This window comes from Leptopilina heterotoma, unplaced genomic scaffold (genome assembly GCF_015476425.1).
Source record: "Leptopilina heterotoma isolate Lh14 unplaced genomic scaffold, ASM1547642v1 Lhet_65, whole genome shotgun sequence".
NCBI lineage: Eukaryota > Metazoa > Arthropoda > Insecta > Hymenoptera > Figitidae > Leptopilina > Leptopilina heterotoma.
In genome coordinates this window covers 30736-102824 of record NW_025111152.1, presented here as the reverse complement: position 1 = coordinate 102824, position 72089 = coordinate 30736, and the positions used below count along the sequence as shown (strand labels likewise).

The window sequence follows — 72089 nt, the reverse complement described above, 5'->3', positions numbered from 1 at the left end:
ACCAGTCTTCTTTTTTGTTCACGGGGTCCGCCAACATTTGGCATTAACCGTGAAAGATTAGCCGCACACTCGATCGCCTTATTCGACGCCGTAGCCATGTGGTGGTGGAAGTTTAACCTTCCATCCAACTCCACACCAAGGTATTTAATTTGTTTACTCCACTTGACCTCGAATCCGTCTATCACGATTCGTGGGAGCTCATAACCACGTCTGTCTGTGACTAGCAGTGCCTCGGTCTTTTCCAGGGCCATTTCAAGACCTCTGGTATCCAGCCAGCTTTTTGCTAGTCGCAGACATTCGTTCACCAATGTCCCAAGAGCCTCCTCACTCTCGGCAGTGCACACGAACAACGCGTCGTCCGCAAAGCCGATGATCATCGCACCTTCGGGCAGATCCATTCGCAGAAAATCATCGTAAGATACATTCCATACAAATGGACCCACCCTCGAGCCTTGAGGAGCCCCACGCTGCATCTCTTCCCTGAGAGTGCAGGTGTCTCCCTCATATATAACCCACCTGTCGCTAAGATAATTATCCATTATCCGCAACAAGTAGGGCGGCATGTTTTTCTTTTCCATCGACTCGATGAGATCTTTCCATCTTGCGGAATTAAACGCGTTGCGTATGTCAATTGCTACCAACGCGCAGAAGCTCTTCTTTTTCCCAGGTCCCAATTTGTTTTTTCCTGCTTTGGCTATGTCCACAACTGCCTGGATGGCATCAACTGTGGACTTGCCTTTACGGAAACCAAATTGGTAATCGGATAGACGATTCTCTTCGGTCAAGTGGCCCTGCATTCTCTGGAGAACCATATCCTCTAGAAGTTTACCCATCGTATCTAGCAGGCATATAGGCCTGTACGATGAAACCTTATCTAGAGGTTTTTCACCTTTCCTTAGGAGGACTAACCTCTGTCGCTTCCAGTCGCGGAAGAACTCTCCTCTCTCAAGGCAAAGATTGAAGCATCGAAGCAGAATCTGGGGTGAAGTGTCGATTACCAACTTTAGGATCTCGTTACTTATCCCATCGATTCCAGGCGCCTTGCCTGTTTTTAATCTTTTGCCTGCTTTTTTCAGTTCACTAAGTGTGAAGAGTTCTTCCTCTTCGACTTTGCAAAAACTCCAGTCCCTTCTAAGGTATGGTTCTGCAGGAGGAAACAAAGAACTTATTATCTTTCTGACCCAATCGGGATTGTCCAGGCCGGGGGTCTTTTGCCTCGTCACTAATTTCTTAGTTACGATTTTAAAAGCCAGACCCCATGGGTCCTTATCGACCTCCTCGATTAGGTCCTTCCAGCTACGGCGTCGCGACTTGCGGATCTCTTTCTTGAGGTCCTTTTTCGCCTCCTTGAAAGCCTCTTTCAGCAAGGGATCTCCCTTAGAACGGGTATATGTCCTTCTTGCTTTGAGGCATTCCTTTCTCAAGGAGGACAGTTTTTCTGACCACCAGTGCAAGGATTTTTTCCTTGGAAAGGCGCCTTTGCGACGTGGCATCGACGCATTGCAAGCGGTGACGATTATATTTCGCACCGCTCGCACCTCTCCATTTAGACTTTTCGGCCTCCTCACCCAACCAGAATCCTCAATTAAGATAGATTCTTTTAGGGACCGGCTGAACTTCTCCTTGTCGAGTTTCTTAATGTTCCACGAGAAGGTTTTGCGACTAGGAGCTTCCTGTCTCTTTCCTCCTCGTGTGTCTCCCATTGAGACTGAGAACTCAATGTACTGGTGGTCACTTGCTGTATATTCCTCAGAGACCCGCCAGTCGCTTATGCGGCTAAATATATTAGACGATGCTATCGTTAGATCTATTATCGATCCGATCGCACCTCGTCTAAACGTCCATGTTTTTCCCCGGTTTACAACTAATAAATCGTTCTTGGAGATCATTTCTCCAATCAGAATTCCTCTCTTGTCGAGCCTCGTCTCACCCCACTCTGGCGACTTTGCATTAAAATCGCCAGTGATGATGACATCCAGCTTGGATTCTATGAGGCTCGATTCTAGGTCTTCTATATTGGCTTCGAAGGTGGTCAGCGGGTCGTTGGGTGAGAAGTAGCAGCTATACATACGTATGTTAGCCACCTCTATCCACACAAACCCGCTGCTTGTCTCCAAGAACTTGTCAACCCGCAATTCTGGGTTGCACAGCTTGATGGCGGCTCTCTTCGCCTTATCCTGATACCAAGGTGCGAGGTCGCTTCCTTGATACTGCTCACTGCAGAACAGGATATCCACCTCATTTTCCCTAGCTGTTTGCATCAGGAGCACCTGTGCATCCTTACTTGTATGCAGGTTGACTTGAAGGAGCTTTAAGGATTTGCCCTTTTAAGTTTCTCCAGTTCCTCCTTGTAAACCGGGCAGGAAATTCTTCCAGGGATATGGTTGACTTCCGTTTTTCCCAAATCTGTACACGTTATGCACTTTGGCTTGTCATTAGTACACTTTTTGGAGAAGTGTCCCGCTTCGCCGCATCTCCGACAGTTTTTTGTTCTGTCGGGGCCCTTGCAAATTCGGGTCACGTGTCCATAGGCTAGGCACTTTTGACATCTTGTCACTTCTAAGTGCGTTCGGATGGATGCATTTATCCAGCCAATACGCACTTTGCCCAGCTTAAGCAGACTCTCGCTGTCCGTTTCATTCAAGCGTACTAGTGCCACTTTCGTACCACCAAAACGTGTCAGAAGTCGGCAAGTCACCTCTAATTCGGGCTTTTGCAACTTCTGCTTTAAGACGGTTAAAACGTCCTCCTCTAAAGTTGTTTCGACAAGATCCCGAATTTCGAGGGTCTTTTTACTGACAAGAGCCGTAACCTCGGCCTTGTCCAGAAGAACGGAGGTAAGATTCTGAGCGAACTTTGAAGTTTCACCCCCCTTTTTCACAACAACAAGAACCTCTTTTTTAAGAGTTCTCCTAATTTTCACAATCTCTGTTCCAGTTTCCTCTGGCTTTACCGAAGTTGTTGCCAGTTTTATGAGATCATGGTAGGTCTCTGGATTCCGGGCCACAATTTTTATTGCCTCCGTTGTTCTAATTTTGGGGGGGCGCTTCTGAAGTCGCTCCCTCTCCTCCGCTTTCTTCAAGGCCTTTTTCTTACGGGCCTCCCGTTTCCTATTGGAGACAGTTTCAAAGTCTTTTTCGTTTTCAGGCTTATTTGCCACAGTTGCCTCCGAATAAGAAGCAACCCTGGCCGAAGCAGCCTTACTCACCTCCGTCTCCATAACAGTAGGGTTTGCCTTGGTCTCCTTGCTCTTAACCCTCTTACCCTTGGGAGTGGTCACAGAAGAATCAGTCTCCGGACCTTCAAACTCTCTAGGGCGCTTCCTTGGGTCGATGGACTTGCTCTCGCTGGATGTGGCGTGCGACATCGATCTAGGAGTTTCAGGATTCGACCTTGGTTTGCTTGGGCTAATGAAGGGCTTAGGTATAAATCGCAGGTTTCTGCAAAGCACCTCGTGCACCTTCTCCATTGCCACCATTCCATCCTTAACATCCTTGCTAATGTTTTTTTGCTTTTTGCAAGCACGCCACATACTATCCAGTATTATTGGGATCAGATCGACCTGTTCTAAAACATTTTCTTCGAATCTGCTAAGTCCCACATCCTCAGAATTTTTTATTTGGCTCCCTCCAAAATCCTTGGAGCCGTCTGCACCGACTACCGGGGCTTGAACCCGATCAGAATCGGTGACGGGATTACCCTCATTTGAGGTACCCGCTTGGAGTAATTTATTTGAATCTTTATCCATTTCATTCATTTTTTTTTGGTTTTAGAATCAGGGAACCACCCTGTTGGTTGCCCTTTAGTGAAAAGCCCCGCCACCACGGCAAGGTCTACCGAACATATCCATGATGTCAATCATGTCTGGCAGTGGATAAGCATCCACTTCTCCCAGCACATCAAAGACATCGATGATGTTCGGTAGTGGACAACCATCGGCGGGGATTATTATTATTATATTATTATTATTATTATTATTATTATTATTATTATTATTATTATTATTATATTATTATTATTATTATTATATTATTATTATTATTATTATTATTATATTATTATTATTATTATTATTATTATTATTATTATATTATTATTATTATTATTATTATTATTATTATTATTATTATTATTATTATTATTATTATTATTATTATTATTATTATTATTATTATTATTATTATTATTATTATTATTATTATTATTATTATTATTATTATTATTATTATTATTATTATTATTATTATTATTATTATATTATTATTATTATTATTATTATTATTATTATTATTATTATTATTATATTATTATTATTATTATTATTATTATTATTATTATATTATTATTTTTTTTTTTTTTTTTTTGCTTAGGGACTTTTGGGAAATCTGCCTACAGATACCTTGGATTCCGCACTCCAAGGTTATGTGGGGTTGGTATGATAAAACAAAAGGAAATATAAAAAAAAGAAAAATAAATCCATAAAAAATTAAATTTAATACACTGGCGACCTACTACCGGCCCGACCCACTAAAACCCGTAACCCTTCTTCTGGAGCCCTTTACCCTCCCTCGGAACTGTCGTAAGACTTTAGCCTTCGAGGGTGGCGCTCCAACTCTGTCGCTAATGCGACTTTCTGCTTTTCTCTGCGGTTATCCTGCGTTAATAGTTAAAAATTTAATACTATTTCACTATAAAGCGGAACTAACAGCACAACAATATTTAAAAATAACAAATGTGTAATTAAGTGTAAAAAGTCAGAAGATAAAATTATAAACGGATATATAAAAAAAGAAAAAATAAACGCGTATAAAAAATTCAAAAAACATAAAACTGTACAAAGATGAATAAAAAACACAAACAATTAAAAAATGTATAAGGACAAATAAATCACAAAATAAATTAATAAAAAACAAACGAACAAAATTAAAAGCTGTTTAAATTACGCTTTTTGGCGGCCGTCGAGATCCTTCCTCGACATAACCGAGATTATGAAGTTCTCGACTTGCCGCCAATTCTCTTCCGACTGGGTCATCAGCGATACCATGTTCTCCGGTGTAACTTGACTGTTTACACCTTCGAACATGGCCCGCCTCTCCAAGTCCCAATTCTTGCATGAGAAGAGGGTGTGCTCCGCGTTGTCCTCAGGGAACTGGCAATATGCACACACCTTGTCCTCGCGTAATTTAAAGCGACACAGGTACGAGTTAAAACACCCGTGACCTGTGAGCGCCTGAGTCATATAATAGGAAACCTGACCGTGTTTCCTATTTATCCAGGTGGCGAGTGCCGGGATAAGGCGATAAGTCCATCGACCTTTTTCCTCACCATCCCATCTTTCTTGCCATCTTTCTATGAGCCTGTGCCTCGCTTCTTTGCGGATCAGGCCCTTGCTTGGTCTTAATTCCTCATTCAAGGAACTGCTTTCTTTAGAAAAGAGAAACATTTCTTCCCTTTCCCTCGCCAAAAGATCTGCTGGCGGGACACTTGCAAGGACCTGCACAGCACTCGTAGATACCGTCTTATATGCAGAGATGATACGCGTTGTTATCGATCTCTGCGCAGACAGTATCTTTTCACAGATGGTCACACATCTTTTACTCCTCAGGGATGGGGCCCACGCTGGTGCTGCATAGAGCATTTTAGCGTGGGCGACACTCGCCACCAGTCTTCTTTTTTGTTCACGGGGTCCGCCAACATTTGGCATTAGCCGTGAAAGATTAGCCGCACACTCGATCGCCTTATTTGACGCCGTAGCCATGTGGTGGTGGAAGTGTAACCTTCCATCTAACTCCACACCAAGATATTTAATTTGCTTACTCCACTTGACCTCGAATCCGTCTATCACGATTCGTGGGAGCTCATAACCACGTCTGTCTGTGACCAGCAGTGCCTCGGTCTTTTCCAGGGCCATTTCAAGACCTCTGGTATCCAGCCAGCTTTTAGCTAGTCGCAGACATTCGTTCACCAATGTCCCAAGAGCCTCCTCACTTTCGGCAGTGCACACGAATAACGCGTCGTCCGCAAAGCCGATGATCACCGCACCTTCGGGCAGATCCATTCGCAGAAAATCATCGTAAGATACATTCCATACAAATGGACCCACCCTCGAGCCTTGAGGAGCTCCACGCTGCATCTCTTCCTTGAGAGTGCAGGTGTCTCCCTCATATATAACCCACCTGTCGCTAAGATAATTATCCATTATCCGCAACAAGTAGGGCGGCATGTTTTTCTTTTCCATCGACTCGATGAGATCTTTCCATCTTGCGGAATTAAACGCGTTGCGTATGTTAATTGCTACCAACGCGCAGAAGCTCTTCTTTTTCCCAGGTCCCAATTTGTTTTTTCCTGCTTTGGCTATGTCCACAACTGCCTGGATGGCATCAACCGTGGACTTGCCTTTACGGAAACCAAATTGGTGATCGGATAGACGATTCTCTTCGGTCAAGTGGCTTTGCATTCTCTGCAGAACCATATCCTCTAGAAGTTTACCCATCGTATCTAGCAGGCATATAGGCCTGTACGATGAAACCTTATCTAGAGGTTTTTCACCTTTCCTTAGGAGGACTAACCTCTGTCGCTTCCAGTCGCGGAAGAACTCTCCTCTCTCAAGGCAAAGATTGAAGCATCGAAGCAGAATCTGGGGTGAAGTGTCGATTACCAACTTTAGGATCTCGTTACTTATCCCATCGATTCCAGGCGCCTTGCCTGTTTTCAATCTTTTGCCTGCTTTTTGCAGTTCACTAAGTGTGAAGAGTTCCTCCTCTTCGACTTTGCAAAAACTCCAGTCCCTTCTAAGGTATGGTTCCGCAGGAGGAAACAAAGAATTTATTATCTTTCTGACCCAATCGGGATTGTCCAGGCCGGGGGTCTTTTGCCTCGTCGCTAATTTCTTAGTAACGATTTTAAAAGCCAGACCCCATGGGTCCTTATCGACTTCCTCGATTAGGTCCTTCCAGCTACGGCGTCGCGACTTGCGGATCTCTTTCTTGAGGTTCTTTTTTGCCTCCTTGAAAGCCTCTTTTAGCAAGGGATCTCCCTTAGATCGGGTATATGTCCTTCTTGCTTTGAGGCATTCCTTCCTCAAGGAGGCTAGCTCCTCTGACCACCAGTGCAAGGATTTTCTTACGGGAATGGCGCCTTTGCGTGGTATTGATGCATTGCAAGCGGTGACTATCATGTTTCTCACCGCTCGCACCTTCCCATCCAGACTGCTCGGCCTTTTCACCCAGCCCAAGTCCTCAATCAAAAGGGATTCTCTTAGGGACCGGCCGAACTTTTCCTTGTCGAGTCTCTTCATATTCCACGAGGAGGTTTTGCGACTAGGAACATCCTGTCTTTTTTCTCCTCGTGTGCCTCCCATCGAGACTGAGAACTCAATGTACTGGTGGTCACTTGCGGTATATTCCTCTGAGACCAGCCAGTCGCTTATGCGGCTAAATAGTTTAGACGATGCGATCGTTAGATCTATAATTGATCCGATCGAACCTCGTCTAAAAGTCCATGTATTGCCTCGGTTCACAGCTAATAAGTCGTTTCTGGAGATCATTTCTCCAATACGAATTCCTCTCTTGTCGAGTCTCGTCTCACCCCACTCTGGCGACTTTGCGTTAAAATCGCCAGTGATGATGACATCCAGCCTGGATTCTGTGAGGCTCGCTTCTAGGTCTTCGATATTGGCTTCGAAGTTTGTCAGTGGGTCGTTGGGTGAGAAGTAGCAGCTATACATACGTATATTAGCTACCTCTATCCACACGAACCCACTGCTCGTCTCCAGAAACTTGTCAACCCGCAATTCTGGGTTGCACAGCTTTATGGCGGCTCTCTTCGCCTTATCCTGATACCAAGGGGCGAGGTCGCTTCCTTGATACTGCTCACTGCAGAACAGGACATCGACCTTATTTTCCCTTGCCGTTTGCATTAGGAGCAACTGTGCATCCTTACTTGTATGCAGGTTAACCTGCAAAAATTTTAAGGATTTGCCTTTTTAATCTTTTGCAGTTCTTCCCAGTAAACCGGGCAGGCTCTCTTTCCGGACTCATGATTTGTTTCTGGCTTTCCCAGGTCCAAGCATGTAAGGCACTTCGGCTTAACGTTACAGCTCTTCGCGAGGTGTCCCTCTCCGCCGCATCTCCGACAGTTTTTACTTCTGTCGGGGCCTTTGCAGAATAGGGTTCTGTGTCCGTAACCTAGGCACTTTTGGCACCTAATTACTTCAACATGCTCACGAATTAGAGCGTTTATCCAGCCGATTTTGATTCGGCCAAGTTTAAGCAGAATGTCACTTTCTGCTTCTGCTAAGCGGATTAGAGCCACCTTAGTACTTCTAAAGCGCGTCAAAAGGTGGCACTCTATCTTCAGATCAGGTTTGCCCAGCTTATCTCTCAGAACTGAAATCACCTCATCCTCCGTCGTGGTTTCATCCAGCTCCTTGATCTCAAGAGACCTTTTATTTACGAGAGCAGTGACGTCGCATGGCAAGGCGCCATGCAGAGCCGAGGACAGTGCTTCCGCAAACTTCAAGGTATCTCCACCCTTTTCACTATCACAAGAACCTCCTGTTTAAAGGTTCTCCTGATTTTATGAATTACGGTACCAGTGTCTTCTGGTTTAATCTTTGCTTTTATCAGCGGCAAGATACCCTCATAAGATTTTGGGTCTCTTGCCGTAATCTTTACCGCTTCCGTGGTTCTAAGCTTCAAAGGGTGTTTTGGGAGCTCTTTTTTCTCGCCTGGGGGCTTTTTTCTTGGAGCCCGTTCCCTTCTCTTTCCAATAACCTTAAAGCCGTCCTCATTGTCCACTCCGTCTTTTAATACGGTCTCAGCATACGTCTTGCTGGGACTACTTGAGGGCGCCTCTTTTGCTCCAACTAGCGACTCAGAATTAAGCTGTGGAGCATCCTTTCGCTTAATCCTCTTTCCGCTCCGAGTTACTTGTTGAGGACTCTTATCCGGGCTTACACCTTCTCTGGGGCGCTTACTCACCTTCTTTTCCTTATTAGAATCTGTAGCTGCTGCACTATCAAGAGTTGCAGCAGCACTCCTCTTTTGCCTTGGAGTTCCCACAGTTGAAATCCGTGGCTCCTGATCTCTGAACGGTTCAGGGATAAAACGCAGATTCCTACAAATTGTTAAGAACGCACTCTCCAAAACCGCCACGCCATCCTGGATGTCGCGACTGACGTTCTTTTGGCGCTTGAATGCCTGGTGCACGCTCTTAAAAATCCCGGGAATAGCCAGGAACTGATTTGCGACATTTGATTCGTAGCATGTCAGCTGGCTATCTATTTGGCTCCCTCCAAAATCCTTGGAGCCATCTGCACCGACTATCGGGGCTTGCACCCGATCAGAATCGGTGGTGGGATTACCCTCTTTCGAGGTACCCACTTGGAGTATTTCATTAAAAATTTTGTCCATTTCATTCATTTTTTTATTTCTTTGTCCCGTGTCGTATTATTATTATTATTATTATTATTATTATTATTATTATTATTATTATTATTATTATTATTATTATTATTATTATTATTATTATTATTATTATATTATTATTATTATTATTATTATTATATTATTATTATTATTATTATTATTATTATTATTATTATTATTATTATTATTATTATTATTATTATTATTATTATTATTATTATTATTATTATTATTATTATTATTATTATTATTATTATTATTATTATTATTATTATTATTATTATTATTATTATTATTATTATTATTATTATTATTATTATATTATTATTATTATTATTATTATTATTATTATTATTATTATTATTATTATTATTATTTATTGTTTCTTGAAACATTAATTTTGTTGTTGTTATTATTATGATTGTTTATAACAAATTGTAATAATAAATTGTTTATAAGTTTTATAAATATTATTAATTGTTGGAAAAACTCATTACAAATTATGGCGCGCAACGTGGGGCAGCCAAAGCAAGAAATTATACTCAAAGCAAAAATATTTTTTTTTGGTAATAAAAATTAAATTGTAAAATAATTAAATTATTTGCCCAATTTGTTAAAATTAATATTGATGAAAAATTTATTATTAAATTTTGTTTGAAAAATTATTTTTTTTAAAAGATAATTTTTGTTGTTGTCAGAAATTTGCTGATAAAAATTATTTTTTTTGTTAAAATTTTTGTTTTGCAATTTGTTGGAATTTATATAAAAATTATTTTTTTTATTAAAATTTTTATTTTGCAATTTGTTAGAATTTTATATTGATGGAAAATTTTTATTGTTGGTTTGATTTTTTTTATTATTTTTTTTTAAAGTAAATTTTTTTTGTCGTTAAAAATTGATCAATGATTTTTTTTGTTTGTTAAAAATTTTTAGTTTTGCAATTTGTTAAAAATTTATGAGTGAAAATTTTATTGAAGATTTAAAAAAAAAAAATTACTTTGTGGAAAATTAATTTTTATTGTCAAGAATTTATTGATAAAAATTATTTTTTTTTGTGTAATAATTAAAATTTGTATTAATTAAAAATTTATTATTTAAAATTTTTTTTTGTGAAAAGTGGTTCTTTTTTTTGAAAATTAATTTTTCTTTTGATGGTCAAAAATTGTATTAACTAAGAATTTATCTATTAAAATTTTTTTGTTGTTAAAAATTTTAATTTGGTAATTTGCTGAAAATTTGTTAATGGAAAATTTTGTGGTTAAAATTTTTTTGTGGAAAGTAGTAATAGAAGAAGACTAATTTTTTTTTGTATTTTGTTTGCTTGAGCACTTAACAATTTTTTTTTTATTAACCATATTTCTTTTAATCGTTTATTTTTTTTGTGATTGCTTTATTCATTAATTTTTTTTGAGTAATTGAATTAATTAATTAATTTGTGAATTTTTTTTATTAAATTTTTTTTACATTGTTATTGTTGCAGTCAAAAATTATATGGACTTTGTCCATGTATCACCCCTGTCACCCACACACCCAACAAGAACGGAAGAAACCGAAGCAGAATTTATTATTTTTTTTGTTAAATAATATTGTACTTTATTTAAATTTTTTTTATTATTATTGTACTGCAAATAAATTAATTTTTTTTATCTTGGGTCACAACATTTCAAGATTTTAAAAGGATATTTTTTTTGTGCCTTTTGTATTCCCTTACTACTTTTATTTATTTTTTTTTTACTAATATGAAATTAAAATTTTACTTTAATTTTTAAATCAATTTTTTTGTACCTGTCCCCGTACAGCTGTTGAATCAACAATGGCAACTAGTGTAAACCCATTTTTTTTGTTGTGTTACCCTACCCGAGAAAATTTACAACTTCTGCAAATAAATTTACAATATATCCTTGTATAATATGATTGTGTCTTTTTATGTATAATATATAATTTTTTTTGTGTCACTAACTTAATATCACCTAGTCACCTTTCAGGTTAAACATTAAAATTTTTTGTTTACCTCCTACGAAACCTTTTTTTTTGAAATTCATAGAATAATTGGAAATTTGGTATTATATCGACACCCCGTTACCTTGTTACCCCTTTTAAAATTTATATTTCATAATACAAAACAAAAGAAAAATCCCTTATAGGAAGTATAAAATTTCTAACAACTTCTTGGAAGAAGTCACAGAATGCCACCATCTTGTACGCTTAGTTCTCATCTCACTCAACTTAAGTTTTCACAACTTGTTTATTGTCATGCAACAATATAAAATTGTTATCCCGCTATCTTTCAAAATTAATGAAATTTTACAACTTCAATAGTCTTCATTTATTGAGTTTAACCCCTTTATTTATATTTATTTTTTTAGAAGTACAAGACACTATGTCTAGTCGCGAGAGATTTAGGATAGATAGTCTCAGTCCAAGAGAGTTAGAAGTTGAGTTAGCCAATAGAGGTCTACCAGTCCAAGGATCGGTTGACGAATGGCGTAGACGCTTACGCCATTACGAACGTACCAACAGAAATTCGGATGAAAATATTCCCGGTAGATTACCTCCTAATGAAACCACTTCGTTACCTCAAAACCCCAATGGTTCCCACGACTATAATTCTGTTACCAACCTCAATTTGTCACACGACCCTAACATTAGCGTATCTACAGCATCAGCTTTTAGTCCCCCAACGCAAAAACATCTCCTTAATCACAATAACCAAGCTGATGGTGCAGCTTCCGTGAGTACTGGTGAAAACCAAATCCTAATAGTAGGCACTAACACTACTAACGACACTAATCGAGTCGCTAATACTAGAGAAATACCACAAGTTCCACAGAATAGCATGGTCCATAGTACCCAACACGATACGCGAACTTCTTACGACACTTCTACGAGATCCCGAGCTGAGTCCACGACTCAAAATGGAGCGGTATCCAGGAATAGATCTTATCAAGATGAATGGGAATCATCCCCTCTACATTACAATACTCTAGGCTCCTCTCAGCGTGTTGTAGATCAAAGTCACCGTAATTTACACAGACCGGCTAATGCTCGAGAAACCCCCTATTCTCAACATAATAGAAGTTACCAAGCTTACGACCCAATCTATGATTATCCAAATTATCGTCCTTCGGTTCCTAATTATGACTTCGCTTACGACCCTGTTTTAGATAGAGCAACTCGACTTACTGATGATTTTGAAAGAGATTTCAGTCGAATGTCAATTCGAAATAATCGGAATCAAACATCCATTCCCTATTATGATGATGTTCGAGATGTAAACCAGCAATTCGATCTACCACCTGTTCGAGATAATAGAAATCGTAGACCAGCACATCACCCCGCTAATCAAAATCCAATTCGTTCTCAAAATTACGATCATATCGTAGATAGACCATCACTACGAGAAAACATCGAAAATAGAGATCCAATCATGCCCATGGATCAAGATCGTCCTCGAGTTCACTTTAATCCAAATAACTTAACCACTCAAGAAAGACCCTTGAATAGAAATTATGAACCGTATTCCCAGTTACCACCAAACCCCAACCAGTATAATCGTAGAAATAATTCAAACGGAGCAGCTCAAGCATATCATATTATGCGAAAATGGGACCTTAAGTTTTCAGGTCAACGTCAAGATGACCCAGATGTATTTCTGCGTAGAATTTCAGCAGGTAGATCCATGATTTATTTGAGAGATGAAGATCTTTTAAATCTTCTACCCTTCTTCCTGTCTGGTATATCTGCCAGATGGTATGAAGTAAAACGTTACCGTTGGTTCAGTTTCGATGAATTCGCTAGAGATTTCAGAAGTCGCTTTAGTGATCCTGAATTTCAATTTGAGTTGATGCAAGATATCCATAGCAGAACTCAAGGAGAACAAGAGTCAGTAGCTGACTACTTAACCTGCATGCTCTCAATGTTTGATAGATTGTCCCCTCGACTCACTGAATATGAGGAAATAAATTTTGCTCATCGAAATCTGTTACCCCGATTGCATCTTACTCTTCCCCGATCTATTATTAGAAACTTTGCCCATTTTGAACAATTAGCTGTTGCCGCAGAGAAATCCTTCAGGGTTGCCAGATCATATCAACCCCCTCCAAGACCTGAAAGTTCCCTACTTCCCGATTTAGCTTACAGGGGTTCAGCTAGACCATCTCCCAGAAAAAGAGAACAATTTCATTTAATCGAAGAAGATTATATCTCCGAAGGAGAATGCGATGAGTTTGAAATTGAGGGTTTGCTAATGTTAAATCAAACCCCTAACAAAAACCCAGTCTTCCTCAATTTCTCCTAAAAACAATTCGCAAATACAAGACCCCTCTTCATCTGCTAAAAGCCGTGATAGATCAAAATTTAAATCCCCTATATCTACAGAATCTTCTACAAAATCTAATCCTGGCAAGTCCGCTAAACCCACTTGTTGGATTTGTAAAAAAGAAGGTTATTTACGTAATGAGTGCAAAGAGCCTATAAAGATTCACTGCTATAGCTGTGGTAAGGAAGACGTTACTAAGCTTAAGTGCCCTAAATGTTCATTAAGAAGTACACCATTAAGACCTTAAGAATTCCACCCCTTATTCCTTAGTTACCTGAAAATAAAAACCTACCTGATGAATGTTCATTATAGTTACCTGGAAAGGAAAAATTTACCTACTATACCCTGATCATGATTGACTGAAATTAAATAATGTTCTGTCACTGTAAACTGTGAAGTTACGTAGCTTGTCTTGTATTGAATGTCGAATAGTCAATTCACTACCAAAAAAAAAAAAAATTGATTTCTTTTATTGCTTAAGTTACCGTATCTCCAAAAATGGAAGAAGTGTCCAGTGAACGTATTAACGACTTGGAATTCGTTAACAAGAAGAAGACTCGGAATCATATTGTGGATCAACAAAACATTCGAAGCCAAAGTATTATGGACCCCGAGATTTCAAACAGCACATACATCGAAATACAGAATGAAGATACTGATATTGATATAATAGAGGAAGTTCCTCCAGTCAACTCTACACAGGTATCGCACAACGAGTCATCTCACTTAACTAACATTATAAAAGCCCAAAATAAAGTGTTGTCCAAAAGGTTTGAAAAATTCCGTCAAGCATGTACCCTTGTTTCTAATCTAAATAGTCAGCTGAAACAAGCCCGACAAGATCTACGAAAGCAACAGGAAGAAAACCAAGAAATAAGGATCCATACCTATGAATTAAAACGAGAATTGGAGTTGTATAAAGAAGCTATTCCAGCGGATAGTAATTGGACTCCCGAAGATGAGTTGAAAAGTGCCGAAACGCCTAGTTGGAAATTTATTAAACCATACCGTAACGCCTTTGTCCATTTTGAGAAACTCTCTCCTGGCATAAGCTTTGCTGTGTCAGAAGCTCTAAAGGCAGAAAGGAAATATTCTTTAGGATGTGAGAGGATAAACATCCTGAGTAAAGATGACTCTGACAATCAAACAGACTCATATCCGCACGCAAGTACCACTTCAAAACTATCTGCACTACGAGATAAACACCCAATTTTGAAAGATAACTTTTTCCGATCTCGTTCTTCTGATACCGTATCTTCACACCTGCAAAGTTCAACCATTAAATTTTCCAAACACCATTCATTATCTCGATCTCCGGTAAACTTAAAATTTCGTCCACACAAAATTCCTTACCCCAAAAACTCGAAACTGTATTCTAAATCTAACCAATACAATATTCCTAATTGCACCAGTAGTCAGAATTACGTTAACGTACCCAAACCCTGGTCACCTACACCTTGCTTACCCATAAACGCACTCGACAACAACCCGTTTTTCTTCTCATCCAATCGAATTGAAACCGAACAACCCTCTGCGGATACTCTACCGACAAAAATTCCCTCTCTCCTAGACATCAAAATCCCAAAACCTCGTGACGTACCCGAAGAAGTATTAAAGTGGTTACGTCGAAACCCGTCGCATCAGTTGTTGGAATTGTAATAATGATAATCACCGTCATAAAGATTGACCAGAAACAAAAAGAAACCACTTTTGCAAATATTATGACGAGATACATCAAAATTCCGAATTCTAAAAAAAAAAAAAATTGTTATCGTAGTTATATTCGGAATCAAAAATAAAATCTTTTAATATAAATGAAGTATGTTTTCCCTTAAAATTTTTTTTGTTGCCATCTAACTTTTCAGCGCCCTCTTGGCTTCATCTAAGGATGGGGGTGTTGTGACGTTGCAAATTTTTCATAAAAATATTAACAAAGTTTCATAATAAGTTTGCATAAAATTTAATTGTAAACAATCATTTTTTTTAAACAACAATATTAACTAAAACAAAGCTTAAAATTAAGACTAGTTTGTTATATAAACATTAATTTAATAATATAAATATTATCTATCGTTTCGCTTTTGCAATTTTTTGTTTTTCGTATTCTCTGAATATTTCTAGTATTTGAAATCATCGAAAACGACGTTCATCGGTCAACCTGCAAGCAGAGTTCCCCTCTCGTCGTTGACAATTTCCCCCTTTCTTCGTACGAATCAAGGAGAATTTCCCCTTTCTCGTAAGAAATGATTCCTCGAGAGTTGCCGCTTTCGCTATGTTTCCCCCGTTTTCGCTTTCCTCTACCTACCGGAAACTACTATGTCACCCAACTTAGCTTGAAATAATTTTGAAATTGTTACCTTTTTCTTGTACCTAACCCGAGAATTGTTATAAATAATAATAATACCCTGAAATTTATTAACTTTAATATTATTCCGGAATTTTTATTTTTATTCAGGAGTATTATTTGTGAAACAAATAAGGGAGAATTTTCTCGTCAAATTTTCTCGTAGTGAAAACCTCTTGTCAATCAGGCCCGAATTAATCGTTGCTAAAGGCCCACTCTGATTTTCGTATTCTTGGATATTTTATTGGATTATTGGTTGTTTATTTGGTTTGTAATCAGAGTAGCTACAAATTAGGAACTAATTCCCTGAAACAAGTTGATGGCGAGAAAGACACGGGTCAAGATACCGAAATTTGGATGCCGACAGCTGTTCTTAAAGTTGAAATTGGCCTATGGCTTTTCCAGTGGTTACGCTCCTTTTTCCGGCGTAAGAATACAAGATTGACCAAGGGCTACCGGTGGGGAAAAGCGAAGAAGGACCAGCAGGGTACGAGCCGGCAATCATCGTTATCATCGTTCTCTTTTCGATCCTGCCTTCGCTCTCAACGGACGCATCTTTCGGAGTTTTGGTTATTCATTTTAATTTGAAAATTTCTTTATTTATGCCTTCTTTTTTTTGTGCTTTTGCGGCCGCCGATAATTGATCTGTTGGATCATTCTACGTGCTTGTAAGCTTGTAAGTTACTTTTTTTTATTATGAAAAACTTTGATAATTAAAAGATTCGTTAGAATCATGTGATACTTATATTTTTTTGGTTCAGCCGGCCTCATGGCTGAACGAGAGACCTTTCTTTTTTTTTGGTGGTTTAAGTTTATTAGTTTCAAGTATATTAAAAATTAATTTATTGGAAAATCGAATGGTATTAATTAAATATTTAATTTTATTAAATAGCAAATTTTACATGATGTCTCTTGTTCAGCTACGTGTTGCCTTTTGCCACCCTTCTTCCCTATATTTTCTAAATTTATACTAAATTCTTCCCTGTTACCCAAGTTACCAACCCTACAATAATTTATTGTTATTAAATTTTTGAAATTACCCATTAGCTTTCCCCAGTTACCAAATTCGTTACCTCTTTTAGGTACCTTTTTTTTATTTATGGCTGAACATTTTATTTAATTTATAATTTTGTTGTGAAAATCTGTGTATAATTTTGTAATTTTTGTGTACCCTTTATGTAAATATTTGTAATATTTTATGTTTCTAAAATTGAAATTTTGTATGAAATAGTGATTTGTGCTATATCTTATTAATTTGAATTGTTACCCTCGTTTGTACAATTTTAACGTTTTATTTAAAATATATTTCATAATTTTATTTTAAATTGCTGAGTATAATTTCTTCGAACCACGACGCTTCCCTTGACCTTTTTGGTCCTAGCTAACCGGCAAAATCCTTAATATTTTATTCGTTTCTCAACTCAAACCCCCTTTTGCTCTTGTTTTGGAATTTTGTAAATTCAATTTTGGTATTCGAAATTGGAATTTGGTCAATTTTATTTTTTTTTTTTTAAGAGACGATTAGTAGAGAATAATGGTCTTATTTCTCTCTAATCTAGGTACTTGTTTTTGGTTTGTGATTTGACTAAAGTTCATTTTAAATTTTGTTCGTTTTAAGAGACGATTACTAGAGAATCAATGGTCTTGTTTCTCTGTAATCTAGGTACTTGTTTTGTTAATAATTTTAGTATTATCAATTTTGAGGAATCAATGGTCTTGTTTCCTTAAAATCTTATTCGTTTTGTTAATTTTCTAATTTTCTTTTTATAAGAAAATGTCCCTAGAAAGGACTGGCGCTCAACAAATTAGTTGAGTTGAGAAATTTATAAAGTATTCCCCTCTCTCTCCTTCCTTCTAATTGTATTGGGTATAAAGACTTTGGCTAAGTTTTAATATTTATTTTTGTTATTGTTAATAATTTATTTTATTTATAAATTGGATTTTATTTACTGTTTGCTCTCTTGTTTCTTGAAAACATTAATTTTGTTGTTGTTATTATTATGATTGTTTATAACAAATTGTAATAATAAATTGTTTATAAGTTTTATAAATATTATTAATTGTTGGAAAAACCCATTACAGTGCATAGTTTTTTCCAAAAACTGAGCAGAAAGTGTGTTTTAGAGGTTAAGTGAGAGGGGGGAGACATTTTGTCACATACGATTCAAACCGTTATACATGCAAACGTACGCCCCTGTTTTGTCGCGTGGGGGGTTCGGGGGGTCTCCCTTCTGCGGGGTCCAGGGGCAGCGCCCCGGTCGGGGGGTTCGGGGGACGAAGCCCTCTGACTACAAAAAACCAAACTCAAAATATTAATTAAATTAACTAAGATTTTCAAGAAAGACAAGATATGAAGCCCCCCGCAACAAAATCGCGTATATATAGATTCCTCTCGGCAGATCGCGCGTCGGAAGCAATGTGTAAAATACATGAGTCAAATAGTGTAGTATAACGTCACTACACACCTGTCTTGAAGGAAAAAAAAGTTCGTCCCCGATGACTAAAAATAATAGTGGTATATTATGAATCTTTGGACCTTAAATAAACAGAATTTGTTTGATAGAAAATCGTATCTGATCCTCCTGCACTATTTTTTATGGGTTGAATGTTCATTTAATTCATTATAAAAAACGCTTTATTATGATATGAAATTTAATTCAACATTAATGTTTTCAATATTTTTATTAGTAACTCATAATTGTTTGCTTAAATATTTAAGAGATTTTACCCTTAAAGTACAGACTTCAAAAACTTATGTTCTATACATATATACATGTTCGATTTGTACCCTGCATTACTTTGATACTTTCTATCTTTGTCTCAAATTGATGAAATTTCGTCAATTTTTTAATCTATAGGAAATGACATAGACATGTTATAAGAATAAAACGCATTTGAACAAAATATCGGGGCGATCTGTACTCAGTGTGTACTTTAAGGGTTAATTATTATTAAAAAAGAAAGTATTATTTAATGTGGGTTAGAAAAAATCGGCAACGTCAAGCCAAAGTTTTCATTTAATTTTTCATTTGTTTTGACGTTTAAGAAAGGTTAATTATGAGCCTAGTTAGCCTTCAACCAGAAATCAAATTCTGCTAGGGCAAAGTCGGAAAATTTCTACACGGGTTTAAAAATGTCTAATTATCACAAGTTAAATCACGCGTGTAGTCATGATGAAAATAGAAAGAAAGTTTGTGCTTTATGCGGTAGAAAAATTGTGTATAAGGACGGTAATTTAAAGAGTTTTTTTATCACAGAAAATCAAGAGAATCTGATTAAATGTTTTGTAAACAAAAGTTTTTCTTTAAACAATTTAAAATTTCCATCGAGTATGTGCGTCAATTGTCGAAGAATATTATATGAACATAATAATGGTAACTCGAAGCGACCGTTTAAAAATATGCCGAATTTTGAGGAAAATGTTCGATTAGAAAAAGATCTTAGAAGCGCAATACGAAATACAATTGGCGATCTTCTATGTGATTGTATCATTTGTAAAACTGCGAAGTCGAAAAATCATTCTTCCATGAATACCAAGAAATCTTTAAAAGTAGGTGAAACTCTTAATTTATCTAACATTCCCAACAATCATCAGGATCTTCATGCACTAAAGTCATGTCAATCAACCGAAAAAAAATCAACTCTAATGGTCGTAGAAAAAGTTTGTTCTAAATGCGAGTCGAAAATAGGTAAAGGAATACGGCATTCTTGTAGCTCACGCACTGCTCGGCTAGAGGTATTAAAACGCAAGAATCTGGAAGAAAAGATACAATTGCTTCCAAAAAACCAAAAACAACAGGTTGCATCGTCAATACTGAAAGAAGATTTTGAAGCCGCATCTACTTCATCAAAAAGTTTCGAGGTTTGCACCGCTGGACGTAAGAGAAAATTGTTTGTGAAGAATAAAGAAAATTCAGTATTTTTTGATGAACAGTGTTTGGATAATTTTCAAAATCAGACAGGTATTTCTAATAAAGCAATGAAAAATTTTGGAAACTTTATACGGACAAAAGCTGGTCGAAAATCCTTGCCTAAAGGTTTTTCCAATCATCTGGTAAAAAGGACTTCATCCTTGAGCGATTACTATCAAACCGAAGAGCTGTTGTTTGACGTTGGAGAGGCACATGAAAAAACAAAGGAAAAGGATATAAGACCAGTTGTTTATGCTGATGCGGAGACATTAGTTGCAAAAATTATAGAAGATAGAGGTTTAATTGGTAATAATCACGTTATCAAAATTATGGCTGATGGTGGTCAAAACTTTCTAAAAATTTCTATGTCAATTTTTGAGACCTGTTCGATGGATTATAATGCTGAAAACGAAAACGAAAATTCAAATTCAACCAAGAAACGGAAGACTTATGCTGAAGGAGGTTCTCTTGGCGGTGAAATTAAAACGACAAGCGTCCGTAAGTTGATATTATTATGTATTGTTCCAGACGTGAAAGAAACATACGAAAATTTCGAAATTCTATTTAATTTAACTAAGATCAATAATATTTCATTCAAATTCGTTGCTGATTTCAAAGTTTTATTGATTGTGAACGGACAGCAAACAGCTACCGCAACTTACCCGTGTCCTTATTGTTTCATAACCTTGAAGAATCTGAAAGATAAGGAAGATTTGATCAATACCGAACAAAATTTTGCGCTAAAAACTTATGGGGATTTAAAAAAAGACTTTTTGAAATTCAAATCATTAGGTTCCGACAAAAAAAAGGCAAAATTATGTAACAGCACAGTCAATAAACCCCTTTTTGAAGAAAGTGACGATGTTTATGTGGTAGAGAAATGTGTTGTACCGGAATTGCACATATTGCAAGGTTTGGTGAACCATCTATTTTGGGATGGTTTGGTGCCAATTTTGGGTGAGGAAAAAGCTTTGTTGTGGCCCATGTCGATTAACTGTGTAGCAAAAAATTACCATGGTAAGATATTTGAAGGAAATGCTTGCAGAAATCTCCTGAAACATGCTGATTTATTGGAAAATCAAGAAATTTGCAAGCATGTTGGAGGTCCAATAGTTGTTGCCCCTTTCATATCAGCGTTCAAGGTCATCGATAAGATTGTTAAGAGTTGTTTCTCAATTAAAATAGTTGGTTCAAATGTAAGAGATTTAGTGATTGATTTGAAAAAAGCCTTAAGAGCTTTGGACAATGTTTCGGAAACATTGAAAGTACACGTTGCAGTAGGTCACATAGAACAAGGGCTAAATTTCTTGGAAAACAATGATGGGTTAGGATTGTGGTCTGAGCAAGCAGGCGAGTCAGTACACAGGGAGTTTAAAATTTACTGGTCGAGATATGAAATAAAAAATGTTAAAGATAAGTCGTATATCGAACGATTAAAAAAAGCTGTTGTTGATTTTTCGTCAAAACATGTGTAATTTGAATTTGGTTACATTATGTACACTATTGTAGTTTTAAGCTGTTGAATATTAAATTATGTTTATGAAAGTTTAAATAGTAAATTATTATTCCTTTGCCCATCTTAATATTTGTAAGAAACGTTGACTCATCAAAAAATAATTTTTTTATTGTAATGAATTAAATGAACATTCAACCCATGAAAAATAGTACAGGAGGATCACATACGATTTTCTAACAATCAAATTCTGTTTATTTAAGGCCCAAAGATTCATAATATACCACTATTATTTTTAGTCATCGGGGACGAACTTTTTTTTCTTTCAAGACAGGTGTGACTAGTGTGTTGTAAAAGTACTAACAAGTGTGTCATAATGTAACTATCCTGTTATAAAAGTGTGATATAAAGTAACTAGCATTAATTGCGCATGCGCCCTGGCCATTATCATTTATTAATAACATCGGCTGCTATAATACGCGATTTACGGCACTTTTTCCATGCGTCGTAAACGACACTTTATATGCACGTATTATATAAAAATGATTACTTCATTGCATTGATAAAAAATCAATAGCACATGTTATTCAGTTTTAATTTCTATAACTAATTTCAAATCATAATTTTTTTATATTTTATTCTTTTCATTTCCAAAAAAGTTTGATTTAATCTATCAAAATATAATTCTAATAAATTCTTCAAAAAATCTTATTCAATATGCCCAATTTTACGGATTCAGAAAACGGATTGTAAAGTATTCGAAATTTTTTTTCTATCAAATTTTTATAGGGAAAAGAGCAGTTGTAAAATCCCATTAAAATATGCCGATTTTTAGGTACCATTTTCTCAGCTCCAAATGATTATTTTTTTATTTATTTATACACTCGTCTCTTTTGTTTAATACTAGCGTTGACAAGTGTCCCCGAGGAAATTTTCTCGCATACTATAAGCTTATTCTAAATTTTGGACCCTACAGAACGACTTGAAAATTAGGAGTAGGTACTCGCATTTTCCTGGACCACCCGTCTAATGGGTTTTTTCACCAGTGAAGAGGGAAATTGTAGAGAACGTCTCCGAATACAACCGGTTAATAGACAGTCGAGTTCTAATCTTACGTGCCGGAAAAATGCCAAGCCAAGTGGGCGCGAACCAAGGGTACATACCCTTGGTCATAAAAAACGTCTGCCAAGCGAAAAATCTATCCGACTGAGCTAATCTATCGGTAAAGCTACAAATGTTTATTTTTCATCAAACTTCTTTTCTGATGATTTTATATACAAATGATTAAAATCTGATAGTTTGATAAAGCTAAATTATTTATAAATTGGTTATGTTACTTTAATAATAATTTATTATTGAGAAAAGATTATAATTTTTATTTAAATATAACTTTAAAATGTTCAAAATGTAGAAAATTAAATTCCTTACACTTCTGTCAAAAAGAATATAAAATTGATTTTGACTTTTTTTAAAATACGAAATTATGACATTGGACTAACTTATGTTCCGATTGTTTGTTGAATTCTTCCTTAAGTAAAATTATTAAAAATTGTAATTATTATTATAATAAGTACTACAAGATTTCAATTATTTAAATACAAAATTAAATCATTTATAGAATAATTGATTGTCTAAAATTCTATTAAAAATAATAGAAATCCTGTGTAGAATTTTTCTCTTTAAGAATAATTTTATTTTTACAACAAATGTTATAAGAATTTATTTAAAAAATTGAATTCGTGTTAATATTTTTATTATTTGTACATTTGAATATTTTATTGTTTGAAAATAATTGAATTCATATAAACGAACTGAATAGGGGAAGGGAGATTAGAAAATAGTAGGGGAGAGGTACGCACGTTGAGACGGGTTCTGTTTTTCAGTTATAATTTTTAAAAAACAAAATTTAGCGAAAAATTCGAAATGCTTTCTTAAAAGTATTGTCCAGGGCTACAATTGCCAAAGAAAGTTATTTTTTTTTAAATTGAAAAATTTATAGCTGATTTTTTAAACATGCTATTTTTGGCCAAAAAAAAGTGGTACGCACGTTGAGACACCCATAGTAATTTATTTTAAATTGAAACAAAATGAATAATTACGTCAGATACTAATTGTTTCTTGTTTATTTACTTATTTTGATGGTCTTAGCTCAAAGAAAAAAATTAAAACATTAAAAATTAACCTAAAAAAAAATAATCAAAAAATAACATTTTATTTTGCACAAAAATAATTAATTGAAATTTTTATATTCGCAAATTTTACATGTGAAGAACATGTAAAACGCTTAAAAATTGTGGATTCAAAATAGATTTTAATGGCAGTACTATTTTCACTCCGTGAGCGTTTTAACCTGCGTACCACAGTGTGTCTCAACATGCAGACATTACCGTTAATTTTTTAAAGATTTGAAATTATTTGTAGATGTTAATGTATGTCTAAATTTGCGTCGGAACTTTAAAGTAGAACCACAATTGATATGTAAATGTTATCCGCAATATTTTCTGCCACTAAAAAATACAATAAATACACTAAACAGAAATTCTGAAAAACACTTTTTTTAACTAAAAAATTAGTTCGCTCTAGTTCTACCGAAAAAAACAAAAGTTATTGCGCTATTTTTAAATAAAAAGTTTGGAGTTAATGATACGACAAAATGCCAATAAAATTTTTGGTATTATCAGTTACACAGGTTATAATATCTTAGTGTCTCAACGTGCGTACCTCTCCCCTATGTACAAGTGATACAATCAAATTTGACTGCATATTTGTGGGGGAAGAAGTAGTCTATATATCATGTGTGTCTGACTGTCGGTGCCCGGAAAGTGGTAATAATTTAATGATAATAATAATAATAATAATAATAACAGATTAAATGATAATAACAAAAATATTAATAGACTTTTTTCATTACTGTGATTTTTGTGATACGCGAGTGTAGGTCTCAGGACGCCTACGGTGTCCTTTATTTCCGTGTTATATTTACAATATTTGTTGTTCTTAATGCACAAAAGTGTGGATTTCAGATAGTAGACAATAGAAAATAAAAGTCAGTCACTTGTTCGACTGTTATTTTTGCACATGGAAGAAAATGGACGCCATTTTCATATGGTCGAACAAATGAGTGTCTTTACTCCCTATCGTCAGCTATCTAAAAGCGCCATTTTTGTGTATGTGGGATAAAAAAATTTATAAGACTTTTAAACTCTTTTAAATTACAAAATTTTTAGGAGAAACGATTATATCTAATCAAAAGAAAACCCGTGCACCAAGAAAAAAAAGAGAACCCGTCTCAAAATCAAAATCAAAATAGAAAACCAACTTCAAAATCAAGTAAGAAAAATAAACTAAATAAATTATTTTATTAAATAATAAATTTAACTATAGTTATAAAAAACGGAGAAAAAAAAGGAATAAAAAAAAAGGAATTTCTCACGGAGAAAAAGGAATAGTTGACACATCCAGATACATGGATATCACAGCCATATTATATTGAAAAATACGGGATATCCATAGTTAAGGTTGCTGCATCCATATTCTATGGCTGGCTGTATAATGTTGGAGCAGCAAAAGATCTATGGTTGGGTGATCCATAGTAATGGAAATGGGAAACAAAAAAATTAGAATCACTCAATTAATTAAATTCTATGTCACTTGAGATATTTTATACACATTTTTGTTAATTAATACACACCACTTATTGAATAACCGCATATTAACGAAATAAATTATTAACTGATGGGGGGGAGACACGAACCCTAGACCTAACACATACTAAACACTAACGCTATCTACTACACTATACACGCAACTACAATATTTGAGCATATAATATTCCTTATATACTCTACACATATTTCATGAAAATGAATTTACATAAAAACTAATAGACAATAACGATAATAAATAATAAACAATTATAACACTATTTATACACAATAAACTCACAACGTGATTATATAGACGTGACAGGAAACCGACGCGACGGACAAATTGAGACGACCATTTTTAAATGGATGCCATGATAATGAATTGCGCGCAACATGTATCGAAATTTTGAACTAACTATGGATCTCCCAACCAAAGTTTATATGGATGAGACAGCCATATGTGAAAATCCATAGCATGAATTGTAAGCCCAACCATGCCTATGGATATCACATCCATATTTGATTCAACAATATAATATGGCTCCCTCATCCATTGAATATGGAATGTGCTTCCATTCTGAAAGTTGTCTCTTCCATTGAATTGGATAACACAACAATATTCTGCTCAACAATATTTTTATGGATATCTCTTCCAGACCTTTTCTTTCCGTGTACATACACAGAGAGACTCACATTTGTAAAAATTACTAAAAATGGTTGCAATGACCGGAAATAAGGGGACTTTTAGCATAATGTACTACAGAAATACATAAATTTACAAGAGAAATAGATAAATTTGCTACATTGAAATAGCAAGTTTTAATATTTTATGTAAGAGTTGTAAATGTAGCGAAAATTGATTATAGTTTTATCTGTAATTTCATTAGACAAAATCTTACAAATGAAAACATTTTCCACTAAAACCTACTATCCACTGTAGTAATTTTTGGTGAGCAAGTGTGGCTAGCGAGTGCAGACATATGGCGCCTACATTTCTATTGGTTGCTAACTTCGACAATCTCCGCAAATGAGCTGATGCCATCTGATCATTGACAGTGACTATGTATCGCGTATGTAAAATAAATTTAGATATCATCTATAATAATTAAATACAAAGTGAAACGTAGGTCGTTCGTTATCTCAGAAATTGACCATTATAGATTAATAAATTTTTCATTTATTCCTGTTCCAAAAACTATGTCTTATAATAAGTTGTTAAAAGTAAACTGCTTCTATGTGTATGTAAAAATCCTTCCAGTTTATCTCCATTAGTCAATAATTGACGAGAAACCGGCGATAAAAATACATATTTTTTCTTTCACTCTTTCTTTCTGCATTTACAAACAACTATAGTAATTTTCCGTACACAATATTTCTGAGTTTACTACAGTTGTTTGGAACTATTGGACGAAATAGTAAGAAACTTTACTAATTTGGTGAACATTTGTCGGATTAGTCAGATTAGTGTAGAAAATAGTAAAAACTACAAAAAGTCCCCTTATTTCCGGTGTCTGCAATGTGAAAATAGTAAATTCTAGTGTGATTTTATACAAAAATTACACATCTCGGTCTCTTCGTGTACAATTAAATATTTAATTTGAAACAATTTAACTGATAAAGAATTGTATCAAACTTATCAAATTTATCAAATCATAGTATAATAGTATATTATATCCGATCGCGCATCAAAACTTTTTTTTTATTTTTGCGACAACAATCATAACATCCTTTGTTAAAATAAGAGTTCTTATTCCAATATTCTTATTTCCAATAATAATTGGAAAGTTAAGCTCGAAAAACGTCTCAAGTTGATTTAAGACATTTTTCAAAAAACGTTATTTAACATCGTATATTAATCAACATCTGAAGTATGTTTCATTGAAATTGTGTAATAGCGAATCCATTTAAATTCAATAATAATATTATCTTTTAGAAAAATGATTTTAAGCAGCTCAATACATCTATTTTGAAGGAAAATAGGTTTCATAATTTTATTTAACCTGAATAATTAAAAAAAAGTTTTTCAAAACTATTGAATGAAATTGCCTAAAATCGAAAACTGGGTGTAAACAACTCAAAAATTTTTCGCTATCAACTTTATAAAGTTTTGAAATACACAAAGATACTTGTGAGACTAATATTACACATGGAACGTAAACTTAAGTACAAAATGTACCGTCGAATATCGAAACATGTTTAATTTTTACGAATATAAACGAGATATTTGAGTAAAAAGCTGAAATGCGGTTTAAGAGTTAAGATTTCCCAAAATGCCTCAAGAACAATTAAGCCGTTTTTAAAACGAACTGTTCATAATATGTCTTTGAGATTCTTTCCGAAATAACATTCGAATGGGGTCAAATCAGACTTCACTTCAATATTGATTCTCTCGAAGTAGCAGATGACACTATATATACCGATTCCGATAGTGCTTGTAGAGACCAGCTGCTAAAACTGAGACGTCTATGATTCTTGAGAAACTTACTGACATTGTTATCGGTAGAGATGATATCTGGACGGGAAACGATCGCCAGAAACAACAGGCAACTAACCGCTTCGCGACATGATACTTTACATTCTTGAGTAATTTCAAAGACTGGATACAATATTGCACGAAAATCTGTTAGTACAGAGAGTCTCTTTACGCTTCCCATTTTGAATCCCGCCAGATGAATAAATCTTGTTTTGTTAATTCTATTTCCTGAAATTTTTAACCCGACAATGTATCTACAATCACCAACAGTTACTTCAAAAGCTTTACTCAAAGATTTTAAAACAGAATAGAGCATCTGTTTTAAAACTTCGCAGCAACTATTCCTTTGTCAACAAAAAGCGCGAGATACACTTGAGATTTCTCTCACTTTCCATGAAACACATATTTGTAGGCGTTAGTCAACACACTACACTAACGGTCACTTACAACACTGTTGATATCAAGTCAGACTGATATCAAATCCATTCGTATATCCTCTTTTAATGTTTTAAAAATCTACTTTGAGGCAATAGTTCTTTTACCTAGAATTCTCAGAACAAATGTCCTGGTCATATTTCTTACATGGACGACGAATATTTCTTCGATTGCTTTTGCATAAGTCACTGGTATGTGTCACTCCGCAATATTCAATGTATTCCATAGAAAGTGGTACAATATTTTCGCGTGACCTTAGAGTCATCATATTTCGATTTGTCGAATGTTATCGATTTTCACGATCATTATTTGTTAATGGTATAGGCTCACCATCATCAATGACGACTATTTTAGGATTGACAACATCAACATTTTTTTTTACTACATTGCCTACAACTATTCGGTTATTCAGTTTGGACTTACCATTTTCTTCAAATGTATAAGGAACCATGTATTTTATTGCTTTTCTTTTTGATGCCAAGTATTTTTACATTTCCATACTAGTGTATTCCCCACAATTGTAAGCACGAAAAAACTTTATTGGTCGTCCGAATCTATCCAGCACTAACTGTTAATATTTATTAATCCGATCTAGAACACCTGATTTATGACGAAGAAAATAAACCGTTCATATGGGGTTAGGACTGATCCTAACTGAAAGTAACTGAAGCGAAATTGGTCAGATAAATGCGACTTTAAGTAAACGAGACTTTAAATAAGTGAGGTTTCAGTGTATTTAACTTGTTCGATTTAACCCCAGTCTCCCCTACCTTGTTTTGATACTTAGATATTTTTTTTAATATCATACAATATTATTTATTAAACACTTTTTCTTTTTGAAACATCTTTTCTTTATAATTATAGAAAGGTCTGAAATACCTAAAATATCTGAAGAACAGGATAGTGACATTGAATTCTCGACAGAAATTCATAATATAAATACACAAGAAGGCGAACGCTCTTCCATTAATATGGAAAAAACACAAGCCATCGAAATGTCAAATAGTGTAAGTAGCCAGGATGTTCAGTTATTGAAAGAACCGGATAATGACATTGAATTATCGAGAACAATTCACAACGTAAAACCACTGGAACAAGAACGCTCTGCCATTAATGTGGAAAAAACACAAGTCATCGAAAGATCAAGTAGTGTAAGCAGCAAGGATATCAGTTATTTGAAAACATGATGATAACATTGAATTACCGAGGAAAATTCATAACGTAGAAACTCCAGAAGGCGAACACTCTTCCATTAATATGGAAGAAACAGAAGTCTTCGAAAAAGAATGTAGCTTCAAGCTAATTTTAGAAGGTAATTAAATATATTACTTCTTTCAGAAATATTTAAAATAAGTTATTAACAACGAACCGAATAGAGTGCTATTCTGTAACTTTACTCTCACCCTATCATTTACAGGGTGTTTAGCGACCGAGAAATTCTGGAATTTGCTGGAAATTTACACAAATGTTTGTGAATTATTAAAAAGTTTTGATATTTTATTAAATTCAATAAACTAGTATTACCAAAAAAGTATTTAAAGTTACAATCCAATATTGAAATATTACTTTTAAAAATATTATTATTATTATTTTCAGGTATATATTAAAAAATATAAAATTAAAAATAATGGGTTAGAAATTAAAAAATTCAATTTTTAGGTTTAAAAGTATTTAAAGTAACTTTTAAAAAATTCACGGAAATTTCTTCTTGAATCAACTAAAAGTCAGAGTACGGTAAAGTGAGAATGAGGGTAAAAGCGTAAGTGAGAGAAATTGAGAGTGAGGATGAAGCGAAAGTTTAAGTGACCTGAAAGTCAGAGTAGAGTGAAGAGAAAGTAAGACCTCAACGCATATATACAGTTGCGCTTCTCACTCTCGTAAATATAGTAACTAGCTCTCGATCTTCTTTATGTTTGAAAGGAAGAGCCTTTATTCTTTTTAAATTTCTGTCTGGGCAATATTGACTCCAGAGTATTATATAAAAGCTAATAATATTCTTTCTTTGAGCGCGACCGATTACCTTTCAACTATAATTGTTGTACCAGTCTGTAAATTCATCTTCGAGAACAAGTGTCCAATATATTACATCATTTTCTAAAATTGCTTCTAAAAGGAAGTTTTAACTATTCCATCGAGTTCATATTGACTAGATGGTTATTGATATACTTTTCTCCACTTTTCCCCATTATCATATAGTACTCACTGTGACGTCTTTGTGGAGATAAATTATTTTCAAACATCCTTTGATCGGACATGGATATTCTAAGAATGAGTATGCATTATAATTGATAAATTCAAATAACACTTTTCATAATGCAATCATAAAAATGACATTATTTGTCTCTCCGTAAGCGAACATAAAGTGCTTCTTCTTTTCGTACGTAGTTACAAAAATACTGTGAATGACAGTTCAGTTCGAAAAAGAGCTTTGTTTGTGCTTGTTCGAGTATTTTCGTAACGCTCAAATAGATGTAATTCCGTCCATGGTTCCGTGATCCAAATCTTGTGTACGCTTTTCTCAACATTCTTTTCAATTAAATATGTTTTTCAGTGAACGCTCGTTCCAAAAAGGCCGCTAGTTCACGTTTGTTACACAATGCATTATTTTGTTCAAAAGCAAAAAATTTTTTGGTGATAGATATTTAAAATATTCCTGTCTAATAAAATTATCCACCAGTTTCTCTAACGTCTTTAATATAAAGGAAGTTAGGCTAATTGGCCTGAAGTCCTTCGCCGCAGTATACCCTGACCGACCAGCTTTCGGAATAAGCACAACCATTGTCTTTTTCCAAGTCTCCAGTATGTAACTAAGAGCTAAACACGCTCTTATAATTTTACACAAAGGTATTCTAATACACTCCAATCCCCCCGGTAATATATACCGTCCCCCCTGAAGCCTTAAATGGTTTGAAAGTGCTTATTGCCCAATCAATCTCTTCCGGAGTTATGACTCTGGCTGCTAGTTTCCAGTGTTCCCGATATCCTCGGTTCCTATCTGGTCCTATGCCATGGCTGTTCTCCGAACCTTCTCTAAAGTCCGGGAAGTTTACCTCCATCAGGTGCTTTAGACACTCCCTTTTATCCTGGGCATAGTACCCATTAGGCAACATAATAGTAGCTAATTTTGCCATTGGGTTTCAAGCTAGTACTTTATAAAGTCTTGATGCTTCTGGTACCCTCTCCATTCCATCGCAAAAACTTCTCCAGCTGACACCCCTTGCCCTCTCTACTTCTTTCTTGTAAGAATCGCGAGCAGTATGATATTCATCCCATGCTCGTTGATGCCTACGTTTCTTTGCTTTATTAAAAAGCTTCCTTACTGTTTTTCTATGTTCCTCCAAACGGAGCAGATAATAGAATCTCGCAGATACTCCGCTGCAAGCTCCAACTCCTCCCGCGTTCTATACGAAGTGGGAAAGCATGCCATGGAGGCCTTGAGGTCTTCAATATATGAAGCCCAGTCAGTACTCCTAGGATTACGTCCCCACTTTTGTTCCCGATCCTACGATTCCAATCTAACAGTACTGTGGTCCAAGAGGGAATCTTCATCAGACACGCTCCAGTCTCTCACGCCATCACACAAAGACTTGGAACAGATCGCAATATACAATACCTCTTTTCTGTTAACAGTAACGAAAGTCGGCTCATTACCCTGATTTAAAATATCTAAATCTGTATCTATCAGAAAATCTAAAAGTCTTCTGCCTCTGTTATTAATGTCTGTGCTACCCCAAACGACATGGTGCTCTTGGCTAAAATCGCCGAAGCGTCTTTACAATGATGGAAATTAATCTGCGTACAATGAATCCCGGAAGCAGCCATTTTAAGGCTGATTCGCGGTTTCCTCAGTCGCGTCCCCCCTGTGTACCCTGCACAAAAGCTATGTACTGACATAGCTGTTGGCTGTTGGAGTGGCACGGTACTGACCGTGCCACGCCACTCTTAGAGTGATTTGGCCCAGCCGAAAACACAGTTTCAACTGCCGGGCTTGAAGGATTGAAGCCTGGTTCACCCTAGGACCAGGTACCCAAACTACAACCCTTACCAACTTGATCAGCTGAGCCGGATCTACCACCTTAATGGTAAAACCCCCTAACGCCTGACTGAACCGAGGTTTACAGCTATTTAGCCATTCCCTAGATTCTGAGTCCAGGCACTCTACTAGGATCGCTCCCCTAGTAAGACGAACCTCTCCAAAGTGAGGATAGGGTCCTACTTCGTCCCCTTCTTTATCACCATGAATTGCTACCCTTAATTGGTCCAGATTAGCCAACGTCATAAAAACCCTCAAATAGCTTTCCGCAACGATCGCCCCGGCTAATGACGATCTAGTAATTTCCGCAAACGATACGGTTCCCCCTTGTGGGCCCCTTAACTTTTTTGCCGGCATTCTGGTATTAGGGGAAGCCTCGTACGAGTCCTGCCGTCTTTTTGACAGTCCGGCCCCCAACGTCCTCCCACCCTCTCTAGTAGTGTCCCGATAAGTGCTAGCGGTATTCGATCCGGTCCTCAGAGAGTCCCGAGCTCGACACCGCCTTAGATTGGGTAACAGGGTATCTCTCCTCAATCGCCATGGCACAGCCAACGTAACCATCCCCACGAGAGATATCGAGAAGTAGCCTCCCACTGGATAAAGTCCCTCGTGCGCCTCCCACCAAAGGCAATACTCGCTGTCTGTTCGACTTCCAATCGTATCGTATCACCTGCGTCGCACTAACGACAGCTTGAATTGAAAACGACATCCTCACCTAACGGCGAAAATCATAACACCTGCAAAATATGGTGATAAAATTTAGTTGTTGGTAAATTGAGATAAAAATTAATTTTTGTTTAAGCCTCTGCCTGTTCTTGTGTTCGTCATTGTTTCAAATCTATATAAATAATATCAGACTTTTGTCTGTACATTGCTTAGAATTTATAAATTCATGTTTAGCTTACAGAATTCGGATTGCTCCTGACATTTTTCGGATTAAGTTTTTTTAACTAGTTACGGACTGAATTCGTAGACATTCAGGATTATTCCGGAGTGTTTTCGGATTTAGGTTTCCGTTCGAATTGATATCAGACTATCGTAGATCATTTTTTGGACTTTTTCGTACAATTTTCGGACTAATCCATACTAGTCCGTATTTAATCCGAAATTTTTACCAGGGATTTAAGGTAGAAAATAAAATATGTGTTTAATATAAAGTGTACAGTTAAAGTATCAATAAAACTGAAATTTGACTTCAACGGGCACAGAAACATAGAAAGTTCTTAAGACGCCATTAGCGCAAATTGGGATTTATAAATCAAAATTTTCTTAGTTTTAAATTCTAGAAATGTTTTAGAAATGACTATTAAAATAAATAAATTCCTATTTATAAATTAAAATTTTGCTTTTTGAATTTTAGAAATGTTTGGGGTATTTTGTTACTTTTCAAAATTCTATCTGGGCATTACGCAAAAACGGGTAGAATCTGATATGGAAATTTTCAATAGGGATATGGAAAAATTATACCAATTTGAGAAATGAAAATACATTTAGCATAAGATTTATTCTTAAAGAAATATAGGCTTTTTGAGTGTATTTAAAGTATATGTGACCTGGTCTATGAAAAGGGACCTTACGTGTCAAAAAATCATTTTTTACTTTTTTGTTGATTTGGATAGGGTTTGAAACGCTCTTTAAGATGGTGAAAACCAAAAAATCATAATTAATTAATTAATTATAATTAATTATTAATTTATTATTATTTACTTTTATTATTTATTTATTTATTAATTATAATTACACTGGGGTCAAAAAGTTTCAGTACATTTGTACTGATTACTGTTAAGTGCTCGCTTCACTTAAAATTCAAATATTTCTGTAAAAATGGATGTAAGAGCTATCAAAGTAGGATCATTTTAAAGTTCAATAAATTTAGAGTCAAATAGGATAAGATAAAACCAATTTAATAGTGTAAATATTAAAAATAAAATTCTTTAAAGTTAGAGATTTTTTGTGAAAATTGTGATTTTGAAATCTGGAATTCAAGCGTACGCCAATTGAAGAAAATTTTTTTTTAAGTTTTGATAGTTGCACAATAGAAAGTACAAATTTCATTCTTTAATTCTAGACCAAAATCATTCACATATATTAAGTATTTTCTTCAAATGTTATAAAAATAATATCTCTTGCTCTAAATTTTTCGAAGAATATAAACTGCAAATTCGTCGTTTTCATTCACTTGTTCTATCAAATAACCACACTTTTGAAAAATATAGAACCTCTTCATCTTAGGAAATTTAAGTTATTTACATGAAATTTATCCCTCTTCTCATAATTTTACACATTTTAAATCTATTATTATTCCTTATTTTCATTCTAGGTGTCAATTTTTTTATTTTTCAATAAAAAAAGGTGCATATTTTTCAAAAGTGTGGTTAATTGAAAAAACAAGTGAACGAAAACGACGAATTAGCAATTAATATTCTTTGAAAAATTTCGAGAGAAAGGGAAGTTATTTTTATAGAATTTCAAGAAAATACTTAATATATGTGAATTATTTTGGTCTAGAATTAAAGAATGGAATTTGTACTTAATATTGTGCAACTATCAAATCTTAAAAAAAAATTTCCATCAATTGGCGTGCGCTTGAATTCTAGATTTCAAAATCGCATTTTTCACGAAAAATCTCTAACTTTAAAGAATTATATTTTCAATATTTACAGTATTGAATTAGTTATATCTTAGCCTGTTTGACTCTAAATTTATTGAACCTTAAAATGATCCTAGTTTGATAGCTCTAACATCTATTTTTGCAGAACTATTTGAATTTGAAGTGAAGTGAGCATTTAAAAGTAATCAGTACAAATGTACTGAAAGTTTTTGACCCCAGTGTAATTTTTAAGTTAAAAGAAACAAGAGTAAAAATACGAAAAAACTGATTTTTTGTTATTATACAAATTAAAATAACGAAGACGATAATTTTTTATTATTTAGAAAAGTTGACAGTTTCTTTGACAACTGTCAACAGTTAAAATTCAAATTTGATATCATATTCGTAATCAGCGACCTCAAAAACCTTACTACTGTCTTTTTTACAAAAAACGATCACTTTTTAGAGAAGTTGACAGCTGTCAACTGTCAAATTGTCAATTTAACATCATATTCGTAATCAGCGGCCTCGAAAACCCTTACAAACATGTGTCACTTATTTATACTTATTGTTGCTATTTAGAAAACTTAGATTATTTTTTCTGTGTTTGGGGAGTTTGTTATTAATTTATATAAACAATTATTAAAAAAAATTTCATTACTTGTATGTTTTTTATTTTGATACTGTGATCCACAGTGAAGAAAATAAGCTTAAATTGATTAAAAAATATTAATATTTTAAAAAGTTACAAGGGTTTTTCTAAGTTAAACTTTAACTGCTGTTTTCTCGAAAACTTGTTTTCGCACGTAAGGTCCCTTTTCACTGTCCAGGTCACATATATTCATTACCTAAAATCATATCGAAAATTCTCATACGGTTTTACATGAAAATCAATATTGTTTCCTTTATGACAGTTGACTTTTACATGGTTTTTGATATAGGGTCCCATGTATATTCCCATGTGGGAATCGAAAACGTGTTATAGTTTCTACTAATACATTGTCTATCAACCGCGAAAGAAAACCGAGAAATATCCGTGAATTTAATTCGACCAGGAAAAATCGAGAATTTTTTGACAAACCGGAAATTTTGATATATAATTAAAAAAAGTTGTATTATATTAATTTGTTTTTAAAAAATCGCTTTTTGCTTTAATTTTTATTGATGTAACATTTTTATTTATCAAAATTTAAGCACTACTTTCAGTCTACAATATAGGTGTTATTTTAGATTTTATCAGTCATAAAATAGGGTCCATTCTCGATACAATTAGTTCAAAGTAGGACTCTACATAACTTCAAAAGCTGGTGTAAATTTAGGATTAATTTTTTATACATTAATTGAAATACTACAAACGCATAAAATACTACAAATTGTCAAATACTGTTCTGTGAATCTGAATTAGATAAAAATAATATTTGATAGGAAAAATCATTTACTGATTCAAATAGTATCTAATATTTTCTTAATGAAATAGTTAATGCTAACTAATTATTAATTTTTCCCAATCAAATTAAATTCCCGATTAGTAGACACCTCTTCAAATATATTAATAGAAACTAAAACCTGTCGAAGACGGGTACGATATCTAATTATTATCTATCTAATATATCTAATCATCTTTATCTACATGAATGTTAAGTAGAAACTGTAAGAAATACGTTTTGGAGGACTAGACTGGAGATAAACCAGCGTAGGCAGAGGGTTAAATATAAAATTTTTGTTATTAATGTTTAAAATTATATCGTTTTTTTATCATAGACGAAGTGCTACGACTATCACCGGCAAAAGAACCTGGGTCCTCATCAAATTCAAAAATAATTGAAACGGCGAAAATCATAACACCTCAAGAAGATGGTATTAAAACTTAGATGCTAATAAGATAAAACTTAATTTTGTTTAAGCCTCTGTGGTTCTTGTGTTCGTCATTGTCTCAAATAATCTATTTAAATTCTAAATCAACGTAGACAGAGGATTGAATATAAGAATTTTGTTATCAATTTTTAAAATTATATCGTTTTTTTATCATAGACGCAGTGCTGCAACTTTCACTGTCAAATGAACCTGAGTCCTCATCAAATTCAAAAATAATTGAAACGGCGAAAATCATAGACGCAGAGCTGCAACTTTCACCGTCAAATGAACCATCCTCATCGAATTCAAAAATAATTGAAACGACGAAAATCATAACACCTAAAAAAGGTGATATTAAAACTAAAATGTTAATAAGATAAAAATTAATTTTGTTTAATCCTCTGCTTGATCTTATGTTTGTCATTATCTAAAATCAAAAAAGCATAAATTTTTTGTTTAATTTGTAGAAATAGACTTAATTAAAAGCTGAATACGACTATTTAGAACATTTTCTGATAAATAGAAGTGTTCAAATTCAGGATATTTAATTCAGAATGTCATTACTTTTTCTTAAATTTTAAGTAATCTAAGTCTCCAGTTAAATTTGACTTTTTTATTTTTGGGTACATGTTTCTTCAAAACCAATGAACCGATAAAATTTTTTTTTTTAATTTTTTCAGTAAGGCTTCTATTAAATAGTTTGACAATTTTATTAACTTAAAAAACAGAAATATTTAAGTCCTCTTAAATGTTAAGTACACGGAACAATTATTGGTGCAGTATCTGTACTTAATAGTGCATGGGTTATTCCTATTTAAAACTTTGACTATTCAATTCACTTTACACCTAATATTTCCTATTGTTTTTATATAAAGTAAAGTTAATTATTGGTCAAATATTTCAAAAGGTCCCAAGTCAAAATTAAGACCTTCTTTAAGTTTTCCAAAAACCTCTTTTTAACCTCTTTAAACTTCTAAATCCTCTTTTGAACCTAAAAACTACAGAAATGGATTTTTCCGCACATTTAGAGGTTCAAAATAGGTTCAAAAGAAAAGTAAACAGGCTTAAAAGAGGTCCGAAAAAAGATTTTAAAAATATTTCGAAAACTAAAATTAGAATTTTTTTCACAGAATTATATTTCAATTGCCCTATAGAAGATGCAAATAATAGTTTTTGAATGATTTCAATTAATCTATGTATTAGCATAGATAGAAATTTAAAAAAATTAAATTTAACAAAAATTTGAAATCCTCTTTTCAACCCCTAAATTTTGACTCGGGATACAGCATGTACACCTTAAATTTATCCGTGTAGAAACTATGAAAAATACTTTTCAGAGGACTAAACTGAAGTTAAGCCAGCATAGGCAGAGGGTTAAAAATTTCGTTATTAATTTTTAAAATGATATTGTTTTTTATCATAGACACAGTGCTACAACTTTCACCGTCAAAAGAAAAGGAGTCCTCATCGAATTCAAACATAATTAAAACGTCGAAAATCATGACATCTAACAAATATGGTAATATAATATATAATATATAATAAAGATTGTAAATTAAAAAAAGAAGTATTCTTATAAACTGTTTTTGTGATTCACCCGGTATTAATATAAAGTTAATGCTGATTAGATTGTTCTAACAAATTGTTAATTAATGATACTGATAATAATTAGACCTTCGTTAATTCGAAGTTAATACATGATAAACACTGAAATCAGCTATAAATCAACAGCTATAACCATACAGTGTCCAACGCTCTTCCAGAAGCGTGCTTCTGGGCGCACGATAACCGTCCGATCATCGCGCTTAGTTAATTGTTGCGCGCTTCACGCGAAAATAGCTCACAGTGAGGTGCCTACCCAGGTGCGAATTTGGGTTAGCCGCCAGAGTTTGAAGGTTGGCCCACGGTTGGCCTAACTTTAGCAAGCGAAATTTCGGTTGCCAGAGAGGCCCAAACTCTGGACCTCGGTTGGCCCGACGGTTGGCAAATCTCTGTGAAACGCAGTTCAATTGACTTACATTTTTGTAAGTTGTATTTTTTCTGGGCCTCGGTTGGCCCGACGATTGGCAAAACTCTGTGAAACGCAGTTTAATTAGCTTATAATATTATTTTTGTTGGACGAACTCTGGGCAACGATTGGCCCAACGGTTGGCAAAACTCTGTGAAACACAGTTTAAATGACTTAAACTTCCTTGGTCGGCCGAACTATGGGCCACGGTTGGCCTGACGGTAGGCAAAACTCAAGAAACGCAGTTAAATTAACTTAAATTTTCATGGTCGAACGAACTCTGGTCCTCGGTGGGCGCAACGGTTGGTAAAACTCCAAAAAAGCAGTATAATTGACTTATACTTTCTGGGTCGGCCAAACTCTTTGCCACGTTTGGCCCAACTGTTGCAGCTTTAATATACATTTAACGTTATATACTCCTATGTAAGCGTAGCGTAGTGCGTTAGGTTAGGGGTTCGACCTCAGCTAGCGTTGGATATTTTCGAAAATGTATATATGAGATTGTGTTTAATAATAATAGGTAGAGGTTGTATCTGATGTTCCCCCTAATAATAACGTGTTAATTGTATAAGTAATTTAGTTTTTTAATAATTTTTTACTTTTGGCAGTTGAAGTTGGCCAAACTATGAAAATTGTGGTTGGCCCAACTCACGCATCTAAAATTGTGCCAACATTGGCGTCAGTCTTTGGACCAACCATTGAAATGTATGATTGGCACAACATATGCATTTTAAGTTGGGCCAACTTCATTATGAGTTGTCAGGCCAACCATCGTCGCCATTAGACGGTAAACCGTTATCATCTGTATGGTTGGTCCAACCTCTGTCACAAGAAATTAGACCGACTTTGTAAAAGTTGGCCTAACTATAGGCCGATCAAAAAATCGCACCTTCGTGCATTACATTGTTTTATTTCATTTTCGTAGCTTATAAATGTTTCTTTGGTAAAATTTTTCTTTCCTTTTCTATTATATATATTTCATAAAATTTTTTTTCTTAAAGTTACTATGATTTTAAGGATTACATTCTCATCACATATTTTTGATTTTTGATAATTTTAATATTATTGATTACGAGATTAATTAAGCTTTAATTTAAATTTTTGGGATCGTTTATTACGAATGGTAAATTATTTTTTATTACTACCTTTCTTTGTAGAAACATGGTTAGTTGAAAAAACTTTTAATTTTGATTAATTTAATACCAATTTTAGTACTAAATCGAAATTTAGTTCTATTTTAATACCGTAATCAGATCTAATTTAGAACCTCTATTTTACAGTAGAGTTAGTACATAACGATTATCTGTTTAAACTGTTTCTGAATTGATAAATTCATAAAATATCTAATGTTTTATTGCCCAAATTAGTTATTTATAAAATTTTTTAAAAATTAAGTTTTTAGACGTTTTGAATAAGGTGATAATAAATAAGAAAAATTATTCATTTAAGTAATTGTTAAATCAAAAATTTTATGTTCCACGTTTCTTTGGGGTCGACCATAATTCACGTAGCTAGTTCAGAAAAAAATGTTCAAAAACTAACAAAAATAAAGCTACATGCACTGAAAAACCTTTGGGACTGTACCCAGTGAGAAATTTCTCACCGGTCCAATATCGGTCCAATATTGGGAGCCAAGAGACCGATCATCGGTCCAATAAAGGCTCCCAATATTGGACCAATATGGGCTGATGCTTGGGATGTAACGGCATCGCCAATCATCGGTTGTCAATATTGGTCCAATATTGGCCGAATATTGGCAACCAAGAGAAAAAAATTTTTTTAAATAAATTTTTTTTAATTAAATAATAATAATAAAAAATTAATGTTTATAATTTTTGTTTAATATATTTATTTGTTTAATTATTTATTTTTAATAATTCATGTAAATAATAAATAATTTATTATTTATAAATTATAATTATTTAAAAATGCAGCAGCTATTAGAAAATAGCATTCTGCAAAAAAATTCTATCATTGAAAAATCAATGATAGGCGAGAGAAATCCGCGTCTTTAAATAGATTCGCAGATGATAGACAAGAGATATCCGCGTCATTAAACGGATTCGCAGATATACTCTGGTCTCGCGACGAATCTCTCGATACTTATATACACTGGAGTCGCCGTGTCAGTTGCGAGAACGGTTACAGCGTCCCTCTTGCGGCAGAGATAAGAATTGTCACGTAAACTGCTAAATCGCTTTACCGACCGCCTTATTATACCCGCAGTTTACGTGACAATTCTTATCTCTCCCGCCAGAGGGACGTTGTAACCGTTCTCGCAACTGACACGGCGACTCCAGTGTATATAAGTATCGAGAGATTCGTCGCGAGACCAGAGTATATCTGCGAATCCGTTTAATGACGCGGATATCTCTTGTCTATCATCTGCGAATCTATTTAAAGACGTGGATTTCTCTCGCCTATCATTGATTTTTCAATGATAGAATTTTTTTGCAGAATGTTATTTTCTAATAGCTGCTGCATTTTTAAATAATTATAATTTATAAATAATAAATTATTTATTATTTACATGAATTATTAAAAATAAATAATTAAACAAATAAATATATTAAACAAAAATTATAAACAATAATTTTTTATTATTATTTAATTAAAAAAAATTTATTTAAAAAAATTTTTTTCTCTTGGTTGCCAATATTCGGCCAATATTGGACCAATATTGACAACCGATGATTGGCGATGCCGTTACATCCCAAGCATCAGCCCATATTGGTCCAATATTGGGAGTCAATCGGCGCCCAGCACGGCAACCAATATTGGACCGATATTGGACCGATTAAAGTCTATTGGCAATTTCTCACTGGGTAGCGGAACAACGTATGTGACAGCTGCTCCACTATGGTTTTGGTGCGCTGCGGTAAAATCTTAGGCGCGTGACAGTCCCAAATGTTGGTGAGCAGCTCACCGAAGTAGTGGGAATGCCGTCTTTGGTTTGCAGCTGAACAACTTTGGGACTTTCACGCGCCCAAGATTTTACCGTAGCAACCCAAAAGTATAGTCCTGTAGCGTTCCTCCAAAATGGTCAGTAGCAGCCTATCGAAAGTCTGCTGCTGACCCAAAGGTCTCTCAGTGTGGTTTATACGGAAAACACCTTTGTTGTATAGTTTTATTTGGAAAAAATATCATTTATATTTGATACGCCATTTAAAAGTTTTAAAAATAGGTATACTTATTTCGTAATAAACCAACCTAAAAAAACTAGTATGGCACATTTTAAAAAATTTGATTTCTTTTCAATAAAAAGAAAAGTTGTTTGTATTTTTCTAACCTATAATAATATACAAATGAAAATTTTGAAATTTGAAAATTTTTAAAGTACTGTAGTTTTTGTAGTTTATGACGAAAATGTCTCGCTAACGAACTTAAGTTTCATTTTTGAACCAACTTTAAGTGAGTTAAATTTAAAAATAATCCGATAAGTTTTTCAAAAATTATCACGGAAATAACATTTTTTGGCTACATACAGACACCACCACCGAACCATGTTTTTTGGGTTCAGGGGACTCTAAAACGTAAAGATTTCATAAAATTAACAAAATCAAAATTCGCACAAAACTAATACCTTCTCATATGATGAGAATGTAATATATCGTTGGAAAGGTAAAAAGGTCAGCTTTTAACGCATGTAAATATCGAGTACGTAAATTCAAACCCCATGGCTGGGTAGCTTAAACAAGTTGAACCTTTTTATAGTATTTTTTTTTAAGAATCTAAAAAAAATATTAAAAAAGAAAATTTTTTTAATTAAACAATTAGGTTTCATTTTTTGAACACAATATCTGCATAATTATCTAAAATATTAATTAAAAATGTTAAAAATTACAAAAATTACAATTTTTAAAAGAATATAATTTGCTGTTTTTCTCAAAAATTGTTTACTTTTAGAATATTTTTCCTATAATAAAATATTTATCGTGAAACTTTTAAAGTATATATACTTGTTATTCAATATTTAAAGAATATTAAACAATTTTTTTATGTAAATTTGATAAATTTTTAAATAGTAGTGTTTTAAAAAGTTAACAGAATCACAGTAATCCTGAGTATACTTCTTCTTAAAAAAAGAAATGTATGCTCCGAGGGTTAAAGAAAGTTTTCAAACCAATGCATTTTCGAATTTTATTTGATGCAAACATATCTTCAGGATGTCAATTTTTTATGTTCTAAAAATATTCCGAGCACATTCTAGAGATATTTTTATATCCATAGAATATTCTAGAGATATCCTGTAAATTCCTTTTATATATCCTAAGGATATACTATTAAGATATCTTCAGCATATACTATGAACTTCCGGAGGATATTCTAAAAATATTCTACAAAGCGGCGGTTTAGAATATCGTAAGGATATTATTAGGATATCCTTTTGTTGTGAGGAATCCACTTTAATATTTTTTGCAGCCTATTTTTATTCTTCCCAGAAAGTAAACAATCAAAACAATTTAAAAAACAGTGTGTCGTTCTTTAGAAACACTTTTCGTTTGTTATATTAAAAACTGTATTCTCAAGAACTTGCATTCAAACGCGATTAAAATGGTTTGTTAGTCCAAAATTCTATTTTAAACAATTTTACAATTTTCTTCCAATCACAAGAATTTTTTATCTCACTCTTTATTCAATTTCATCTTACACAATTAAATTTTCGACTGAACATTAATTATTATCATTATTTTGCAGATTTGAAAATTAATAAGAAGGATGGAAATAAACTTTTATATTCAAAAATACCTATACGAATAACCAAAACTAAGCAAGAAGAAAAAAAATAAAACATTAGAACTAATTTAAAAGGAAGTCAACAGCCAAAAAAAGATAACAGAACTATACGTTCGATGAAACATAAATTAAAAGAAATGGAAAAAGTATTAAACATTCGTAGATATTCACAGCTTTTTCCCTCCTCAAGTAAACGAGAAATTAAACATTCTTCAAAACAAAATTCGCGAAACTTAATTAGACGAGAAATAACTACCAGACGATCACGTTCGCCAAATAATTATAATCCTCAGGAACACTTTTCGAAAAAGTTTCGTTCACAAAAATATATCTCTTATAATTTAAGAGAACAATCGTACATGTCAAGACGCACACTTTCTCCAAGTTGTGTTTTTCGACATTCAACGAGGCAATTAGACAATTTTCGAAGATCGAGAACGCCTGAGAGAAATTTCCACTATTCTGTTAGAAGAGACAATTCAAGATGTTGCCCATGTTCATATGAACAAGAGTTCAGGTCGAGGCGATCACAGCCAACATGTGACTCATCAGAGCGGTCACATTATAATTCGAATAGGCAAAACAATTCATGGAGATTGTCACACTTACCTAATTACAACTCGTCTGCAGGTAACCCACCATCTTCATCCAGAAGATTACGTTCACGATCGCGTTCACCAAACCGCAACTATCGACAGTAAAGCATTTTGTGACAAATAGTCAAACGGCCCATTACAAGTTTAGTAAATATTTATACTTAATTTCAGTTAATTCTCATTTTTGTTATATTTTTATTGATTCATACTTGTTTCATAAAGTTAATGCAATTAAAATAATTAAACTTTGCTACTTTTTGACATAGAAAATAATTCTGTTTCTTGTTTTTGTTGCTTTGCAAGCTCGATTGATTACAGTGATTACATAAAGATGTAAAACTGATATATTACTTTTCACAAACACGTGTTTCGTACTTTAAGATTCACAAATATTATGCTACCGCCCTTATACCCATTTTTTTAATAACAGAAAAATAATAAACAACTTATGGAGGTTATAATATAATTATTAACTGTTCTGCTTACCTGTAAAAATAAAAATGTATTACATATTTTAAACCTATTCATTTTAATTTAAAAAAACCGAACATTTCAGTTGCACTCGGACTGAAATGGAGAATTCAATACACTTATATTTGCTCTCCATGTTGAATAGTTTAGAAGTTAAAGGGTGGGGGAATGATCAATTTTTATGAATTTGTGTCAAAAAATCTTGTTATTTCCTTGACATTCGCTATATTTTTCCTGTTATCTACGAGTGAAAATATATATCTGAACCAAATTCGAGCTCTTTTGGTCAACAATTTTAGCTGCAAAGGGGGAACACGATTTGCCTACGAACGTAAGAGTCTCACCAAAAAGATTCAGTCGGTACACCGTAGGTGTACGTAACCCTAAAAATTGAAGACATTCTTTGTTAAAGTTAAACAATATTTCTCTATGCTTAGATATTCTAGACCTTCAATTTCCCACTCATTTTCCATAATTTAAAATGTAAGAATTTTGTCATTAGAAAACTGAAATTCTAAAGAAACTAAATTTATTCTCTAAGGGATCATTCACATATTACATCACGCAAATTTTGGGAATTGTTTACCCCTCCAACCCTACGTCACATTTTGTCACATAGAATTTAGTAATTTTTACACAGGCCGTCACAAAACTGTAGACCTCCTCTCCCCTAAGCATGTGACGCAATATGTAAATGATCCCTAAATATAGTTTCTCTCCCCCAGGGGGGAGGACTGAACATGTTCTCCCTACGGGCATAGCGCACCCGGGGTACCCTAGCTGGCAGCGTCGATGACCGTCTGAGAAACCTAAAGACGCTTGTACACCAGTCCGTTTTTGAGTATATTCAGAAACGTCTAACGTTTTCATTGGTTATACTCATAGTGAATTTCCATATTCGACCGTATGAAAATAGTTACCATTTTCATACAAGTTTTACCCCCTGTCGTCTTCAATCTGAAATCGACACTTTTGTGCATAGGAGTCAAAATTTAGACTCTCTTTTAACCCTCTTTTTTAAACCTCTTTTGAACCTCAAAACGATGCGGAAAAATACACATTCCGATATTTAGAGGTTGAAAAAAGGATTTCAAATTTATGTAAAATATAAATTTTTTAAATTTTTATCTATGCTAATAGATTTATTGAAATCATTCAAAAACTATTATTTGCATCTTCTATAGGGCAATTGAAATATAACTCAGTGAAAAAAATTCCAATTATAGTTTTCGAAATATTTTAAAATCTTTTCTCGGACCTCTTTTAAGCCAGCCTGCTTCTCTTTTGAACCTATTTTGAACCTCTAAAAGTGCGGAAAAATCCATTTCTGTAGTTGTTAGGTCTAAAAGAGAATTTAGAAGTTTAAAGAGACTTAAAAGAGGTAAAAAAGAGGTTATTGGAGAGCTAAAAGAGGGTCTAAATTTAAAATCGGAAGGAATTAAATATATCATAAGTAACACAAAAATGAAGGCATGGACTGCCTTCATTTTTGTGTTACTTAAATTGGACATTTCTATAGGATGATTTTTTTGATACTCGTTTCAGACTCAGGCGCTCTTGATCTCCACTAGTGTAACAAAAATCACGGTAAACACATGGCTGCCTTTATCCCCTTGTTGCTTAATATTTTATTAGATCCTACTACAGATTCGACTCAAATACAAATATTTTCCACTTACTAACATTTACCCACTTCATTAACCATATTTTAACTTAAAGTTTTTTCTTCCCTTTCATTATCTGCATTCAGCTTAACGATATACCCTACAAATAAAAGAAAAGCAAAAAGGACAATAAAATCCTCATGTACTACACTTTAATTCTTTTACTAAAACTTACTTTCTATACAGTGCAAAATTTCATACCAAGCAATCAACAATGAATTGTAAAGTACTCTGATTTTATTTCTTGATAGTAATATCTGATTCATTTTTTTAATAGAATCTTACAATTCTTATACTATCTGACATTATAACAGAAACAATAGTAAAAAAAGATTTAAGTACCTGATAGTAATATCACATAACTTCAGAAGATCTCCATTTACTTTTTATAAGATGTTGGACTTTTAAATAAAAAACTTCTATTGAAGGACAGCATTACTAGACAGTAATATCAGATGACTTCAAAAGATCTTTACTTCCTTTTTATAAGATGTTGGAAAATATAATAAAATAAAACTATTAAAGAATTGTATTACCTGATAGTAATATCACATAACTTTTAGAAAGTATTAACTAACTTTCTTAAAAGTTTTTGGCCTTCTAATAAGAAACTTCCAATAAGGGATTGTATTACCTGATAGTAATATCAGATGACTTTCAGACGGCCTGCATTAACTTTTTATAAGATGTTGAACTTAATAATAAAAGACTACTACTAAAGAAATAAATTACCTGATAGTAATACCAGATGACTTTCAGAAAGATAAATAAGATGATGATAAGATGTTGAACTTTATAATAAAAAAAACTATTTAAGAAATAAATTACTTGATAGTAATATCAAATGACCTGCATTTACCTTTTATAAGATGCTGGACTTTATAATAACAGACTACTACTTAAGAAATAAATTACCTGATAGTAATATCAGATGACTTTCAGATGACCTGCATTTACCTTTCATAAGATGTTGGACTTTATAATAAAAGACTACTTTTCAAGAAATAAATTACCTGATAGTAATAGCAAATTTTTAAAAGATGTTGGCCTACTGAAAGAAACTTCTAATAAAAGACTATATTACCTGATAATAATATCAGATGACTTTAAAATGACCTGCATTTATCTTTTATAAGATGTTGGACTTTATAATAACAGACTACTACTTAAGAAATAAATTACCTTATAGCTATATCAGATGACTTTCAGATGACCATTTACTTTTTAAACGATGATGGTCTTTTTAATAAAAATCTTCTATTGAAGGACAGTATTACTAGACAGTAATATCAGATGACTTCAAAAGATCTTTACTTGCTGCTTTTAAGTTGTTGGAAAATATAATAAAATAAAACTATTAAAGAATTGTATTACCTGATAGTAATATCACATAAATTTTAGAAAGTCTTAACTAACTTTCTTAAAAGTTGTTGGCCTTCTAATAAGAAACTTCTAATATGAGATTGTATTACCTGATAGTAATATCAGATGACTTTGAAATGGCCTGCATTTACCTTTTATAAGATGTTGGACTTTATAATAAAAGCCTACTACTAAAGAAATAAATTACCTAATAGTAATATCAGATGACTTTGAAATGACATACATTTACCTTTTATAAGATGTTGGACTATATAGTAAAAGACTACTGTTAAAGAAATAAATTACCCGATAGTAATATCAGATGACTTTCAGATGATCGGCATTTACCTTTTATAAGATGTTGGAATTTATAATAAAAGACTACTATTAAAGAAATAAATTACCTGATAGTAATATCAGATGACTTTCAGAAAGTCTTTACTTACTTTTTTAAAAAGTTTTTGGCCTTCTAATAAGAAACTTTCAATAAGGGATTGTATTACCTGATAGTAATATCAGATGACTTTCAGATGACCTGCATTTACTTTTTATAAGATGTTGAACTTAATAATAAAAGACTACTACTAAAGAAATAAATAACCTGATAGTAATACCAGATGACTTTCAGAAAGATAAATAAGATGATGATAATATGTTGAAATTTTTAATAAAAGACAACTATTTAAGAAATAAATTACTTGATAGTAATATCAAATGACCTGCATTTACCTTTTATAAGATGCTTGACTTTATAATAACAGACTACTACTTAAGAAATAAATTACTTCATAGTAATATCCGATGACTTTTAAATGACCTGCAATTTCCTTTCATAAGATGTTGGACTTTATAATAAAAGGCTACAATTATAGAAATAAATTACCTTATAGTAATATCAGATGAATTTCAGAAAGTCTGCACTATCTTTAAAAGATTTTAGCATTCTAATAGGAAACTTTCAATAAGGGATTGTATTACCTGATAGTAATATCAGATAACTTCAGAAGATCTTCATTTACTTTTTATAAGATGTTGGACTTTTTAATAAAAATCTTCTATTGTAGGACAGCATTACTAGACAGTAATATCAGATGACTTCAAAAGATCTTTACTTGCTTTTTTTAAGATGTTGGACAATATAATAAAAAAAAACTATTAAAGAATTGTATTACCTGATAGTAATATTAGATAACTTTTAGAATGTCTTAACTAAATTTTTTAAAAGATGTTGGCCTTCTAATAAGAAACTTCTAATATGAGATTGTATTACCTGATAATAATATTAGATGACTTTGAAATGACCTACATTTACCTTTTATAAGATGTTAGACTTTATAGTAAAAGACTACTGTTAAAGAAATAAATTACCTGATATTACTATCAGGTGACTTTCAGATGACCGGCATTTACCTTTTATATGATGTTGGAATTTATAATAAAAGACTACTATTAAAGAAATAAAATACCTGATATTAATATCAGACGACTTTGAAATGACCTACATTTACCTTTTATAAGATGTTAGACTTTATAGTAAAAAACTACTGTTAAAGAAATGAATTACCTGATAGTACTATCAGATGACTTTCAGATGACCGGCATTTACCTTTTATATGATGTTGGAATTTATAATAAAAGACTACTATTAAAGAAATAAATTACCTGATAGTAATATCAGATGACTTTCAGAAAGTCTTCACTTACTTTTTTAAAAAGTTTTTGGCCTTTTAATAAGAAACTTCTAATAAGGGATTGTATTACCTGATAGTAATATCAGATGACTTTAAGACGACCTGCATTTCCTTTTTATAAGATGTTGCACTTAATAATAAAAGACTACTACTTAAGAAATAAATTACCTGATAGTAATATCGGATGACTTTCAAATGACCTGCATTTACCTTTCATAAGATGTTGGACATTATAATCAGACTACTTCTTAAGAAATGAATTACTTGATAGTAATATTTGATGACTTTCAAATGACCTGCAATTACCTTTCATAAGATGTTGGACTTTATAATAACAGACTACTACTTAAGAAATAAATTACCTGATAGTAATATCAGATGACTTTCAGAAAGTTTTAAGTAACTTTTTTAAAAGATGTTGGCCTTCTAATAAGAAACTTTTAATATGAGATTGTATTACCTGATAGTAATATCAGATGACTTTGAAATGAGCTGCATTTACCTTTTAAAAGATGTTGGCCTTTTAATAAGAAACTTCTAATATGAGATTGTATTACCTGATAATAATATCAGATGACTTTAAAATGACCTACATTTACCTTTTATAAGATGTTGGACTTTATAATAACAGACTACTATTTAAGAAATAAATTACTTGATAGTAATATCAAATGACCAGCATTTAAATTTTATAAGATGCTGGACTTTATAATAACAGACTACTACTTAAGAAATAAATTACCTTATAGGAATATCAGATGACTTTCAGAAAGTCTGCACTATCTTTAAAAGATTTTATCATTCTAATAGGAAACCTAATAGTAATATCAGATGACTTTGAAATGGCCTGCATTTACCTTTTATAAGATGTTGGGCTTTATGGTAAAAGACTACTATTAAAGAAATAAATTACCTGATAGTAATATCAGAAGACTTTCAGATGACATGCATTTACCTTTTATAAGATGTTGGACTTTATAATAACAGACTACTACTTAAGAAATAAATTACCTGATTGTAATATCAGATGACTTTTAGAAAGTCTTTACTGACTTTTTAAAAAGATTTTGGCCTTCTAATAAGAACTTTAATAAGGTATTGTATTACCAGATAGTAATATCAGATGACTTTCAGATGACCATTTACTTTTTATAAGATGTTGGACTTTTTAATAAAAATCTTCTATTGAAGGACAGTATTACTAGACAGTAATATCTGATGACTTCAAAAGATCTTTACTTGCTTTTTTTAAGATGTTGGACAATATTATAAAATAAAACTATTAATGAATTGTATTACCTGATAGTAATATCAGATAACTTTTAGAAAGTCTTAACTAACTTTCTTAAAAGATGTTGGCCTTCTAATAAGAAACTTCTAATATGAGATTGTATTACCTGATAGTAATATCAGATGACTTTGAAGTGGCCTGCATTTACCTTTTATAAGATGTTGGGCTTTATGATAAAGACTACTATTAAAGAAATAAATTACCTGATAGTAATATCAGATGACTTTCAGATGACCTGCATTTACCTTTTATAAGATGTTGGACTTTATAATAAAAGACTACTATTAAAGAAATAAATTACCTGATAGTAATATCAGATGACTTTAAAATGACCTACATTTACCTTCTATAAGATGTTGAACTTTATAGTAAAAGACTACTGGTAAAGGAATAAATTACCTGTTAGTAATATCAGATAACTTTCAGATTACCTGCATTTACCTTTCATAAGATGTTGGACTTTATAATAAAAGACTACTTTTCAAGAAATAAATTACCTGATACTATTAGCAGATGACATATAGAAAATCTTCACCAAAGTTTTCAAAGATGCTGGCCTCCTGAAGAAACTTTTAATAAAATGCTATATTACCTGATAATAATATCAGATGACTTTAAAATGACCTACATTTACCTTTTATAAGATGTTGGACTTTATAGTAAAAGACTACTGTTAAAGAAATAAATTACCTGATAGTAATATCAGATGACCTGCATTTAGCTTTCATAAGATGTTGGACTTTATAAAAAAAGACTACTATTAAAGAAATAAATTTCCTGATAGTAATATGAGATGACTTCAAAAAGTCTTAAATAATTTGTTTAAAATATTTTGGCCTTCTAATAAGAAACTTCCAATAAGGGATTATATTACCTGATAGTAAGATCATATGACTTTCAGATGACCTGCATTTACCTTTTATAAGATGTTGGACTTTAAAATAAAAGACTACTATTAAAGAAATAAATTACCTGATAGTAATATCAGATGACCATTTACCTTTTATAAGATGTTGGACTTTATAGTAAAAGACTACAATTAAAGAAATAAATTACCTGATAGTAATATCAGATGACTTTCAGAAAGATAAATAAGATGATGATAAGATTTTATAAAACAAGACTACTACTTAAGAAGTAATATCTGTCAATATGACTGATCTTCAAACCACTATTGCACAGGTTTTTGGCTCTGAAATATCATTAGCTTTGAAAAACCATAGAGCAGATATGAAGGCTGATTTTCAGGGAATTCAATCTTCTGTTATCGCTTTATCTAACAAGGTTGATGACATCTCGGATAAATTTACTTCTGTGGAATCTCGTATGGTTGTAGTCGAGGATAGAATCAGTGAAATTGAAAATCTCGTTCAAACCTTAAGTAATTCCACTTTTACTGATATTAATGTAAATAAAGTACCTGACAGTTGTGTGGCAGAGTTATCCCAACGAGAAACACGTAAGAAGAACTTAATTTTATTTAATTTTCTCGAGAATAACTCTGATAATTCTTCAACTGAAAAACCTCAAAATTCTGATAGTGATAAAGTTATTGATCTTTTTAAAATGTTTATTGGAAATCTTGACGTTGGGGAAATAATTTGTTTTCGTTTGGGTAAAAAAACACAGGTATTACACCGCCTTTTGAAAATCAAATTTTAAACGGAACAAGTTGCTACTCAGGTGTTCAAAAACCTTATCAAGATGCTCAAGGACATTCAAAGATCAACAAAGATTCCCAATCTCACGTTTACTCCGGATCGTACTCCAATGCAGCAGAATCAATACAAAGAGGTCAGGAAGCAATTGGAGGAACGTGTTTCAAAAGGAGAGAAGAATCTTTAACTTGTCTACCGAAACAACACTCTACTCTTAATTACAATAACACCAAAAGTATAGATTTATATTATCAAAATATTCGAGGTATAAATGCCAAACAAAATTTTCTTATTAAATCAGCAGATATTTAAAATTACGATATTATTACATTCACCGAAACCTGGTTAAAGCCTGATTTGTCTTCCTCTGAATTTTTTAATCTGGACTTGTTTAATATCTTCAGAAATGACCGTGAGGGTAGATCTGGCGGTGGTGTTCTTGTTGCAATTAAGACTAAATTCTCTTTTATAAAAATTGATTTTTATAATTTTATATTTTTAAAAACAATTAATATTGTTGGTGTAAAAATTTATTTTGAAGATACTATTTTGGTTTTGATCGTTGTTTATATACCACCTGTATTACCCGTTGATTTTTATGAAGAATTTTTTAATTTTTTGTTATGTATCAACCAAATATTTTCCCACAAAACTATTATCATTGGGGACTTTAATATACCTAATTACAAACTTTATTGTGACTATAACATTCTAATAGATAAGAAAATTTTGTTGCTAAATTCTTTCACTCAAACACTACAACTGAAACAAATTAACTTTCTTTGTAATTCTTTAAACAGACTTCTGGACTTGGCTTTTGTTAATTTCGATGTATCTATTGACAAATGTCTTGATCCTATTTCTTTTAAAGATCAACATCATCCAACATTGCTTATTTCTTTCGAGTTATTATACACAAAAAGAAAAGAAAATATTCCAATTAATTCTAATTCTAATAGATTCAACTGGAAACTTTGTAATTGGAACTTATTGTATGTTCAACTCTTTGATGTTGATTGGTCAGTACTGAATGATTACAACAATGTTAATGAATTGTGTGTTGCTTTTATGAAATATTATGCAATGCAATTTCAGAGTCTACTCCGAAGTTTAATAATGATCTTTTTAGTAATTATCCTGCCAGGTTCACTTCTAATATTGTCAGAGATATTAAATTGAAAGAAAAGTATAGAAGGAAATATATTTTAACAGGTAGCGTATATTATCTAGAACTGTATAGGAAGTTTCGTAGTAGTATTAAAGAGCGAATTAATTCTGCTTATTGAGATTATATAAAGCATGTGGAAGATAATATTACTTTGTCACCGTCTGTGTTTTGGAATCACATAAATCGATTGAAGCGGGAATCTAGAATTCCTGGAATTATGACTCGCGAGAACACGATCCTAGATACTCCGTCTACTATTGTAAATGGTTTTGCTGAATTTTTTAATAGTGTGTATGATGCAAATAATTCTTTGTTTACAGCTGCACTTGTAACTAATTTTCAAACATTTTTAGGAGATACATTGAGAATTGATTTTGGATCTGTCAAGAGGGCTTTAACAAAATTACCTAATAAAAGCACTTCAGGTGTTAACCTTATTCCAGCATTTGCTGTAAAGAAGCTCTTGCAAGTTTTAATTGAACCATTATTGATTATTTTTAATAAGGCCTTATCTAGTGGTATTTTCACAGAAGTATGGAAAACTACCAAAATTTGTTCTGTCTATAAGAAAGGCGATAAGGATAAGGTCGAAAATTATCGCCCAATTTCCATTATTAATAACTTTTCGAAGATATTTGAAATATGTATTTGCGAAATTCTTTACAGTAGGGTTGCAAGTGATATATCCATTTATCAGCATGGTTTTGTCTCTAAGAGATCCACTATTACAAATCTGTTATCTTTCACCCAACATATTTATGATCTTTTGAATGACTATTCTCAAATTGATGTTATCTATACTGACCTATCAAAAGCATTTGATAAAGTTGATCATGAAATATTATTGCAAAAATTATTATCCCTTGACTTACCACATAAACTAATTCAATTAATTGCTTCTTATTTATCAAATCGACCTAATACGGTTCAGTATAGTGGTTTTGCTTCCGTACCTTTTACACCTTCATCTGGAGTATCACAGGGTTCAAATTTGGGACCACTACTATTTTCCATCTATATGAATGACGTCTCTCTTTCTTTAATTTGTCACCATCTTCTTTATGCTGATGATGTCAAGCTATATCTTCCAATCTCTAATTTAGATTAATGTGAAGTTTTGCAGGAGAATTTAAAAATATTTAATAATTGATGTAAAGATAATAAATTTTTATTGAATATTGGAAAATGTAACATAATGACATTTGTGAGGGGGACGTCTTTTATTAACTATGAGTACTCCGTTGATAGTCTTACACTTGAAAGAGTATATAAGATTAAAGATATTGGTGTCACTTTTTTGCCTAACTTGTCATTCTAGGATCATATTTCGGATGTCGTTAACAGTGCTAGTAGGACACTCGGGTTCTAGAAGAGATCATGCAGGGACTTTACCAACAGGTCGACCCTGAATGTTTTATTTTAATCATTTATTGTCTCTAAATTGATGTATGCGTCTGTGGTTTGATCTCCACATTTCCAAAAATATATTGATTTAATTGAGAATTGTCATAAACAGTTTTTGAAATTTTTAGCGTATAAAGAAGATTCAACTTATCCTTCAAGAGGAACAAAATTCAATGTACTATAGGCAAGATTTAAAGTGTGGACTCTAGAAAACTGACGTGAATTTGCTCACATAATATTTACATATAAATTAATTAGAGGTCTAATCGATTGTCCTTCTATACTGGAATTATTATCTTTTCGGGTACCTCAATATACATCACGTAATCAGCCACCTTTTTACATTCCATCAGTTCTCAATAGATACTCCCCTCTATTTCATATGTGTACTTACAGGAATGATATGTGTGTTGCGAATGTTCAAAGGAGTATTAACTTGTTTTCTATGTCACTATCGGAATTTATTTGTGCTACTCACAAATACTGTATGAAAGTTCTGAAATGATTTCACTGTCTGCGCTTAATTCAGTCTTCTCTACTAATTATTTTGTAGCCCTATTATTGGTTTTACTGTTAGGCTTTCTTTCTTAATAAAATAAAAAAATAAATTACCTGATAGTAATATCACATGACCTTTAAATCAACTGCATTTACCTTCCATAAGATGTTGGACTTTATAATAAAAGACTACTATTAAAGAAATAAATTACCTGATAGTAATATCAGATGACTTTCAGATGACCTGCATTTACCTTTTATAAGATGTTGAACTTTATAAAAAAAGACTACTATTAAAGAAATAAATTTCCTGATAGTAATATCAGATGACTTATAGAAAATCTTTACTAAATTTTTAAAAGATGTTGGCCTTCTGATAACAAACTTCTAATAAAAGACTATATTACCTGATAATAATATCAGAAGACTTTAAAATGACCTGCATTTACCTTTTCTAAGATGTTGAGCTTTATAATAAAATACTACTATTAAATAAATAAATTACCTGATAGTAATATCAGATGACTTATAGATGATCTTCATTTATCCTTAAGAAGATGATAGACTTTATAATAAAAACTTCTAATATAAGACTGTATTAACTGATAGTAAAATCAGACGACTATTAGTTGACCTGCATTTACCTTTCATAAGATGTTGGACTTTATAATAACAGACTACTACTTAAGAAATAAATTCCCTGATAGTAATATCAGATGACTTTCAGAAAGTCTTAACTAACTTTTTAAAAAGATTTTGGCCTTCTAATAAGAAACTTTTAATAAGGGGTTGTATTACCTGATAGTAATATCAGATGACTTTCAGATGACCTGCATTTAGCTTTCATAAGATGTTGGACTTTATAATAAAAGACTACTATTAAAGAAATAAATTCCCTGATAGTAATATCAGATGACTTTCAGAAAGTCTTAACTAACTTTTTGAAAAGATTTTGGCCTTCTAATAAGAAACTTTTAATAAGGGATTATATTACCTGATAGTAAGATCAGAAGACTTTTAGCTGACCTGCATTTACCTTTTATAAGATGTTGGATTTTATAATAAAAGACTACTATCAAAGAAATAAATTACCTAATAGTAATATCAGGTGACTTTTAGAAAATCTTCATTAACTTTTTAAAGGATGTCTAGAACAAATCTAGAACTTTGTTTTAGAAAAAATATATAACAATTCTATAACAAATACGATTTATCAAAAATAATACATAATCAGAAATTGAATACTTGTATAGTACAAATAAATGTTTATGAGTGTGAATACAAATATGAATAATAATCAAAATTGATACATGAAAAACATGAAAAAGTTGATAAATATTCTGAATTAATATTTATAAAATTAATTGATAATCATATTTGTTTAAACAATTTATTGTTTGACATAAATCAGAAAATTATACAAATATTATAAAATAAAGTTAATTTATTAATTTCTTAATTCAGCAATTGTTTAAACAAATAATTGTTATTTACTATCTTTTTACACAATCAACCTAGAAACTAGCATTTTTTTCTAATTTTGCAATAAGTAAATACTCAGATTAGTTCATTGCAAAATTTTAAAAGACTACAAGTGTCTAGACGTTTCATTGTATCAAGAGTTAATAAATAACAACAATTTTTTGTTTAAACAAATGCTGAATTGTTAAAATTATAATATATCTCTATTTCATACTTTTTTAAATTATTTTATTGCAAAATTAGGAAAAACTGCAAGTTTCTAGGTACTTTGTATCATGAGTTAATAAATAACATTTATTTGTTTAAACAAATAACTGAATTGTTAAAATTATAAATTATCTTCATATTTTACTACTCAAGTGTAACAATCGCGAAATTAAAAAAAAACTGCAAATTTCTAAGTAATTTATCACAAAAGTTAGTAAAACAGTAACATTTATTTATTTATTTATTTAAACAGATACAGACTGCACTTAAAGAAACTTTATTACATTATTTAATATTTTAGGGTCACTTTTTAGTATATTTAATTACAAGTGTAGAACATTTTCGTATGATTAGGATTTTCGTTACTACTTTTAAGAATGCTTAGAAGTAAAGTAAGGAAATATAATATATTTGAAAAGATAATTTAGTATAATCTGCACAAAATTCAAAATGATTGTATTAAAACTCGAAATGTCAAATTCTAATAAGCTCTTTAAGAAGTATTATAACATATCTCACAAGCGCAGAAAAATCAGTCTGTTTAGTATATGAGGCATTCCATGTCAAGTGATCCGGGTGGAGAAAAATTTTTCTCCAATCGTAGCAAAACTTGGGGCTTTTGTAGTACTAATAGATAGTAATTTTTCGTGAAAATATTTTTTTACCTAGTCCAATATTTTCCGAGGGGGAGGGGGTTAAATTTTTGGGTTTTTCAGTACAATGCTTATTTCGATAATTTTTTACTCTTAAACTATTAAACATAAAAATTTGGCAAGGTACATTTTGGAAAGGTTTTTTCATGCTCTTTCGATTGAAAATAAGCATTTAAAAAAAAAAAAATTTTGACCCAAAAAAATCAAAATTAAAAATAAATTTTAATTTTTTGGAAAAAAGGTCCCATTTTTTTTTTTTTTTTTTTTAAACGAAAGCTGAGGTTTTTTCCTAAAAGGACATATAAATGAAAAAGTGGGACAAGAATGTTTAAACATTGAAAAAATGAATTTTCTCGTAAACAGAGCTAAAAACCGGGTTTAGAGAGTAGAAACCTCTGTTTTTCAATGTTTAAACATTCTTGTCCCACTTTTTCATTTATATGTCCTTTTAGGAAAAAACCTCAGCTTTCGTTTAAAAAAAAATGGGACCTTTTTTCCAAAAAATTAAAATTTATTTTTAATTTTGATTTTTTTGGGTCAAAAATTTTTTTTTTTTAAATGCTTATTTTCAATCGAAAGAGCATGAAAAAACCTTTCCAAAATGTACCTTGCCAAATTTTTATGTTTAATAGTTTAAGAGTAAAAAATTATCGAAATAAGCATTACACCGTAAGACACCTGGATCACTTGACATGGAATGCCTCATATAAGACAGCTCACACATTTCCACAGTATCGTGAATTATGTATTTGTTTGCGAAGTCTTATACACTGCGTTTATGTATGCGTTTCGTCGTTAGCGTGTATTTTCCGATGTGAATTCTCAATGCTTTATATGTTTCATTAGCAAAAATTTCTAAGTCCAAATTTAAAAAAAATTTTGCAACAAAAAATTAATGTTTAAAATGATTTAGAACAATGAAAAACGTTTTTTTAACATAAATTTTTTGACATTTTTTTAAAAAGTGGATCACCCACTTAATTAATTAGCAAAAATTTCCAAGTCCAAAAGACGAATATTTTTTTATACCAACAAATTAATGTTAAAAATGATTGAGAACAATAAAAAACCTGTTTTTAACGAAAATGTATAAATATTTTTTTCTTGATATAATAAAAAAATATTAATTTTTATCCCACATGCACAAAAACGGCGCTTTCTGATAGCAGACGACAGGGAGGAAAGTCATTCATTTCTTCGACCGTATGAAAATGGCGGTCTTGTTCTCCCAAGGGCAAGAAAATTAGTTCTTCACATGCATTTTTCTTGCCCAAGGAAGAAAACGGACGCCATTTTCATACAAATCGAACAAGTGAATGACTTTTACTCCCTGTCGTCTGCTATCTGAAATAGCCGCTTTTGTGAATTAGGAATAAAAAATATAGTAAGTAACACGAGAATAAAGGCAGCCAATTTGTTTATGATGATTTTTGTGACACTTATTTCGGTCTCGGGGCGCCTTCAGCGCCCTCGACCTCCACTCGTGTCACAAAAATTACCGTAAAGAAATGGCTGCCTTTATCCTCTTGTTGCTTAATATACTATTTTGAATTTTTATATTTGAATATTATTTTATTATTATTGTTGTTGTTCAACTATTTTTTTATTTATTATGGTGTATTAGTGTCAATAAATACTATATTGAATCATCAAAAGCAAGTCAACAAGTCACTGACAATAAGACGTCGATGTACAGTTAGGCTCCGTAGCAAAGTGGTTAGGGCGTTATTCTCGTAGTCCGTAGGTCATAGGTTCGATTCCCGCCTGCGTTAGATTTATTTGCTTCTTAGGTTCGCGTTTATTCCGATTTTTCTGTATTGTATTCGTATAAGTATGCAATTTAAAGATTATATGTGACTGTCTACGAGAAAACAGGAATTAGCTTTCACAGGGCTAGTGATTGAAAGAAGCAGAACGAAGGAATGCATACAATATAACATCTTTAAAACGTTGTATTGTCAAAAGTAATTGACAATTTACAACTTTTGATTTTTGCATTTAAAAAAGCAATATAAAATCTATCGATTAGCATAAAAAACTCAAAATTATTTTTTAGAGCTAAGCCCTGTTTATTCTCGTGGATATTCACATATATACTGTACAATAATGTAATTAACAAATTTCTAATTTTTTTATAATTTTTAATGTATATATTAGAGGAATATATATTAATCTCTGCATATATACTAACATTATTTATGAATTCGCTTTTGGTCATCATTTAATTGAAAAAAATAATAATTAATTCAAACTAATACTTATTATTAATAAATAATGTAGGTTATTTCTTTAACAAATATTATAAACTAATTAAAATTATAATGAAATAGAAAATACTGTCTAAGATGGTCCTTTCTAAGTCCAAAAATGGACCCATAAACTGGTCCTAACTAGGCTCCCAAGTTAGGACCAGGCTAAAATCGCATCACCAGCCATTGTCGATCCAAACTACACTGCCTACTTAGGTCCAAGCTATTAACAGGGCAAAATAGGTAGGACCATGATAGGACAAATTTTCTTTTTCCACACAGGTATTTAAATTAATTACTTAATTATTATTATCATTGTTAATAATTATTTAAACTTATAATTTATGTAACAATATTCAGAATTATACACAGAACATTTAAAACTAAGAATGAAAAATTTCACACGCACGGGAGATCAAAACCTAGACCTGGAGGACATAAGTCGAATACGCATACCGCATAGCCACGCAAGCTTAGAAGTCATTTTACTTCAACTTCCTTTTGAATTGTGGAACCGTTATATGCAACGCTAAAATTATAAATTACCCAGTAATTACTTTAAGACAAATTCGACCAATTTAAAAAATTTTTAAAACCTGACATCAGATTCATAATCAACGACCCCAAAACTCCCGAGTAACAAATTTTAAGCGATTTTTGTTCATTTTGTAGATTTTTGTTTATACGGGGTAATTGTAAAACAATTTTTTTAGGTTGAAATTTTGTTCTATTTTTTCAATTTTACATTTATTTACATTTTTTTACATTTATACAGTTTTATCAAATTTTATAGTTTTTGACTCTTTATATTTTAGTCTCCCTTTATTTAAAGGAGTGTTTTTTGAAAAGGGTTGTTTATTTTTAAACGACAAGAATATGTATTTGAGTCAAAATACGTGAAGTGTACTCTCTAAATCTGAATGTGTGAAATTTCACTTATTGTACGTTATAAGTCGTCCTCTCGATCAATAAGTGCATATACATTTATAAATAAGTGAATTTTTCACTTATTCTGAGTGAAATTTCACTTATTATAAGTGTATATGCACGTATTGATCGAGAAGACGACTTATAACGTTCAAATATGTGAATTTTCACATATTCAGATTTAGAGAGTACCAGCAAATTTCAAATTTACTGAATTCTTTTGAAAACACATAAAATGCAAGCTTCATTATGAGTTTATTAACCCATTAACGCCCAAATGCACAAAATTTCAAGTCTAACTTTAATAGATGATATTTTTTTAAAAAATGGTTAATTTCTTTCAGCAAATCCATTTATTACGTATTTGAGTGTGCTGAATCCAAATATGACATCAAAAATTGTTACAAAAATTTTTTTGTATCATTTTTTAAACAATTATTGTAAAAAAACACGATTTTTTCATGACTTTTTATAAAACATCTAGCAATTTCAAAGGAAAAAATTTTTTTAACAGGACCGAAAATTTTATAAATCGTGCACTTTATACCTACTCTTTGAAAATATGCATTGACTTTTTTACCCCCACTCCACGTTTTTCAAAATGGCGCCATGAAACACAATTTTTTTTTCAAAAATTCCATTCATATTGCTCAACAATATTTTTTCCCTTAAATGGACCTGAAAATGGGTACTCGGAGGTTTTCGTGGTCGCTGATTACGAATCTGAAATCAGATTTTAAAAATTCAAAATGGCGGATCCAATATGGCGGATTTCAAAATTGAAAATCAATCAGAATGACTTGAAAATTGCTACTCGGAGGTTTTCTTGGTCGCTGATTACGAATCAGAAGTCAGAATTTAAAAATTCAAAATGGCGGATCCAATATGGCGGATGTCAAAATTGAAAATCAATCGGAATGGCTTAAAAATTGCTACTCGGGGGTTTTCGTGGTCGCTGATTACGAATCTGAAGTCAGATTTCAAAAATTCTAAATAGCGGATCCAACATGGCGGCCAAAAAATAAAAAATTCGTCAAATTCGTTTGAAAAAGGGTACTCAGAGGTTTTTTGGTTGCTGATTACGAATCTGCTATCAGATTTCAAAAATAAAAAAAATAAAAATTTCGTCCAATTCGTTTGAAAAAGGGTACTTGGGGAGTTTTCGTGGTCGCTAATTATGTACCTGACGTGAGAAATGTATGATATTGATTAGATAAACTAAAGCGTCTTGTATAAATGCATGGTATCATGATCATCTTTAGCCACCAGTAAACTGGTGTTGCCCGATTCTCACCGCGTGGAGGTAGATGATGATAGAATCTTTATTTTTTTAATTTTCTTTTGTTATATTTTTTTTAATTTTGTTTTTTAATATCTTTTTTGGTTTTTTGTATTTTTTTCATTTAAAAAATTTTTTTTAGATTAAATGTAAATGTTTATATTTACTGATAAATAATTGTTTTACCTCAACGCGGTGAGAATCAAGCAACACCAGTTTACTGGTGGCTAATGATGATCATGGAAGCATGCATTTATACAAGACGCTTTAGTTTATCTAATCAATAGTAAACATTTCCCACGTCAGGTACATAATTAGCGACCACGAATACCCCCCGAGTACCCTTTTTCAAACGAATTGGACGAAATTTTAATTTTCTTTTTATTTTTGAAATCTGATAGCAGATTCGTAATCAGCAACCAAAAAAACCTCCGAGTACCCTTTTTCAAACGAATGTGACGAATTTTTTATTTTTTTTGGCCGCCATGTTGGATCCGCCATTGTGAATTTTTGAAATCTGACTTCAGATTCGCAATCAGCGACCACGAGAACCCCCGAATATCAATTTTCAAACCATTCCGATTGATTTTCAATTTTGACATACGCCATATTGGATCCGCCATTTTGAATTTTTAAATTCTGACTTCTGATTCGTAATCAGCGACCAATAAAACCCCCGAGTAGAAATTTTCAAGCCATTCCGATTTTTATAACAACTTTAATAACAGAAATTTCTCCTACAAAAATTAAAATTTTTAGACTTTCTTTACGAAAATGAAAAATGAGAGTTTCAAAGTTTCCAATAAAATCAATTTTGACTATACGCAATAAAAAGCAATTAGTAAAATAACTAATTAAAATGACCTGTAAAATAGCATTTTTGACATGTTGAAGGTCCAATCGCTGACAAGGAACTTCTTCACCATCGGTGCGGTTGATATACTCAAACAGTTTTTTTTCGCGACGCGTCAAAAATGCTATTTTACAGGTCATTTTAATTAGTTATTTTATTAATTGCTTTTTATTGCGTATAGTCAAAAATGATTTTATTGGAAACTTTGAAACTCTAATTTTTCATTTTCGTAAAGAAAGTCTAAAAATGCTCATTTTTGTAAGATAAATGGCTGTTACAAAAGTTCGATTTTTGTGCTTGGTTTGTTTACCTTTTGGTTTTTTTACATTTCACACCTTGGACATATCCTTAATATAGTTAGCTGAAAAGTCATTTGACGGTCTTCGTTTTGGTATCGAGGAGCCTTTGAACAGTCAAAACACATTTTTTTCTCTGATTTAAAAACTGGTATTTTATTTTCAATATATTTAATTGCTTTTTATTTTCTTAATAGATTGTTTTTATTAAATCTTTATAGATAATTATAAACAATTGAAAAATAATTAATATAGTTAACTGAAACGTCATTCAACGTGAAGTAAGCACTTTTCGATTAAATCCACTTTCGGTAAATTACTCTTTCGGAACATTCACCTACAACCTTCCTACAATTATGTTTTTATTTTAAAGTATGCAAATATTAGTTTCATGAGGTTATCAATAAATCATGTGATACTTAAGGGTTTGGATGGGAGGGGTTTTAAGCAAAATATCACTTTTTACATGTAAAAAATGGGAAATATCATAAGGGTAGAGGGGTATTAAATTTCAGAAAACTTGTGTCATGGTTAATGTTAATTTAAGAAAGAAAAATTTTATATATTCTGAATAAAAAAAACGATTTACCTTCCATCCAATTTTTCAAAAAATTGGTATAAATTTAAATTATATTTTTAAAAAATTAAAATTAGGAGAGATAAAAGTTACTTCATTGCAAATTATATACATATTTGAAAACCGTATACTGCAACAATTTTTTATAAACGGGCAAGTCCAGCACAAATAATCTAGAGCTGGTTGTTTGATAATTGTAAAAACACACGAAATTAATATATAGTATTTTATAATCCAAGTTAATTGTCATTTATGGTTTTATATTGCAGGAAATGTTTTATTTTTTTTTTAATTTTTAATTAGTTTTAATAAATTTATAAATTTAATTTTTTAAAGTGGTTTTTTCAGATATTCGATAGATTGTAGAGCTATAAATGGTCCACTTTATAAAAACAAATTAAAATTTGTTTTAACATAAATGAAATAAATAAATGACACATTAAAAGATTTAAAAAATTATGAAAATCTAATGTGAAAAAAGTTTTCATTATATTATTTGAAAATGTATAATTCATTAAATTCTCTAAAAAATGTATTAAAATTGAAAATTTTTTTAATCAATGACTGTTTAAATAATAAGAAATAATGTTTACGTAAACTCAAATTTTTTATGCAAATGACAGATCCTGAAAAACGTTGGAAACAATTGAGGCGCTCGTTCAACGGACATTATAAAAACTCAAATTATGGTTGGTACTTATACAAGGATCTTTTATTTCTCGAGAACCATATTAAAGTTCAAAAGACTTCTAGTGCTGGAATACTTGAAAATGTTTCTCATCTTCCTTCTCCAGGTGAATATTTATTATTATTATGATTATTATATTATTATTATTGAGAAATTTAAGTAGGCCTTTAAACATATGACTTCTAAACCTTCTTTACTTTATTTAATAAATAATTATGATTTATTGAATTCAGGACTCCAATTTTGAGACTTATTCGACTTTTTTGTAAAAAACTGCTACTAATAGAATTTTTTCACATTTTTTTGAAAAAAATATTACTAATAGAAGTATTGCAGATTTTTAAAGTATTTTCTGTATTAAACAGAGAGACAACAAATGTTTCCTTATAAATTGTCAATTTCTTTTACTCAATAAATAAATAATACTAACAATTAAGAAAAAATTCATTGTTTATTTCTATATATTAATAACATAACGTCAGGTTTTACTACTTTCTTTTATTTTATAGTTTGTTTAAGGTCTATTGAAAAAAATATTATTATGATGCAAATGTGTTTATTATTGACAGTTTTGGACATGTGTGAAGCATCCCATGCTTCTTATGACAATTCGTTAGGCAGTACTGGAGATAAAGAGAAATCTCATGATAGCGAGACTTTTCCTGCGTTTAATGCACAAGATTACTATGAAAATTTTGTTGACATCAAGAACGAATTTTTAGAATACGATGTACTTCATTTTGAAAATGAAGTTATTGAAATTCAAGATGATGATTATCATCATCATCCTCATCGGGTATCACATGATCCAAGTTCAACCAGTGACTCACCAAATATTGTGCCGTCTACATCGCAAGGATTTAATCCAAAAATGGCATCAATTCGTTTACTTTCCACAAGTTCTCCAAATTCCAATATTTCAACACCACTAGCGTCAGGTGATCCAAATTCAGCTAATGGCTCATTAAACATTGTGCCGCCTACATCGCAAGGAGTTAATCCAAAAATGGCATCAATTCATTCACTGTCCACAAGTTTTCCGAATTCCAATATTTCAGCACCCCTAGCGTTTACGTCGCCAAAAGCTGTAGATGATACTGCTGAAGATTTTTATTCAGCCTATTTGAAAAAAAAATCAAAGACACAAACAAACTCGGGGTTACATACTTCAACACCTGAAAAAAATTGCAGAAATAGAAATGTATTTAATGCTTATCCAGTTCAAAAGCAGTACAGATCAGTGCAAGATATTCCGATATCCAAGCTTTCAGGAAAAGTGAAGGCATCTCCACCCCTTGATCGTTTCGCGAGAAGGAATTTGCAAGACAAAAAAGAAATTCATTGGTTCTTAATGACGCCTTAACACGATCAACTGAAACTTTAGAGGAAATATCGAACACATTTTCACAAATAGCAAAAGCAAAATTAGAAAAAGAATTTCGTGCAGATTGTGTATTTAAATTATTTTTAAACGATTGGCAGAAATTGTCAGATGACGAACAAGGAGCGAAATTCGACATTATCATGGACATACTAGATAGCTATAAAGCCAAGTAGAGTCCTCATTTCAGATTGAAAATTATTTAAAGTTTTTCTTTTAGTTATTCAATCGGTCGTTTTAGTTATTTGTTGCTATTTTTTATGCTTATTGATAATTTTATTAAGACAATGCAAAATAAAAATCATTGCAATGATAGATATTACTTATGTAATACCACAAACTTCGTATTGATATATTATTATATTACATTTTGACTGAAGTCATTACTATTTTTTAAAACAATTGATATCTCTAGAAATGATTGTATAGTAGTGTTCAGGAATTCCTTTCTCGAACTAACGGAGGTACGGAAAACGGTCGCATTTTTGCAATAAGAAAATATTTTTTTATCCCACATGCACAAAAACGGCGCTTTCTGATAGCAGACGACAGGGAGGAAAGTCATTCATTTCTTCGACCGTATGAAAATGTCGGCCGTGTTCTCCCAAGGGCAAGAAAATTAGCTGTTCACATGCATTTTTCTTGCCCAAGGGAGAAAACGGCCGCCATTTTCATACAAATCGAACAAGTGAATGACTTTTACTCCCTGTCGCCTGCTATCTGAAATAGCCGCTTTTGTGAATTAGGAATAAAAAATATAGTAAGTAACACGAGAATAAAGGCAGCCAATTTCTTTACGATGATTTTTGTGACACTTGTTCCGGTCTCGGGGCGCCTACGGCGCCCTTGACCTCCACTCGTGTCACGAAAATCACCGTAAAGAAATGGCTGCCTTTATCCTCTTGTTGCTTAATATACTATTAAAAACAATGTAAAAAGTGTTAAACAAATTATTTTTTCTTATTCGAAATAGATTAATTAACTATTTTCAAATGAGTAAATCAATAAAAACAATTAAAGTATTAGATAAAATATATTTTCAAAGTTTGTTTGTCAAATAATCTAATTTTGCGATTTTAACTAAATATTTACAAAAATTGGAAACATTAAATGATTTTTAACAAGAATCAATCATTTGTTTTACACTTTTCACAATTTTTGTGTGGTTTTAAAAATAATGTTGAAACGATAAAAAAGTCACGTTTTACTTTACTTGCTTCCCTTGATATTTATATTTTAAGATGAACAACAAAAAATGTTAAATAATTATGTTTATTTGGTTTACTAGATATCACAAATAATCAGTTTCGAAAGTATCAATTTTTCAGAAAATTATATAGCAACGATTTTAGGTGAAATATAATTAAATTACCCTATATTATTAAACTATCTTTTACGTCAGAATGTGTTCGTTCCATCAGCAACGTATTATATTATTATTACTATTAATTTTGTAGTTTTCTTTTTTTATTTTTAAACGTAAAATTTGTTAATGTTTCATAAGCCTCTAAGCATTTTTAGGTGCTTTCTGACTCCTATTGAAAATAACATTTCTTTTATCAGCATAATCAGTATTTTTTAGATTAATAAAAAGTTTTAATGCAGGAAATATATAATAAAAAATTGTTATAGTATACTTAAAGCAATACCAAATGAAAATTGTTGCAATAAAACATATTGCTAATGTGATACTAAAAATTTAGTATTTATAATATTAATCTATTATTCTTGTGAGTTCGTTTTGTGTAGTTATACTAAAAATGTGTTTATTTTCGATAAACAAAAACAACAAGATTGTTTTTAGTATTGTGTTTCATTTTCTGACTACATTGTAAAATAACTTTTTGATTATTAGCGTTTCCAATATTTCGTGAATTAATAAATATTTTGAAATAGAAAAAATATACAATGGGTATTATTATTTTAGGTATGATAGATTACAAAATTTTGTGAACGAACGCAATTATCCTTAAAATAAACTGACACATTTAGTGGATTTTGTCAATAAAAATTTTACTGCTATTCTCAATTGGAATATTTTTCATAAAGCAATGAAAAGGCTTTTCAGAACAAGATAAATTATTCACTTTCTCTTATGTATACAAATTTTTAATTCCCATAATAAATGTGATATATCAGGAATAAAAATTAAACAATATTTAAGTGAAATATCTTTATTGGATAATTAGCGTTAGCTAAATTAGTACAATAATTAATTTTTTAAATATATTTCTATGTGGAATCTAATCATTATTGGTTGGTTAACAATTTCTTCAATTCCCTGTAACATTCAATTTTATTACTTTTTGGGATTTGATCCCACATCTCCCTTAAAACGATAATTCTGTTCATCCGCAAATCCATTGACGATAGTGCCAATGACTCTTCTTGTACATCATCTTTCACCAGTTCCTCGTAAAATGGCTCATCAGCATTTACATTAAGAGGGAAGTACTCGAAAATTCCTCCTGTAAAATATTTTAAAATTGTAATATTTACATTGATGTTTGTTTCACATATTAAATTTTTTTGCTTAACAAATATAAAAAATAGTTAAGTATGAGTTACACTCGCCTTTATAGGGTTCAATTTACAATTATTCAATTGAATAAATTTAAATTATTGTAAAAATATTTTATTTGATTAAATAAAAATACGTATGTAGGTATATAAATTTGCAACCTTTTACCTTTAAGGGGCCGTACACATAATACGTCACGCGATTTTTGACCATTTTTAACCCCTCCCTCCCCCTATGTCACACTTCGTCACAAAATTGAACCCCCCCTCCCCCTATAACTTCACGTCACACACGTAAATTTTAATGTGAATTTTATATATTTGACATTATATATTATATCCTACACTCAAAATTATTGAATCAGTTAAAAATATTTTTTTCTGACAATTAGTTAAAAATAACTGATGTTTCAATACAATTTTTTTTTATTGATTCATTTAGTCACGTTTAACTACCTACATATCACCGAAACTTTCCTAAAAATTTATTAAAGATTTACTCGCAAGCTTCGAAATATTTAAATGCAAAGTTTAGTGAAAATTGTGTAAAGATTTAAATATCCCACTTCAATAAATGTTTAACGCGAAACTTTCCTGAAAATATTCACGAAATTATAGTCAAAAATGTAATTAAAATGTTCAGAAATGTTTCAAGCTATATTTTTAAGAAAATTTGACGATAAACATTTATTGTAGTAAAAAATTTAAATCTTTACACAATTTTAACTAAACTTTGCGAGTAAATTTTTCGAAGTATGCAAGCAAATTTAATACATATTTAGAAAAGTTTCGGTGTTTTGTGGATAATTTTTCAGTTATTTTTTTAACTGATTCAGAAGCAAAAAGTCAGTCACTGCTGATTGTCAGTTAAAACCAAGATTTTTAACTGATTCAAATTAAGAGAATATATTATTTATCATATTATATTATAAATAACACAGCCACACAAAAAAAATAAAGTGTCTTGATCTGGGGTCGAGACATATGTATTCCGATGTATTTCGATGCGCTGAATCCGAATCCGCCATCAGAATTTGGCAAATGGGTCCTGGTTTCGCCCTAACCTCAAAAAATACCCTAAAATCATTAAATTGGTCACTTTTGATTTATCAAATTGAATCTAACCGCATATTGATAATTTTCTCAGATTCCTTAATGTAAATAAACTATTCTATAAGCTTTTTAATTCAAAATTCATATAAAACATTGAATCTATCGAACCTAACCTCAAAAACACATCTAAGCTTCCAAACAAACAAATTATACCATACACAGCGCAATAAAAATTATGTAAACTCATGAAAGTTACAACTTAGGTGTTTTTATGATTGCTGATTACGAATCCGGTGTTAGTTTATCAAAATTCAAAATGGCGGGTCCAATATGGCGAACAATATAATTAAAATTTGTTTGGATTGGCTTGAAAATCGTTACTCGGGGGCTTTTGGGGTCGCTGATGACGAATCCCATGTCGGTTTCTAAAAATTCAAAATGGCGGATTCAATATGGCGGTCTTTATTATTTTAACGATTTTTTAAAATTTATTACTCGCGGTTTTTCGGGACCTTTGATAACGAATCGTATATCAATTTTTATAATCTTAAAGTCTTACGAATTGTTAGAAAGAATTGTTAGAAAACAATTCGTAAGACTTTAAGGTAATAAAAATTGATATAGGAATCGTTATCAAAGGTCCCAAAAATCCGCGAGTAATAAATTTAAAAAAATCGTTAAAATAATAAAGACCGCCATATTGGATCCGCCGTTTTGAATTTTTAGAAACCGACATGGGATTCGTCATCAGCGACCCCATAAGCCCCCGAGTAACGATTTTCAAGCTAATCCAAACCAATTTTAATTATATCGGTCGCCATATTGGATCCGCCATTTTGAATTTTGATAAACTAACACCGGCTTCGTAATCAGCAGTCATAGAAACACGTAAGTTGGAACTTTCATGAGCTTACCTATTTTTTATTGCGCTGTGTATGGTATAATTTGTTTGTTTGGAATCTTAGATGTGTTTTTGAGGTTAGGTTCGGTAGATTTAATGTTTTATATGAATTTTGAATTAAAAAGCTGATAGAATAGTTTATTTAAATTAAGGGATCTTAGAAAATTAACAATATGTGGTTAGATTTAATTTTGATAAATTAAAAGTGACCATTTTAACGATTTTAGGGCATTTTTTGAGATTAGGGCGAAACCAGGACCCATTGGCCAAATTCTGATGGCGGATTCGGATTCAGCGCATCGAAATACATCGGAATACATATGTCTCGACCCCAGATCAAGACACTTTATTTTTTTTGTGTGGCTGTGTAATAAACCAATAGATGTTAAATAGGTACATAATAGATATTAAATAGTTTAAAGCATTTTTAACTTGTTTTATTTAGAAAAAGTGACATTGTCACATATAATTTCTTATAATCTTTGAATTTAAAAGATTGTGACGTAACACATGAGTTCACCCCCCCTCCCCCATGTCACACTTAGTCACAATTCTCAGACCCCCTCCCTCCCCCTAGCCGCGTGACGTATTATGTGTACGGCCCCTAATATTGAAAAAGATAAGGAAAGAAGCCTCGTTTCTGTTTAAAAAATGATTTTTTAAAAATCAAATTAATTCGCTGTATTTTTCTCGAAAAAATTTTGAGCTGTTTAGATTAAAAAACTGCAAAAGTTAAACGAAAAAACACATTTCTTAAAGAAAGTTTAAATCAATTGTCATCGGGTCCGCTATATTTTTCGTGAAATCTACTCGTGAAAATATGTATGGGTACGATGGGTACTAATTTACAGTTCATTAGGTTAAAAACTGCAAAAAAATTAAAGGATCCTTCACCCTTATCAAACGTTTACAAAGAATTTTTAAATAATAATTTTAATTTATTTCTATAATGCCAAAATGGATCTTTATAAATTTTCAACAAAAAAAAAAATTTTCATTTTCAATGAAACAAAATTTTATTTTACACATTTTTTAATTAAAATTTTTTTTTCAATTCCATTGTCAAAAATTATTTTAAAAATATCTTTCAACATGTTTAAATTTACAAAAAAAGGTATACCTGTTTCCTCCACATCTTCCCCATTTTCTATATAATCATCCCCAAAGTCATCTTCTTCCGACTCGACTTGTGCCTTTCGCTTTTGAAAAGTTTGAGTCATTCTGAAATTGATAATTTTAATAAATAAAAATAAAAAAGTTTATTAACAAATTAATTTATTAAATAAAACTTATAAATTGATACAAGATAGATATTATTACATTCTGTGATCGACTATTTTTTGGAGAAATTGCAGCTCATCATAATACTTCCACATTATTGCAATTTGTCGCGCTGACCCTGAAGGCTTGTGTTTTTTCAAATTACTTCTTTGCTTCACATACTCTTCTTTCAATTTCTTCCACCTGTAGGCCGCTTGATTCACTATAATAAAAATACATAAAGTAATAGGTAATTTTAATAATAATTAATTTCAGTTTTATCATAAATTGAAAACTTATATGAAAATTATAATCTTTAGAAAAAACGTTATAGATAACATACCTGTGATTGAACAACCACTTTTCTCATTGAAAGCTGCAATTATTTCATTCCAGGCATGTCTTCTTTTTACATTATCTTTGTAGTCTTTCGATGATTTGTCATAAATGACTTTGTGTTGATGCACCAATCTAATTAGCAGGCTGTTGAGGTCCTCCATAATCGAAGTCTGAAAACAGTTGATGTTATATTTATTTAATTTTAATTCACTTTAAAATTTTATTTCTAAAAAAGTTATTATTCTATTTCAAAAATCTATACACTGAGAAAAAAGAGGGCGCGTTGCAGCACATTTTCGATTCATGTTGCGCGACTCAACCCTGTGTTCTGCTAGACACTTTTCTGGGGCGTGCAGCGGACCCCTGAGTCGAGGCGAGCTGTATTTGAAG

At 32.0% G+C, this 72089-nt stretch overlaps 2 protein-coding genes across 2 annotated transcripts; both read left to right on the top strand.

Annotated features, from left to right (window-relative positions):
- The first annotated feature begins 29265 nt into the window (after positions 1–29265).
- Positions 29266–38169, top strand: LOC122509973. Its single transcript, XM_043624335.1, has 5 exons — positions 29266–29321; positions 36394–36489; positions 36664–36834; positions 37910–38005; positions 38159–38169. The coding sequence occupies exons 1-5, from the start codon at positions 29267–29269 to the stop codon at positions 38167–38169; spliced, it is 429 nt and encodes a 142-aa protein (XP_043480270.1). The 5' UTR covers position 29266.
- Positions 38170–43626: 5457 nt separating this feature from the next.
- On the top strand, positions 43627–65608 carry LOC122509972. Its single transcript, XM_043624334.1, has 3 exons — positions 43627–43861; positions 64181–64351; positions 64815–65608. The coding sequence occupies exon 3, from the start codon at positions 64823–64825 to the stop codon at positions 65606–65608; it is 786 nt and encodes a 261-aa protein (XP_043480269.1). The 5' UTR covers positions 43627–43861; positions 64181–64351; positions 64815–64822.
- The last annotated feature ends 6481 nt before the right edge of the window (positions 65609–72089 follow it).

Coding starts and splice junctions, on each gene's coding strand:
- LOC122509973 (XM_043624335.1), top strand. CDS start 29,267: ATGGAAGAAACAGAAGTCTTCGAAAAAGAATGTAGCTTCAAGCTAATT. Junction 29,322..36,393: donor CTTCAAGCTAATTTTAGAAG/GTAATTAAATAT, acceptor TTTTTATCATAG/ACGAAGTGCTACGACTATCA. Junction 36,490..36,663: donor CATAACACCTCAAGAAGATG/GTATTAAAACTT, acceptor TTTTTATCATAG/ACGCAGTGCTGCAACTTTCA.
- LOC122509972 (XM_043624334.1), top strand. CDS start 64,823: ATGTGTGAAGCATCCCATGCTTCTTATGACAATTCGTTAGGCAGTACT.